This window comes from Glandiceps talaboti, chromosome 1 (genome assembly GCF_964340395.1).
Source record: "Glandiceps talaboti chromosome 1, keGlaTala1.1, whole genome shotgun sequence".
In the NCBI taxonomy this organism is placed as follows: Eukaryota; Metazoa; Hemichordata; class Enteropneusta; family Spengelidae; genus Glandiceps; species Glandiceps talaboti.
The window spans coordinates 9,805,575-9,877,663 of record NC_135549.1 but is presented as its reverse complement, the minus strand read 5'-3'; the positions used below and the strand labels follow the sequence as shown (position 1 = coordinate 9,877,663).

The 72,089-nt window shown below is 35.3% G+C and overlaps 2 protein-coding genes across 4 annotated transcripts in view; one reads left to right on the top strand and one right to left on the bottom strand.

Moving 5' to 3' along the window:
* Positions 1 to 31,665: 31,665 nt before the first annotated feature.
* On the bottom strand, positions 31,666 to 58,362 carry LOC144432585 (regulator of nonsense transcripts 2-like). Of its 3 annotated transcripts, none has more exons than XM_078120833.1 (36): positions 58,250 to 58,362; positions 56,838 to 57,381; positions 56,201 to 56,357; positions 55,988 to 56,032; positions 55,536 to 55,620; positions 55,171 to 55,247; positions 54,763 to 54,843; positions 54,367 to 54,396; positions 53,675 to 53,791; positions 53,039 to 53,086; positions 52,417 to 52,586; positions 51,623 to 51,797; positions 51,134 to 51,226; positions 50,841 to 50,880; positions 49,990 to 50,141; positions 49,328 to 49,394; positions 48,621 to 48,767; positions 48,017 to 48,120; positions 47,372 to 47,457; positions 46,698 to 46,806; positions 46,066 to 46,123; positions 45,684 to 45,739; positions 45,201 to 45,317; positions 44,026 to 44,253; positions 42,956 to 43,117; positions 42,295 to 42,433; positions 41,834 to 41,970; positions 40,846 to 41,032; positions 39,984 to 40,082; positions 39,253 to 39,410; positions 37,991 to 38,044; positions 37,039 to 37,134; positions 36,589 to 36,810; positions 35,790 to 35,868; positions 35,237 to 35,354; positions 31,666 to 34,277 (listed from the first exon to the last, which is right to left on the bottom strand). In XM_078120833.1, exons 2-36 carry the CDS (start codon positions 57,347 to 57,349, stop codon positions 34,268 to 34,270), a joined length of 4,215 nt encoding a protein of 1,404 aa, XP_077976959.1. In that variant the 5' UTR covers positions 57,350 to 57,381; positions 58,250 to 58,362; the 3' UTR covers positions 31,666 to 34,267. The 3 variants fall into 3 exon arrangements, with proteins under 3 accessions (XP_077976959.1, XP_077976967.1, XP_077976976.1); XM_078120841.1 differs by having other exon boundaries at positions 31,666 to 34,274; XM_078120850.1 differs by lacking the exon at positions 31,666 to 34,277 and having other exon boundaries at positions 35,233 to 35,354.
* Positions 58,363 to 61,182: 2,820 nt separating this feature from the next.
* The window catches only part of LOC144432873 (protein MCM10 homolog), a 24,475-nt gene continuing 13,568 nt past the window's right edge, over positions 61,183 to 72,089 (top strand). Inside the window, 7 exon segments of the mRNA XM_078121173.1 lie at positions 61,183 to 61,491; positions 62,203 to 62,382; positions 62,627 to 62,809; positions 63,535 to 63,934; positions 65,845 to 66,007; positions 69,063 to 69,221; positions 71,814 to 71,938. Coding sequence (XP_077977299.1) covers positions 61,245 to 61,491; positions 62,203 to 62,382; positions 62,627 to 62,809; positions 63,535 to 63,934; positions 65,845 to 66,007; positions 69,063 to 69,221; positions 71,814 to 71,938 — 1,457 coding nt within the window. The 5' untranslated portion in view covers positions 61,183 to 61,244.

Here is a 72,089-nt window from a genome sequence, read left to right as displayed (position 1 = left end):
TCTACCAACCCAATTTGGATTCAAAATCAAATAATTTGACCAAATTCCACAGTAAGGATTAGATCACCCTAATCACTGGTTTCATATATCACACCAACAATTTCTTTTTTAAGGTTACATCATGAGGAACATCCCAACCAAATATTAGTCATTTTAAGCACTTCATCATATCTGATACTATGCCAGCGAAGATGATACATTTGGTTTACATATAGCAACAGGTGTTTATGAATCACTTTACTATAGCAAGGAGGATCAGGACTGCATGATGCAAATATATTTTAACAAATTACTTTTTCGGTAAGTCTCAATGAACAAACTCACCCAAATATTTGCAATGAAGTGACATTGAGGAAAGAAAGTGTTGGCAAACTGGGCAGGAACCCAGTTTATGCATTAGCTAAGCTGGTTAGAGCACTCTGGCTGGGGATGCAGTGTGTTTTGCTCTAAAACACGTCACGTTTTATATATATTTGAGACATTTGAGTTTTCCATACCTACCCATCCTTGTTGTACATTGAATACTTTACTCAATGCTCATATCCCAACACTTAAACAATACTGTCAAGTGATTAGGCTTTAAATATTACATAATATGTAGTACATACCTAAAGTGCTGATGTCACCTATGTCTCTGGCTGCTAATTCTAGCACTCTTGGCTCGACAGCTTGAAAGTCCCCATCAGGTAATTGTCGAATCAGTTTCGTTGAAGTAGCCATATTAAGTTATGATGAATTGAGGAGGGAAGAATATAGCAACACAACATATAGTGTACTTTTAGTGGCTTGTTTAGTTGCCTGAAAGTAAAAGATATACATTTTACTCAACAGTGATCATTATTCAAGCTGGTATTAAGTTAAATACAAACTTTTAAAGCTCAGTTCATACATTTTGTGGGATAATTTCTGCTGCATATTTAACAGGTACAGTATTCTATACTGAAGCACACTTTAGATATTGACTAATAACTGAAAATAGGTTATTTATGCAAATTCATCATTAATATTCATAGGATGTTTACCAAACTAAGTAACTTCTAGCCATGTCACTAGCCATTCACCATGTAGTTTTTGAGTTTGACCAAAAATGATATTTTTTAACAGAAATCACACATCTGTGATTACTTACACTGAATTGTGTCATTAAAAGGTATTTTTTATTCACAATATATCCAGGTATTGCAATTCAAGTATATTGAAAAATTACGATGATCATCTAAAATACCCATTTGCGATTTATGCAAATTTGCAATCTATATGATTATTTTTTTATCTTTGGAAGTTGTTAATCATCTAATTAGTATTTACACTGTATTGTTTCATAAAAAGTAGCTGTTTTCACAATATATTCAAGTATTGCATTTCGAATATATTGAAAAATGACTAAAATCACACAAAATGCAATTTACGATTTATGTAAATTATGCAAATTATATCATTTTTTATCTTTGGAAGTTGCTAATTATCTAATTAGTCTTTACATTGTATTTCACCATTAAAAAGACGTTGTTTTCACAAATATTGACCAGTCATACATGGTAATGTTGTATAGATGTGCTACCAAATGGCAAAATCATCAAAAATTTACCATTTTTTAATTTATGCAAATTAAAAAAAATGCTCAAGATGCCAGGGTGGCACCCGGTGGATTCTTGTTCAGGACACCCTGGAGAACAAATATCAACCATAAAACCTTCCCTCTAACACAATGCACGGTTATGTTAAAAAATGACATCTGGCAACTAGACCTGTTTTAGCCACATGTAAGTTAGTGTAACATGGTATACGGATTCAATATTTATCAGACCTAGCCCATACAATTTATCGTGGACAGCAAGTTCATGATATTATTAAACAAGGAAATGGGCTTTATCGACTTCCGTTTTCGAAACCTGTGCAGGAAACACTGCAGATAAGGTCACAAATATAAAGGTGGTATCGCAAAACGAGCAAAATCCCTGTGTCGCATGTCGTCGCGCATCAGCTGGGCCTGTAGTAAATTAATCCCCGACTCCTGTTGGTGGAGGGTCTATGATTAACTGCATAGCACTTACTTAGTGGTTACCTTGTTGCGTGTACTATCTTATCATAAAATTACTCCATGGCCGATAACCAGTCTATCACGTGATAGAAGGACTGCGGACCGATTCTAGCATGACTACACAGCACACTGATCTGGCGACCTGGCAACGTCATCAGCTTTATATCCATATTGCATTCTTTGAATCGTCTGGTCATGGTGTTAAGTCACGCTCGTCACTCCACGCCAAATCGAATGACCTTTTATTTTAACACACACAAAGTTGTGCTATATCTAGCCTTTGGGAGTTTAATTTTCTGACCTTCAGCTCAGCCGATAAGATCCAGACACAGGTCTACAGCCTATTGATATACACAGTGCCGATTTCACGCAAAATTTCTTTGGTGGTATCAGTTGGGAAATAACCAATACATTTACAACTTTAAACATGGTGGCAGTAGTGGGATCAATTTCTGTAAGGTTAGGGTCAAAATTTACGGGGGGGGGGGCCCAGGGAGAAAGCACGAGTGAAAGGATTGACACGGAATATATGAGATTAATTTGTGAACTCGGAAATATGCAAAAATAAACGTCAATGGTCAAATAAATAACGTCTAGCGATAGTAAATACTTTCAATTCTTCAATGTATCATTGTCATCTGTTTTTAATGATCACACACTTGTGAACTAATATTCTATTCCAAGAACATAATATATTCTATTCTAGGACACAGACAAGTAAATGTCTAGGATGATCATATTACAAAATAATGATGTCGACAATGTATTAGGTATTTACGATTTTCAAAAAATACCGTCGAGGGGAGGGGGAGAGAGAGAGAGAGAGAGAGAGAGAGAGAGAGTGAGAGAGAGAGAGAGAGAGAGAGAGAGAGAGAGAGAGAGAGAGAGAGAGAGAGAGAGAGAGAGAGAGAGAGAGAGAGAGAGAGAGAGAGAGAGAGAGAGAGAGAGAGAGAGAGAGAGAGAGAGAGAGAGAGAGAGAGAGAGAGAGAGAGAGAGAGAGAGAGAGAGAGAGAGAGAGAGAGAGAGAGAGAGAGAGAGAGAGAGAGAGAGAGAGAGAGAGAGAGACCAACAAAACAAGAGAAACTCATTCTTTCATCACGGTAAGCAGAACATGGGATTGCTTTATGTGAATCCCAATCTCAATCTAATATAAACTCCGACAAGGGCGTGGTGGCGCATTCTCTGCAGTAGTGAGTTGTCCTCGCTTGACCTTGTCACGAATTCGCGTCAATACATGAACTGCATTGTAAATAACTCGTACCCTGGAAATATCGCTCATGCTGCAGCCTGGTAGCCAGTACCTTGTATCTCACGTGAGCCTATACTGTACGTTGTACAAACTGCTCCAAATCAAGTGGCATTGACAAAACATACACACGTACGTACGGTAAGTTCAACTTGTGCATATACCTAGTCCTATTTGCATACGGAGTCATTCGTCTGCGCAGCCTGTGTGCGCATATTTATTGAACCTACTCCAGTCTAGATATTCATAGAATTTGATGCTTTTATAGAGTTTGAATCTTTAAATACAACATGACAATCATTATTATGAATAAGACTCTCTGAGAAGTGGAAATTCCAGCAAATGTTCCGAAAGAATTACAACATTTTTATCGATTGATCACAGAGTGCATCATGACTTATCAAAGTGACATATTTTCGACACAAACAAATATACGTAAAGTGAAATGTTCTTTGATGAAAAACATGTTTACACATAAACAAGCAACAAGAAAATCACATGAGATGAAGTTTATATCTGGAAAATACATGGGCCCATTGTGTTTATTATTTTTAAAACATCGCATAGAAATTATAACTATAGGTGATCAATGATGACTAAAACTGAATTATCGAAAATAAAAATTGCCTTGAAATTTTGACTGTCATTTTACTTTATCGGCAAACTTAAAGACTGTGGTCAAATGTCGTGAATTTTCATAAAGTTATTAACTGTGCGGTGATTTTTTAGCACGATACCTTTTGATAACATTTTACTTGTATACGGACGGAAAACGACCCAGTAAAACCTACAGTACTCGAGAGTACGTAGCACTAAATTTCTAAACACAAACTAGATTACATGTTCAGAGATCATACACTCACTGTCTCAGTTTTCGGACAGGGTCAAGTTATTCGACGATTACTATTGGATAAAAAACTGCAAAAAAGTAACACCCATCATTGCTGCTTAGACATTTTCCTTTATCGGCTTTTTCAACAGGGTTTATAGTCAGAAGTAACTTTGTGGATGATGTAGTCCCCGAATTTATAACCCTATATCGATGACTTAGTAATCAGACGACAGTATTGGTAATCGGACACGAACTTCCACACCGATTTACGTATTTGTTGCATAAATTAAGAATTTCGCCACTCCATTTGATTTAAATATTGGGCAAAAACATTGGTATTGTGGTATTTTAATCACCGTTACACTAAAGTTGATTGTTTTTGCAAAGGAAATATCATGAACACTGTCCTACTACCGAATTCGACCCCGGGATCCGATCACAGTTCATAGCGCCGCTTGGCAGTCTATGTATTGGGAGCGCAAACGTGAGCACTGTCCGATATCTGATACACTTCTTTGCTCCAGAAACGTAACATATTTTCGTTCAAAAAACATCAAGATTTCATGGAAAATGTCATCTAGTTTGAACGGAGCACTGGGAGAAATCTATTACTGAAATATTTGTAGATTTAAATAAGAGCAAAATGATATTGAAGTGATTTTGTAACATTTCGCGTACTTTGATGTAGCGAAAACATTGACAACTACAGCAGTGTTGTTACATACGGTAACTTTGTGATCGCTGATATTAGTGCTCTCAAAACCGATACCACAAGATTGGTGTTGAATCAAAACTGCAGTATTGCCTGATCTTTCGTACGAATGATTGAGCATGACAATATGGCAGTTCTAGTCTATATCTGTCCGAAAACAGAGTCTGTCCGAAAACTACGACAGTGAGTGTATAGTTGAGTATCATTGCATGGACAGATTTTATGTTGCAGCACTTCATCGGAGTAGAATTTAATAACAAATCGAATGATGCAAGTGATATGTTTAGCCCATGCGCCTTTCTCTTAGCCCAGGTCGTTTAACTTTTATGAGCGGTACCCTTACAAAAATCTCTCACTAGATTCTAGTAAGAATTTCATAATAATCTATCAGGTATTTGTATGCAAATTAGCGAGAAAACAATGATAATTTAGTAAGAATCAATTGAATTTTCTATTAGGTATTTGTATGCAAATTAGCTAGAAAACAGGATCTAATAAGAATCTAGTGAGAATCTAGTAAATTTTCTATTTAGGTATTTGTATGCAAATTAGCAAGAAAACGGGATCTAATAAGAATCTAGTGAGAATCTAGTAAATTTTCTATTAGGTATTTGTATGCAAATTAGTGAGAAAACAGGATCTAATAAGAATCTAGAGGAAATATCATGGCTGAAATTTTTTTACAAAATGGTATACATTGTCACTCATACTTCCAACTATGGTAATAATCCCAAATTTCATACTTCAATTTCTATGCTTCACATACAGAATTGGTACATTGTCACAAAATGGTAGTAATACTTGTAGCCATCAATGTTTTTCATCTTTTTTATTCATTCTATTTTGTGTCTTGATATTAATAATAATTTTCTTCTCTTGGGGTTTGCAAAACAAAGCAAAACAAAACAAAACCACCATGCTACAATTCAGTCATGGACTAGGATCTAGGACCATCTAAAGTTAAACTCTCTGTGAAATTAGTAGCTTGGTTTTCATGGCAAGTCTCACATTAGACCCTGAAAACGAGACATTGCCTAATTCCATATGTAATTATATATGCCCAATTTACACAATAAATAATCACAACTGTTCATATTCTGCTGAAAACAACAGCTACAGTCAAAATGTTACAATCAGGCCTAAAAAAAATTATTGTTTGGTTCCGGTTACCCGACCCCACCTAGTTTTCACTGCCAACTCTAAACAATTTTTTTACATATTCAAAAAAAAAAAATCTACTGGTAGTATCATTGGTAGGGGAGATTTGGAGATTAAGGCAATTTTAGACTACTGTAAACATTGGCAAACATTTCACATCTTGAAAAGACAATATCATCTCAAATTAGAATAGGGTGAAAATATTTAAGAAAAGTTTAATACCATTATGACAGTAAAAAGGTTGTTGGTGCATCTGATTGTTGGTTGAATACATGCGTGACCTCTGGGGGTGAGGAAGTCCTGGGGTTTTCCCCCTGGCAGATATGGAGTTTTTTGCTTGAGCTACTAAGGCAATGTTTAGGTTATTCATAACCTTTGAGGTAATATTTCCAAGCTTCGAAAAGCTAACCTAAATGTACGTTTTAAATGAGTTTCCTATATCACATAAAATAGACATGTAACATTAGTATAGGGGCATTAATATATGTATGATAAAGTCACCGGTATGTTAGAGAACTTTAGGTGGTCATACCTAGTGTATAATAGCAACTGGAATCTGATGAGATGTGGTGATTTGTAGTGTCAATAACATAACGAGTAGAACAATTTAGATTAACTTCATTTATAAACTATCTATGAAAATTGCCATTACGAAACCTTCAAGTCACAAGTTCACTTTTGCCCCAAACTGCAATATAAGTGAAGCATTGATTGTGAAACAGCCAAGCATTTACACATGACATGTTCTGTAACTAGTGTGGTAGCTAGGTAATACATGTATATGTATATGTATAGTTATGTTTGAACTAATAAGTAATATTAAAGAATTCATGTAAGAAACAGGGACAAGAACAAATATTGACATGTACCACATTTCAGACAAGGCTATATGCCTTTTTTTCTTCCATCACAATTTAAAACACAATGACCCCCTCCCCCCTATCCACAATTTTCAAAACAGCATGACCCCCCCCCCCTACTGCCAATTTCAAAAACCGGCTGACCCCCCCCCCCCCTACCAATCCACTGCCCCCCCCCCCCCCCCCCAGGCCGAAGAAACTGAATGCAGGGGTGTAACAGGTATCCAATAGATTCTTGCAAGATTCTCATTAGAAATCCCTATTTTCATGATTCTAATAGAATCTTGTGAGATACCAGTGAGAAAAAATATGGTATGGAGTAAGAAAGTGTTAAAGTCTATTAGAATTTTTCTCATCGACTGTCAGCAAGATCTTCTGATAGATTCTTGTAAGAATCTACTAGATTATATTGAATTCTGATCAGATTCTCATTAGAAATCCTTACTTTCATGATTCTAATAGAATCTAGTGAGATTCTAGCAAGATCTAGTGAGACAAAATTGTATGGGACATCTTCTTTTCTATTTTTGATGATTTGTTTTTTTGTAATTTAAAAAATAAAATCAATATGTGAATGAGCAGTGTGACCGAAGCCATATTGGAAATCAGTCCACAAGACTTTAAATAAACTGCCACTTTTCAAAAGACACTATTGACGTCAAACAAGCAATGTAATGTGTGCTATAGTCATAATTCTACGCATTGTGTGCCCAAATGACAAGTGTTTGTTCGAAACAGGGTTGTAAACTTCAAATCCAAATTTTGCACCCCTTCTACATAATCAGCCAGTCCGCAATACCCTCATTTGCATACAATCTATCCTCATATCCAGAAAGCGACACTTTGAATGGCTGCTCACAGGCCTTATTTTTCGGTATTTTCAACTCGCCGTAACTTTCACTAGAGTCCCCCATTTTAGATACTGAAAACGTCTAAACCCCAACTGATATCTCTTCTTTCGTGCCAGCCAAATAAATTTTGGCATTACATTTAGGAATACCGATTATCCGATGAATTCGGGACGCATACTGGAGGCCCTGAAATTTCGACCCGGTTTTTCGCTTATAGTTTCCTCAATACGGACCGGAAAGTTTACAAATTTCACAAAAAGGTGGATTTTTGTGTTTTAAATAACCATGGCAAGTAAATTTAGTAGGATCGTTGTGTAATGGTCCGGACCGTTCAAGAATTTTCGGTAGAAAATGACTGATTTGACCTGGAAGTTCAAGTTGGTCGGGCGATTTTCCACAGCTAGTTAACGCGGGAGTTCTTGGTACTCACTAAAATCACACTTCAGACCCACTATAAAAGTTTGATGTTTTCAGATAACATGTAACTTGTGATTAATTCTATATTGTCGTGTATTTTGGAGTGACAGTGAACTAGAATGAAGACAACTCGCGTAAGCAAGGCAAGGCATGCCTCGGCCATATTAAAAGGCGTGCAGGTGAAGTTAAGAGCAGTTATACGTATAGTGAATCGACCAAACTGTGTTTATTGGCCAACAGTTTACATGTAAACACAGATAACTAGTGTTAGTTATCTGTGATGTATCGACATGAACATGTCTTGCCATTTCCAAAATGCAAATATTTGGGAAGTAAAAATAATTAAAATAATTACAACTTTAATTTGGCTTCAGACTTTGCATTATGTTTTGCGTATCTTTCCCCGTTTTACATGTAAATCCGAAAAGGTTCTCTCTGGTCGTGTCAGTGATCATACCGGGGCTGCTTTGAGTACGAGCGAAGTGAAGCATGTTGAGGTATTTTGTTCAGAATTATAAATATTGCGAAATGTCAAGTACAAGGTTTAAATACAACGGAATGATGAAAAAAAATTGGCCAAGTCTGCTGAGTCTCACAAGACACTCCGTAAATTTAAATATTAGATGATGTTATGTCTACTACAAGTTGACTGTTGTTGACAATTAAGCTTATGGACAGTGTTTTTGGTAAATTTGTTAGAAAATTGAAATTTGAATTGCCTCAAAATTATTTTAGATCCCTAGTTTATTTCATTCATTATTAAAATTTTCCAGGGTTAAAGCTGTAAGACACTGGAATTATTTATAGCCAACCTCAAAAATCATTTGTGTGTGTGTGTGTGTGTGTGTGTGTGTGTGTGTGTGTGCGTGTGCATTTCCCAGTCATTATTTATCTGAGATTTTGTGTAATTTTCATAACAGTAATTTTTTTTTATAAAATGGTGACTATGGTATAAGAGTACAATATTTTACCAACTTTCTGTGTAAAATGTGTTTTATAGTGAGACATCATATGAAACCACTAACCACTTTATTACATCGCTACCAAAATAAAAACTAAAAAGAACAGCGGAGCTATTCTGACCGATAGGTCGCTTGTTGGTAAATTTTGTTGGAAAATTGAAATTCGAATTGCCTCAAAATTATTTTAGATCCCTAGTTTATTCCATTCATCATTACAATTTTCCAGGGTTAAAGCTGTAAGACACTGGAATTAATTATAGCCAACCTCAAAAATTCTTTTTGTGCATTTCCCAGTCATTATTTTTCTGAGATTTTGTGTAATTTTCATAACAATATAAAAGTACAATATTTTACCAATTTTCTGTGTGAAATGTCTTTTATAGCGAGTCATCATATGAAACTACTAACCACTTTATTACATCGCTAAAACAAAACTGCATAGTGAAGAGCTGAACAACTGAACCACTTCTACATGTTACCAACATAAAAAATTAAAAAAACAGCAGAGCTATTCTGACCGATAGGTTGCTTGTTATGATGTTTAATATTACAACATTAATATTTTAACAAACACTGAACAGTCACAGCACTTTGCTACCACGAGGTTTGGACACTGAATCTGTTGTCAACTGCCTATGCTTAACAACTAATAATAGGCAGTAGCCTCATCTTGTGCCCCATACTGTAAATAACCCTCACTTTGGCTGCTACACTTCCTACCAACCATCACCATAAAATTATACTAATTACTATGTATTATTCTTTGATTTTATACTCTAGGAATCACTATGGCGGCTGTTATGGGTGACAGATCATTTGAAATGAACTCAAGTAATTATGCAAGAATGATAATGGAGAATGATTTCCTATAAATATATGAAAACAAAGAGAGCCTGGAGAAAGCAGTGCAAAATGGCCATGGAGATTCATTACGCCATATGAGCTACTGTCACATGTATGGAATATTTGGTTTCAAAAAGAACCTACACAAAGCAAGAAACACCTTACAAAAAGCAGTTGATTCTGGTTACTGTTTATCAGTTGACTACTTAAACCTTGGTGTATTGTATGAGGATGTACCAGGTAATCCTGAGCCTAGTGATCGATTGAAGGCATTTAATTTGTACAAAACTGGAGCAGAAATGGGAGATTCGACTGCTCAATTTAATGCAGCAGAAGTATATCGCTGTGGAATACCAGGTAGGGTGGGTGAAGATCTTGCAGAGGCAGAGAAGTATTACAAGTTGTCAGCTGGTGAGGAAAGATCAGATCCAGTGATTGGTTCTAATTTGCTTCATACCTTCCAAAGAGAATTACTTAAATCAGTTGAAAGTGCATGTAAACTTATGACACCATTGCAGTCAAGATTTAGACTATGGGAAATGTATAGCACACATGAAAATCAATATGGCAAACCACAACCAGTTGAGGCAGTCAAACATCTGCAAATTGCAGCAGAAGAGGGCTATACAGATGCTGAAAGAGAATATGGAAAGCTCTTCCTTGAGGGTGGCTTTGGCTTCAAGGAAAATCATCACATGGCTAAGGTGTGGCTCCTAAAGGCAGCTAGCAAGGATGAAAAAGAATCAATCAGCCTGTTGAAAACCATATCTTTAATGGAGCAAAGCCAAGAAACTGCTTCTTCAACAAAAATGCCAAAAACATGCCAAACTGTAGATAAAATACATGGCAAGGATGTTCAGTTGGCCACGCATAAAGTAACAAGATCAAGCAGAAACTCTCAGTTTGAACCACTTGAGCATCTGCTTCAAGATAAACCGTCTATTAGAAATCCTTATAAAACAGGATCAGCAGAACATATCAAATTTGAGCAAATGATGGATTTCTCTAAACATGTTGCCCCTCTATCAGGCTCAGAAACATTTCGATTGAAGAATCCAACGTACTTCCATGAAAGTATGCTCTTGCAACATCAGCATTCCCCAACAGCAAAACGGTATCTGAAGGCTTTGAAGTGCTTCAATGAAGGCCTAGATCTGCTGACAAATAATCCAAACAGCCAAGAGAAGGTGGAAGGTATTCATGCACTTGCCAGAGCTTACTTGATTGAAAAGCATGTTTGCCGGAGTCCCATATTGACAGTCATGTTTGATAAATTTCTGAAGGTAGCAACTGATGCTGTCAGTATTAATGGCAAGGATTATGCATGTCGCTACTTTTTAGTGACAAGTCTTCTTATGTTAAAGGATGTTACAGATACCCAACAGATAATTGACAGAGAACTTTTGATCAAAGAAATGGAGGATGGAAATGAAGACTCTCCTTTCTGTCGCCAAATCTTGTATAAATTGAACTATGAACTTGGCAGTTTTTACAGCGTGACTCATCAATATGACCGTGCTGTATATTGCTCTCAGAAAGCTTATGAAAGAAGAGATGTTAAAGTAATGGACATTGATAATGATGCTTTGCGTGCCATTGCCTTCAATATGTTTCGTCTTGGTGACACGAAATCTGCTATTGAACACTTCAAGAAGTATTTGGAAACAACACCACGTTGTGAAAGAAGATATCCATCTGCACACTTCCACCTTGCAGTCATCTATACATCATTGCACTCGCTGCAACGTACATTCTACCATTACGAACAAGGACTAAGAGCTGAAGCAGACCGCCTTCCATTTCATGACCCAGAAGACATGAAAGAGAAAAAACTTATAAAGCTAGGCTATGACAACCTGTGTACCAAAGTTTGTAATAATCCGGAATGCCAAACTCCTGATGATAAGGATATTAAACAGTGCCCTTGTAAATTGGTGTACTATTGCAGCAAATCATGCCAGAAAGTTCACCGACCAATCCATAAAAAAGTTTGCACTGTGAAAAAAGCAAAGCCTTAATTACATTTAAACAGTGTATATAAAATTGACATGTCTACACAGGACAAACATTGGAACAGACTTTGATGTCCATGTTAGCAAAAAATGATGCAATTCTTCAACTCCAAAACCTTTTTGAAAATTTCACTATTAAAGCTGTGTGTGTATAAATGACTTAAAGTCAAAAAACAAAAATACGGATTGCCTTGGTATTTCGTGAGAATATATATTACTTAGGGTGTTCAGATGAAAAGTTGTTCAAATGAAAATGATCATATCAGAAATGTGCATTTTGGGTAAAAAAAAAACCCATGAAGTGAGGTCAAAAAAATTAAAACTCCAAAACTACTGGGCACATTTGTCTGAAATTCAGTGACAATGTTCTTAGGATGTGCATATCAAATATTGTTTCTGGCATGACGATTTCATCAGTGAAATGCAAATTAGGTGTAAAAATGTGTCATTTTGTCCTAAATTTGTTATTCTAAAAATACTGAGCAGATTTGGCTGAAATTTAATGAGGATGCATTACGGGATGTGTATGAAGGTGTAATCATGATATCAGGAATCCATCAGCAATATGCATATTAGGTCTACAATTTTGGTCAAAAACTTTTATATCGTAAACTCCCAGATGAATGGGGCTGAAATTTGATAGGAATGTTTCTGGAGATGTTATTCGGCAGATATTGTTCAAAACATTTTGACATTAGCAACCATGAGACTGCCCTTAGCAACAGTCAAATGGTGATGTATATTGCACAGATAACAACAGGGATGGATAGGCAAGTGAATAAACATTCAAGAAGTGCATTCAAATATACCTAGCAACAAGGCCATGAAACAGCCAAATGATGGTGTTACTGTATATTGCTATATAAAGAGAACAGATTAATAGGCAAGTGATTGAACATTCAAAAAATGTATGGAACTGTACCTAGCAACAAGACCATGCACATAGCAACAGCCAATAGATGGTGTGTATTACAAAGATAGTGACAGGGATTAATACATAAATGGATAGACATTCCAAAAATGGACATACATATGTACCTAGCTACAAGACCACACGCATAGCAACAGCCCAATGATGGTGTATATTACACAGATAAAATTAGGGACGATTAGACATGTGGATAAACATCCAAAAAGTAAATGCACATATGCCTAGAAATGAGACCTTAGTCATGCCTTCAGTGAAATGGTGATGTAAATTGCAAAAATAACAACATCGATAGACATTGTGCTACAACGCCATTGGCACTATTTTTCCCGAAAATATTTTTGTTAGGTGCAATTATTCATTATATCATACACTGTAAACAGTATTTCATCACCTGTGGGTAAATATTTTTAGCACAACTGAACTGATATGGTGCAGTAGTGCTGTAGGCATGGTACGGTGTGTGTCTGTCCATCTGTCCGTCTGTGTGTGTGTGTGTGTGTGTGTGTGATGAGTTAAACTCAAAAACTGCCAGACCGATTGCCTTGGTATTTGGTGGGAACATTAACGTTGGTGTCTAGTTGGGAAATTGTTCAAAGTAAAATGATCACATTACAGGTATGTGATCTGGGTCATAAAATGTCATTTTTGGTAAAAACAAAAAAACAAAAAACAAACAAAGCCAAAAACTACAGGACAGATTGGTCTGAAATTTGGCGGGAACGTTCTTAGGGGTTTGTAAATTAAGATTTGTTCATGACATAATGATTCCATGAGTAATATGCAAATAAGGGCTAAAAATGTGTATTTTTGGTCATAACTCTTTAATTCCAAAACTACTCTGCAGATTGGGTTGAAATTAATGGGGATGCATCTGGAGGTGTATAGATGAAGGTATATTAAGCATATAATCTCATCTTTGATATGCAAATTAGGTGCAAAAATGTGAATTTTGGTCAAAAACTTATATATCAAAAAAGTAATTGGTCAATGAGACTAAAACTTGGTGAGATGTTTCTAGAAGTGATATTCTGCAGACTTTGTTCAAAACATTTTGACACAATTGGCCCTAGCAACCATGACCACGTCCTTAGCAACAACCAAATGCCAGTATATTTTGCTAAAATAATATCATCTTGTAGGTAAGCAAATAAATATTCAAAAATGTATGCAAATATCCTAGCAACCATGACCATGCCCATAGCAACAGCCAAACAATTGTGTATTTCTCAAAGATAACGGATTCTTAGATAAGTGAATAAACATTCCAAAAATGTATGTAAATCTGCCTAGCAAGAAGACCCCGCCAATAGCAACAGCCAAATGATCGCATATGCTACAAAGATAACAGGGATTAACAGACAACTGAATAAACATCCCAAAAGTGTATGCAAATATGCCTAGCAACAAGACCACGCCCATAACAACAGCCAAATGATCGCATATATTGCATAGATAACAGGGATTCATAGACAAATGAACGAACATTCAAAAAATGTATGCAAATATGCCTAGCAACATGACTGTGGCCATAGCAACAGACAAATGATCCCATATTGCAAAGATAACAGGGCTGGATAGGCAACTGGATAATCATTCAGCAAATGAACACCTATACCTAGTAATAGTTTGATCAACAATTTTAAAAACTGTACAGTTGTGCTACAACGCCATTGGTGCTATTTTTGTAGCTGTATACACAATAGATCAAATCAAATTGAATTTGGGTCTGTACCAAAAAATCAGCTCCCTCAACAGTTTAAAATTTCAGACTAAGACAATATAGGTACCGGGATCGATACCCGGATTCTCCACCAGTCCTATGTTCTGGGGATGCTTAACGTTATGTTTCGGTGTCTAAGTATTGTAGTCGTAGTTAGATCGGCAGAACGTAAACGATTCTTCACTCTAAATATCTTTCTAGGGTACCAGGATCTAAAGAGCTTGTCTAAGTTAGGAATTAGCCACACATATGCTCTTACACTCACGCAGAGGGAGACACTGCACACCAACAGTTGCGTAGTAAATCAAAATCTAATGTGGGAATAGGAATCCGGAATAACTTTATTCACCGTTAGATTCTCATATATAGATTGAGTGACCTCATTTGTTCTAAATATAAATTTGTTACGAAAGACGATCTCTCACCTAGAATCATTGTTCTCAAAGACATGGTGAACTTTCCACCAGAATGTTTAAGATTCAGATTTAAGATCATGCCATGCGTAAATTTTCCATGTGTAAGACAAGTGTTGGTCATGCTATTGGAAAATTAGGTATTTATCTGAATTCAATAATCAACAAGTTATCTTGTTTACAAGTGCTAATATGTTGTTTAATCAAAACACTTGACAATTGTTAGCTACTAGAGATAAATACATTTAATACTGTAACAGGATTAGTAGTAGATAAATCAACATATTAGTAGATCACGCTGTCGTTAACTCCCGTTTGCAAGTAAGTAGCACAAATTTAAAGGTAAATCATACTTTAATTTTGGTAAAATATGCAAAAATTCCAAATATGATATTTCTGGATCTTAACACTAGCGATTATATAATGATTTCAACCAGTTTCATTACTGCTTATGGATAATATCGACCACTAATTAACATGCAAATTGTCCGGATTATTGTTACACGTAACAATTTTCAGTGAATATATTGTTGTTGTTTTTGATTGAAAAATGATACTCCAGTTTCACCAGTACAGTTTTAACATGGTGACAGATTCAAAATCCAGCTTTCACTCAAGATTCAAACTTGCCACTAGACTACCTACAGATAGTATTGACCACCAATTAACATGTTTTTAAAATAAATAATAAACTGATTTTTAGTGAATATATCTTTGATTATTTGATGAAAAAAATGTAATCACAGTTGCAGCTTGTTCAGGGTTAAGGGGTATAACTCAGATTTTTGCATTTCAACAATTACTACTAAAGGCTTTGCCTTTACGGAAGACATTTAGTTTACATCTAGTTTTGAATATAAGGGGTAAAAAAATTTCTGTGGTTCCGATTACATTCAATATTAAAATAGGTGGGGTAGGTAGATTTTTTATTTCATTTTATTATTATTTTTTTCATGTGTGAGTGTCAAGTTCAGGTTTTCCAAATGGTCTCTGTGTTGTTTATTTCTTCCTATCAGATGTACAGCCATTGCAGATTGGAAGAATAGTTTTATATTGTATTTTTAAGTTGATGTCAGTTTCCGCACCCACTATTTTTTGCGAGACTTCATGATTTTCGCGATTTTATTATCATTTTTTCTCTAATACCCTACGTAAAAAAAGTTTTTTTACGTAGGGTATTAGTGAATGATAACAATAAAATCGCGAAAATCATGAATCAAGAATGCCAAACTGTGAACTGTAGTATAGTATTGAGTTCCATACAAGGAAGATACGCCATTGCACCATAGACCCAACGTAGGGCCTATGATTGTACAAAAGCCAAGACCATATATAAACAAAGTACCATCTAAAAATCTGCCTTGTCATCTCTTTGCTTTTCACAAATAGGCCTTTACTTTTCACAAATAGGCCTTTAGTACTGCCATTCCTGGTCACGAAAATGAACCTTGAAATCTCAAATTTCTACTATTTAGCACCTGTAACGTCATCTTGGAAGATCTGAATGATACTTCGGGAATAAATTATTTCCAAACTTGTCTTTAAGAGTACAACAAAATTATGTCTTATGTGTTATGTTCACTGATATGATATATAGGATCAGTGCACTTCGTTATCATCGATATGTGTACCACATTTCAGATATATGCCTAATTGTCAAAAAAATAGTAATTATGCAAATTACTCATTATGGTTAAAATGTACATTAAAAAGCCTTATATAACGCATTCGCTCTGTTATGTTGCCATTAATGTATGTAAGAAATTATAATGAAATTTGATGCATGCACTATTAAGATATTGCCTAACTACTGAAATCGTTATATATGCAAATACCCCATTAATATTGGTATAGAACGATTACCAAATCCTAATGAGTTGTGGCCATTATCCTAAAGAGTGTGTACCGAATTTGGATTGAGCCAGTCGTTTTTGTGAGAAAATGATAACACAGAGACAGACAGAAAGAACACACACACACACACGCACACACACACACACACACACACACACCCCACAAAAATATAAGGTGAAAATGAATTTAGTTGCGGACAATCAGGTTACATACTTATAGAAATCTACTCTTTTGTGAATAATTTGTTGACAGATTACATTAGATAAGAATTGAATAAATAGGTTCTGACAAGGGGAAATGTAGCTGCTATTTATCGTGTCTGAAAAATGTTATGGGTGATAGACCTAGAGAAATATGTTAACTTGACATGACAAATAACGTTATCATGATGTATAATGCTCCAATTAAATTTATTCATGTGTAACACAATTTTATTGTCATGAGTTTTCCTTCGTAGTCGACTAAATTCTTGAAATAAAACAGACTTGGCAAATAAATTAATAGTTTGAAAATTTTAACATTGGGGAACATTGATTATTCCACCTAATAACATCTAGGCAATACGTATACGTCGGGGAAAGCTAAACTTTGCCACATGAGGGCGTCAATCTCAACGTAGTACTTTTTACTGTCATTTATTTCTAGGGTGATATACCATTATGCTCTACGTATTTGAAAGAACCGTCTGACTCCCTTTAGCATACAGCTAATTCAGTTGTTATCACTAGGTAATAAAATGTGTCCTATATTATGTTAATTTAATTTATAATCCCCTCCCACTTTATCAAATCGACCAAATTTACAAAACTAATTCACAAAGCATAATAATGTAGTGTTTTGTCATCTTATGACGTTGAATTCTAACACAACTGAAATGTTAGAAAATACTGTAAAGGAAATATATTTTACTAGTAAACTGCACAGAAGTGATCATTAGACTATTGCATGATATATAGGTAGTATATAAGGCTATTACACTCACACAGATACGTTTTCCTTTTACATGCAACAGACTGACGTAAAAGACACGTCAATGTCTTGACGACATATTTCGATCTCACGCTATAGATGATTGGTTAACAGCAAGTACGCGTGAAGAACACTGTCACTGCACTGTAGATATCGCTGTTCCTTAGATTCGTAATTTGAAATGATGGTACATTGTGTTGACGAAATAAATTAGGTATTGCAAGGACTTACGTCTTTATGCTGGGGTCAGAATTTAAGGCGGGGTGGGCTGGGGAATGGTCAGAATTTAAGGCGGGGGGGGGGGGGAATGGGGGAGGACATAAAAATTCTGATGGTCTGAAGGGGGGGGGGGGGGGCAAATATTTCGCTTATGATTTAAACAATTAAACCTCAGGAGCGGTCGTTTACAGAGGAGATTAAAACATATTTTGCGGTTTCGCCGCAATAACTTCTACAACCTATATTCAGTGATGAGTTGGGTGGCAGCCATGTGATTGTGAATGTATTTATGTATTCCTTTGTCTGTCTGTCTGTCTGTCTGTCTGTCTGTCTGTCTGTCTGTCTGTCTGTCTGTCTCTGTCTGTCTATCTGTATATATATCTATCTAGTCTCTCTCTCTCTCTCTCTAGATATACACTGTATATATATATATATATATATATATATATATATATATATATATATATATATATTCTGATGGTCTGAAGGGGGGGGGGGGCAAATATTTCGCCCAACTCACAAAACTCACAGTGTCTGATGATCGCAATATGCGTGAAACTCCGAGTTACACCCAAGAAAGAGTTCCAGTACTACCAAAACTATTACGCTCTGCCACTGCGGTATAGAGCACTGTCTTAGCAGATTGATACTCACCGAGTTATATATATATATATATATATATATATATATATATATATATATATATATATATATATATATATATATATATATATATATATATATATATATATATATATATATATATATATATATATATATATATAGTTTTGGTAGTACTGGAACTCTTTCTTGGGTGTAACTCGGAGTTTCACGCATATTGCGATCATCAGACACTCGAGAGTGTCTGATGTCCCAAAACAGGTAATTACTGTACAGGGTGTCTGACCCGGGGTGTCTGAACATGTCATATTTTGTAAAATGACATTATTCGGTGCTATCATGAAATGATGGACACACTTAATTCTTTCTGTCTACGTCCTGGGCTATTACTCTCACAACACCTATTGCCATCCCAATTCCCCATGGCCATACAGCGGTGGTTCAATCTGCAAACTGATTACACAGAGCCACTCATGAAAAACTAGAGGATGCATGTCAGGGTTATAAATAAACGAAGAAAGTTGTAAGATTAGGGACCCTCATAAGAAAATTTTTAAAGGCGAAAGTCAATAAAGAGAAAGTAACAAATGAAATAACTCTTAAACAGCTACGGAAACATTTACATGTATCGAGTTGGCAGAACCTCGAGCTTACTTTTATTCGAATTTCATCATTCATCTAACATTCACAATTTAACAGTATATAATATTTCTGAAAGTCAGTAACAATAGTAGCTCAATGAAACTACCATTAGAAAACGTTTTGATAGGACTTAGACGTACACGGAAATTATTCAAGGCCAATGTTCCTCGTGTTGTGCAACTATAATTGTGACCTACATTTTGCTCTTACGTCAACCATCGAGTATAATAGATACTTTAACATATCCAGCCTTAGTTTCTATATGGATAACATGACGATTAATCACGGGGTAAGTTAAGGTCGGAAACAAATAATAATTTAGAGTACCTAACCTACATACTCTGCAATCAAACACCATTAAAAGGCCAAATCTAGTGGCGAGTAAATAACTAATTGAAAAGCCTTCTGAGGACAGCAGATGGAGGAAAAAATCTATCCATCTTGCTTACGTTGTAATATAGGAAATTCGCAATCATACTGTGTTTTATTGCAATTATGTATGTGTAGGTATACTTATGATGAGAGATTGGACATATCATTAGATAGTACATTAATAAGGCTAGCTTTGTGATAATGATTGATACAGGCTATGCTTGCCAAACTCATAGTAAGGGAGTCAAATGAACACTCTGAAGAGATTTATACAGAACGTCTCAGTTTAATGAAAATTCGTTACACAAAGAACCATAATTTAAGAGCAGTACGTATGTATTGTAATTGCATTTCAGCAGTATTACATCAGTGATATTAGCATGGTTATTTTAGTTTGTCAAAGTTCATTTACTTTATTAAGGGTCAGGTGATTTATCATCGGAGTAAGGCATGAGTATTGAATGAATTTAAACAAGACCCGTATTCCACTAAATACACACATTGAACAATAAATTGTAGAAGGTGACAATTTTTAATGAATACGTTTGTGTCAGTCACCACATGATGCAGTATACGAAATTTAATAATGCTAAATCTGACCTACTAAAACGAGTGACCAATATTTAAGTTAACAATGTTAATTTAAAGTCGATCTAATTACGAAGTGAAATGAAACTCAAAATAAAGCAATGTTGCAGAGTTGAGTGATGAACTAGTGGGTGATTGTATGATCAATGAGGTTGTCAGGCTTTTAAAATTAAAGTACCCGGCAATGTTGTATCATTCATCGAATTGAACATGAGAATGGTTGGATATTTGTAAAAAATATCAAATAACATGTAACAGTACTCTATTATTTGCCAACTATAGTTATGGATCTCTTAACCATCGTGAATATACATTCTAGCATTATGTACATTGTCAGGTGAGGGATTTTTTTCTATAAACAAACACTTGATCGTTACATTTGATATTTTCTCCGTCTTGTTGACATTGGTATCACTCAGTACGGCGTTTTCTGCTTTACCTAATACGCCATTCCCATTAAGGAACTACATGTAGTAGATTGGAGGAAAGAGAGTTCACTCACAATATGTGTGTACTTTTAATTCGTATATATATTTACATAGGTTGCAAATAGGCAAATCTATCGAGTGTCATTTTGAATGGCTTGCATTGTAACTTGATAAATAGTCAATAGATGAGTAAATGAAGCCCATGCAACAATGTAATTTTTATGCATTTCTAATCATTTAATACATTTATAGATGTAAGACTTGCAACCATAAAGTATGTTGTTGGCAGAATTCACCAGTGGCCATGTTACATAAGTTTACAAATATTACCTTCTTCACAATCAATGCTTCATTTCGGGTCCACTGTTGCGCTATTGCACGATTTCAACACAACTAGGAAACTTTAGTTAGCTTAATCTCTCTATATTGAACACTAGATAGAACGATGGAGATTTATTCATCAACCTTATTTCCAAAACTATCCCTGAGAATTATTTTGAAACCTAGGCCTCTCAGAGGAAACTGTCATTATTTGCCCCCAAGTGCAACGTTAGTGAAGCGTTGATTGTGAAATAGCCGTTACGGCAGGACTTTGTGTAACATTTCACGTAAACATGAAGAAAATGTGGCATTGCTGTGTGAATACTGCATAACAGACAAGGCCGAAAGTGGAAGGTTTCATCACTAATTCAAAGTAAAATAATTCAACTATTCAAACAAGTCAAAATGTAAGAACTATGTGTCGACAGAGCTCGAGGAAGATCTCAAAATTTAGAGCTCATAATATTGATTGTGTTACCTTACAAGTATAGCGTGTCTAAGTGGAGTCCGGATGTTGTTACTGCACATCGCTTCAAAGTAGGTTGGTTTATAGCACTCGAATACATTATCTATTTATTCTTATTTAGACAACAGTGAGTTGTAAAGCTTGAAATATATATTTTTGGGGGAGTAGATAGAGTCCGTACAGGACCTGACACTATACCAGAAAAAATACACCAGAGAATTGCATCAGCAGTTCAGAACCTTTTAGACACCATTTTTGCATTGATGGTAGTCATTAAGTCCTAACCATTTATTTGATTTAGTTGTTTAATTACACATTTATCGTTATTATTACTCTAACCATGATATTGTAGGAATTGTGTATATTTAAAACGGAATATTCGGGAACATGCACGACAAACCCGACGTAAGAAAGACATTTAAGAATTTTTATTTCAGCACTGCCATAACAATTTCAATAATTCAATAGCAGAACAACATTTAACTTCGTTTGAAACAACTTGACGAGAGGTAAATCTACTGTGCGTGGGTTTATTTCCTATGGCGACCATAATTATTTGAGATAATCACATCGTACTTGTAATACATTTCACATGGTGAAAATATGGAGAAATAGAGATACATATCAAATTATGCATTCTGGCAATTACACTGATAACACATCTAATTGATATATTCTGGAAAATCAAGGAAGGTGCATATCCAAAAATAGAGTGTGTAGATAACATAATCATCAGAGTAAATTTAATGTTTCAATCCCATACGGTTGGGACTTTACAACAATGATTGGCGACATCTGTAATGTACACGTGTGCTTAATATTAGGAACGTAAAGGTATCGGATTTCTGTATATTGGCATGCAATGCTAGGTACGATATCGATTGACTAACAGTCTCTACTACATAGATTGACTAGTACCGTGTTCTTGTAATGTGGTTTAATAAAAGCACTCTTCGGCACTTCTACGACTGATATATGTTTAAATAATTCTCATGACCAGCGAGTGTGAGACAACATGCCCGAAAGCCCCTTACACGACATACAGCTGAAGTATTTAAAGTATGCTGTATTTCATCTGACAGCAAACTAGAATGACTTTCCTTGCCATAGAGTCGTACGTCTGATAACTAACGAGTTATTTGTTTGAGTCCTAAATTGTACACATGAGATACTTTCGTGTCTACACAAACTACTTAACAGTGGACTTATTCAAACAGTTCGTAAAGAAGCCGATAGTACTATTTACGATGTTTAGGTTCTTGCCTCAAAACATTGTATTGTAATGAAAAGAAGGTAATACTTCATTTGAGTGGTGAGCATTTTCATTTAGTCATATGTCTTGTCGTGTTGGCTAGATAGTTTATAGCTAATTATGTCTTTGCTAGTAGTAGCACTAGAAGTAGAAGTTATTGTTGTACATTTATTTGTGCTCTGTCTTTTAATGCTGGATTTCTGACATCTTTATTGCCAACAGAGACTGAATAGAAATATTTCTAAAGTTATAATTTTGAGTACTCCAAATAAAAAAGTACGGAGAAGTGTTCAAAGGTACACTAGTCAGAAGTTGTTCAAAGTTGTTCAAATAAATCTCCAAATGTAATAACATTAATCATAGACCACCTATATGCCGGTGTGTTGTTTTAAAAAAGATGATTAATTCATGGAAAGTTTAAGTTCAGCTCTGGCCTATGGCAAAAAAAGGTATGTGGATATGGACAAAATTCTATATTATTACACATGTCGCCCAAGGCGTTCGATTAATAGGCTCTCCTTGGATTATTAAGGTATCCAATCTTGCTTCCCGGCATTAACCTTTGTTCATCTTTGAAAATGTTCTCACTTTTATGAGTGAAATGTCACCCCCGGCAGTTTAACCTGTGTGAAAACTGTTAACCCCAAGATTCCCACCTGAATGAAAATATTTGTCCTGGGAAAACATGAGTGGATACACCCACAATTTAACCACAGTTTCCACGTGAACGACAGAGCTTGTCTTTGAAAATTCACTTATCAATTTCTTACTATTATCCTTAAACGAATTTATAGCTTCCTCAGCATTGTAGTTGCATCGAACTCGACCCTTGGTATTTTAAGCAATACGTCCTTCATCTAATATTTGACGTGTCTAAGTTGAAGCTGATAAAACATTTGACACACAAGACATCGTATAATAGAAATGGAACCGTTTTTACGAGGAGAATGATGTGCACTGAACAGGAAACCCTGCCTAAGGTAACAAGCTGAGTTATCATCAGTGTTGAAGACCCATAAATCTAGCTATAGTAATTACCGTGTAATTTCACTTGAAGTATAAGTTGCCTATAGCAATAGGAAAGGAATCAACCTTTGAACGAGTGTTTTGACATCCATCACCATTTCAACTCTATGTATGAGATTACATCTTCTAATTACTATTCATTACTTCCTGTCAAAGACTGACCTTCTTCATGCTCGTAGTAAGATACAAACGCTTGGTGTAGAGACTTCAAACGTCAAACGGGTCTTGAGTAAGACAGTTTGATAAAGCAATTAACACGTCAACTGGTTATGACATTCTAGCTTAATGACAACCTTGTGTCAACCATCCGTAAATATATCTGCCACCATCGATTTACTTAAAATTCAATAAAACCCATTAGTACTGTGAAGTTAGTCAAACGTAAGATGCCAATTTTTCATCTTTCAATACAAACCCTGGCAAATTATCATAACGACTAATAAATGAAAGTTTTCAGTGGATAAAACTTTAAAATGAACAAAGTTTAAATTTTCGTTGTCTGCATCTTTAGTCAACAATCAAGAGAAATAACACTTGAGTTTGCACTTTCTTTGTTTGTTATAATGAAATATGTGAATCACAATGAAATGACAAATACAAAATGTATTTTGTTGTAATACATTACACACCTGTAGGTATTCGTATAAAATGCATGATGCAGCCACACTGATGATTTAATCTATGTCGACTCTTAAGAAAAAATGCAATAGTATAGGCTTACAGTTTGCATATCATGTAAACAATGGGTGCAGGGAAGATCTGGAATTGTACGTATCCCGTTCTTGCATACAATAGGGATTTTTATTTTCATAGTTGCTCTATTCAATGAGACGTTTCATCAGACCTTCAGACTTCCTGCTGTATGGAATCATTCTTGCCTTATCGTTCGTAAGCTTTTGGACTATTCGTTTTTTCCAATATATAGAATAGCAAACATAGTCCCTCTGATAAATGCATCCTATATAATTATCATAAATGATTCCTTATATAACAATAGATGCCAAACACTTCGTAATTATAAATCCATCATGCATAATTGGAATACAATATAAATACTTGGTCCAATTACGGTTTTGAGATGCTAGATGTATTAAACTCAGTGCTTAGGTTGAGTATAAAGGCGTCTTAATCTCACTGACGTCAATATTAGGGACCGGCTACATTACATCCTGTACACAAACGAGACACCTCGTAAATTGATCTTCAGGAACACATATCCCACATGTACATGTAAACCGCTTGCCCCGCTGTCACAGATTAACATCCAGCACATATATTATTAGCACTACCAGTACCCAGTTACATGAAGTTTAGAGTTATTATTATTTGTCCAGTGAGCGTCTAGTAGTATTTAGGCAATTTTAATAGCCTATGAGTGAGAAAATTTATCTATCATTGCAAATATGAAAGAATATCTATACATCCTTGTCTGTCATAACAATCAAGCCAATGCACTTAAATCATATGGCTATAAAATGAATCATAATCTACACATTTGATATATATTATAAAAAATGGTTATTAGATGAGTTGTACAATTCCTTTTAATTTATGTTTAAATTAAGAAATTAAAATGGAAAATAAACCTAAATATTGACAAAATGTCAAAATTTGTCACATCGTAATTGAAAAGTTATGTCTCAAAGCACATTACAAGAAAACCTACTCACTTGAGTCTCACAATACGAGGTTAAGTCAAAGAAAGAAGAGACTAACAATTCATATATTCTAGTCTAGTATACAAACTAAACTACTTGAAAAGACTTTTATTGCACCACCGTGTTATTGCTCGTTGACAACACGGTATGAATGCTCATCAAACCGTAGAGTTGAGAGCTGTGAGTCTATTTCAATGTAGTTGTAAACGGCTTACAGCTTTACTACACAAGCAATTGAATATTATTAGAGAAAGGAGACTTAAGTGAGTAGGGTTTCTTGTAATGTGCTTTAGACATAACTTTTCAATTACGATGTGACAAATTTTGACATTTTGTCAATATTTAGGTTTAATTTCCATTTTAATTTCTTTTTTTATTTACTTTTCTGACTTACATGCGTTATGTTATGGGTTTAATAAAATCTGAATTGTGATACAGAATAAATTTGGTTATTTACTTATCTTTATTGGACAAGTGACAGGTTCGAATACTTCAACTTAGCATCTGTTATGTGTACTTGTGAACTTCATCTAATATGAAAAGTGCACAGTGACAAATCTACACCCTACAATATGCATGTTCACTTTTATTGAAAGTGATATGCTGCTTTAATACTGTACACATATGTACGTCCTGTTGAGATGAATTCTGCTATTACGGATTAGCATACTAATGACACTCCTTCACATATCTATAAATCAAAGGCCGACTGCATTACTTTTGAGGTGTAAGTTATGATGCAGATTCTCAATAAAGCACGTCCAGTTATTTTACGATCGAGCAAGTACGCGGATTATTGTAAGTCCCCTTACTGCTATGAAGGCGGTAGAGGGTCGCAATTCATCACGTCGACAGGGTAGCTACAAAGGTCAGTTACAATCCTACCTTTATGTACGGCATACCTCTAATGACTCGGAAGGATTTTTTGCCCAATCTTAATGTTTCGACCATATGGTGGGTGGCATTGCTTTATACGATTGATTCTCGACCAATCATTCAGATCATAAAGTGTTTCCTTGGCTGTAGGATCTACTCGCGTGGATTACGGCAAGTGACTTCGCTAAATCGTTTATACATACGAATTTCAATACAGTCGAATTGCAGCATATGAAATTTACTCTTCTCGTCCGAAGACAACATGGAAAGCTTACAACCGACTCTTTCGACCGAGTTTAGTGTTGCAGGAAATATTATGGACATACTTGTTGAAAACAGCACGTTCAATCTTACCAATCTATATCATCAAAGTGTGACTCTAAGAGATAACATGTTAGTGGTAACAATAACGGTCGTGCTTTCCATTATATCATTAGTGACAGTGGGAGCAAATCTGCTGATTTTAATCGCATTTTTCACTGCATCAAAGCTCCATAAACCAACCAATTATTTCTATGTAAGTATGGCCGTGTCGGATTTTGCAGCAGGATTACTCGTTTTACCATTGGGTGTATATGACTGGTTCCAAAACGAATATTGGCGATTGGGTAAATCAGCCTGTGTGTTTTGGGTCGTTATGGATTATTTTCTATACACTGCTTCTGCCTATCTCATGTGTGCCATTTGTTTGGATCGCTACCTAGCAATTTTCCACGGTTTTTGGTATCGACGTAAACGTTCTGGGAAACTTGTTTTTAAGTTCATAATTGTAGCTTGGGTAATTGGATTTCTTGGAGAAGTTCCTGCAATTACATTATGGGAAACCGTTAGTGGAAATGGCACTATAGACTACGATGTGTACTGTGACGTAGAGTTTGCAGAACACTCAGTGTACACATCAATCAAGATGTTCTTTTCACCGATCCTTCCTTGTGCATTCATCTTTGTCTTGTATCTTCGAATCTACATAACCATAAGACGACGATCAGCTGGAAGGAAGGCCAGCCTCGATAAACTTCTAATGATTTCTGACAGCAAAACAGTTGTTTCATCTCAAAGTATCGTTGTCTATGAAAAGCGTCACAGATCTCGAAAAGAGTGGATCAACTTGGCGAGAAAACGTTCTTCTGCCTTTAATAGCGTCATGGAAGGTGAAAGTGTAATACACAATATCCAAACTGAACACATGGATGAAAGCTTTTGTAATACAAGACGGACTCCAAAGAATGCAATGAAACCCTTTACAACTGATAATGAGATCGAATTACATGAAGTGGGCAGTATAAATCATTCTAAGTCACCAGGAAAAGTTGTAGGAATCAACAAAATAGAACCAGAGTCAGACACTTCCTTGTGTAGGATTAAACCGTGTGCAGGTAGCCGCACCAACACACGTCGTCAAATGAATGAATACAGAGAAAAATTTGCAACAACTACTTTCAACAAAATCAATATGGACGAGTCAGTTGTTTATGACTGTACAAGTAACAGTTTAAACAGACAAGACATCATGGGTTCAAGAGACAGTTCAATCTCACAGAGAAGATATCGATCTAAGTATGTCGTACGACAATCCTCGAATGACCGCAGAGCGGCTGTTCTTCTTACTATATTAGTTGGCTTTTTTCTGTTCTCCTACTTGCCCTGGGTAATTATAAGTATCTATGAAGCCGTTCGCCCAGATCATACCCTACCCTTTACCATATACACACTCGCAGTATGGCTTCAGTACGTTAATTCATTGATCAACCCTTTTCTATATGTTTACCAAGATCTCGATTTTAGACACGCGGTTTTATCGCTTCGACGAAATCATTGTACATGCATGTAGATAAATAATTGGCGTATAATTTGATTGAAATGATTAAAAAAAATGGATCATATACTTGGATTGTTTTTATAGGATCAAAATAGGCAAGTCAATTAAACAGAAGTTGGATTTTACGACGCCGATTATATTATATATATACATATATATATGCTAGTCAGAACTTTTGGAAACCCGTTGAGTTGTGTGCATATGTATGCGCGCGCGTGCGTGTGCGCGCGCCTTGTGTTTCCAAAATTAAATGTATAAACTTACACATATAAAAAGTACTTACAATTACAGTAATTACCTTCGAGGTCTATGAAATACAAATGTAGTCGTGCAATTGACGGGAAATTTAATTCATACATGACATTTTAAGTGATGTTTATGTTAAGCACATAGGACCTACTGGCACTCTTATAATTGAAATCGTTAATCAAATGACTGCCTCATAACTACTTATGTCATTCATTACGTTTGGTGACCAAACGCCGACAGATTCCTTCTAGCTTTACGAGGATCATATTAATTTAAAGTAATGGTTAATGAATTAATTTGTCATGTTCCTCGTCATGTCATTCTTTTCGCATTTTTTTTGCCATAAGAATAAGCTTCAAAGGAATGTTAAAGTAGCACAGTGTCTGGGACCATATGTTTTTAACTAAAGGTCACGTTTTCAACAAGTCATGGTACAAAATTCGTAGTATACATGATAAGCATGGCATTTTATTTCAGACAAATGTGACTCAACACAACATAATCAAGGTAATTACATATGCACAAAGAGGCTAGTAAACGAGATATTTGTTCAATTTCTTTTCGGCATCTATTTTCATTTTTATATCATGTCTGCATACCTGTTGAAAGCTTCTATACTTAAAGTAATTTCTTGATATTCGAAAGTGTGACGTTATCACGGACGAATGATTCTCCTAATATGAGTTGCCGAATCCCTCCGAGTCGATATACGAGGGATACTGCTGAGATGAAACACGAGTCTGAGCTGAAGTCACACGAATGGATATCAGAGATAATTATTCATTATATAATATAGTGAACTCAATCATTTTGATAATTTTGATAGTAAGTTTGCCATCGCGCATTAATTTCATGAAGTGAAGAGGCTCCAGGTGACTTCTGTTCATTCACAGTATTCATACCCCTCTATTAAAATACCACCAACGTAGGATGTCTAATATATGTAACTGACAGATATATGTTTCTTTGAAATTAGTCATTACTCAAAAAGGAAACAAACCGTCAGCTAGGAGACTTTATTCATACCTCCAATGGTCAACTTTCTCGACGTCGTTTGACACGTTCGTTTAAAAATGTGTGACTGTCTTTAAAAAAACCGGCACTGGTCTGTCACAGAACGATAAATCGACACTTCGCTGTACAATGGGCCAATTGTGATCGTTTTTCTGTGTTCATTCTGAAGAAGTACATATCATGATATGTTATTCTACCCACCAAAACATGTTTAATCATAAGAAGTGATTTTAAGATATGTGGCATAGCATGTAAGGTCTTTACTGTTTACTTCATCTATTTACAATGGTTATTGTTTTCAGTCTTTTTCCCTTCATTTTAAACTGAAACTAGATGTATTCTTGGTCTTGTGTTGTGTAATATCAAAGTAATTACATGAAATGTAACATCATTGTCATTGTTTGTCTACTATAAAATAATTGTCAATATACGACAATGCGACGAACATATAGCAATGAGTATAATGTCAAAGAAGGCGTAAAAGTGGACACCTAGCCATGCACAGTTGGACAGTCTAGATGTCGTGTAATGACTCAATACAGATTAGAAAACTGTTAATATTATACTAAAGGGTTTACTTTTTTATTGTTACAGCATACATGTATGCAAATCACCAGAACTTAGGGTCATTATTTCACGTACAGTTACAGGTATACTCATGCCAAAGAAAAGGTGCAAATATACTACAGGCAAGTCTGGTTTTGATATGTAACATTATCATTCTCGAAAGATGATAATAAACATGGGCTACACTTTTTTCTTCAGTACTCCAACCTGTAATGGTGTTTCAATCACATGTCCCCTTAATGGGCTAAAACCAAGATTTCATTTCAGTGTTCCATTTTAGTCAGTCGATACTATCTGTTCACATTTTTATATTTACATTTAACTGACATGATATAACAGCTTAGTTAATTTCAGGTTAGTTTTTGAATTGTAAACATCAAAATCGATCATTTCCCAACAGCTGATTAGTTATATCTCGCATTTATTGTCACAAATGTATCTTATTACATTTTGATGAGAAATGTTATGTTTGATATATAAGTGACTGAGAAATACGACATGCATACAAAATAACTTGGTTCAGATTTGAAATTGGAATATATCATCCCACACAGATACAAACTGTCTTGTAGTCTTAGTAGTATACTGTATTGGAGAAGAGGTAACACTTGAATATCAAAATGTATATAACCAAACTGTACTTTTCCGAATTCCACAAACGTTGTTTTAAATTTAAATCAATTCTGTAATGAATGAATGAAAACTAAATGTGTGATTTGTCGTGGATAAGCTATGTGACAGTCTAAACAACTTGGGGTTTTAAACGCACAACATGCACTACCTAGAGGTGGAGAGGCCATCTGTATGTTTATTATAGCCCTTTTCCCAGAAGCACATGGACATATTTAGTACATACATGCATACATACATACATACATACATACATACACACACACACACACACACACACACACATACATACATACATACGTAGGTACGTACATAAATACGTATGTACTTGCGTGCGTGCATGCATGCAAGCACACACACACACACACACACACACACACACACACACACATACACATATGTATGGACGAATATTCCACAATCCATCACAGCATGTCAGTACTCGTATGTATATTTCAATATCTGTAGCAAATGGCAGTACACATATGAATGTTCCACAATCCCACATACATACCATAAAAGTAGACAGAAAGATTCATGACGGAAACGCCTGATGCACGAGTGCAAGTGTAGCATACTTGGGGTATTTGCGCAAGTGCTTGCAGTGTTCTCTACAGCAGTACACTCGTGAAAGTGCATCAGAAAACACTGCAAGCACAAGTACAAATACCCTTGAGTACCCACATGGCATTCATGCGGCATGTGGTTCTGTTATTATTACATATGTTATCTAAAACAACAAATTTCCGTAAAAATGACACTATGTGATCACACGCTGTTGTGTAGAATGAACGATTACACCCTCATTTGCATGCATGTATGCAACAATGTTTTTGGTATTGAACTGCAGTGCAAAAAAAAACACTGATTAGTATGCGCACACACCGGTGAAAGTAATCTCTGGTAAATATGTAATAATTGTGTAAACTCACATCTCACATTACAAAGTTATGTGTTTAGCTTGTGGTTTACAGAAACACCAACAACGATGGATTTTTCAGTTTAGCCATAACAGCTTACAGATGAATGTCCCATAGTGTCATCTTACTAAGTACATCTCCTTATTAAATTAAACAACATGATGATTTAGCAGTAAAAGCCGTGGGGTAGTATTTATTACTGTACTGATTGAAAAAGTAACACTTCTGAGACTGCCTGTATATAAACATTTGCATTCCACAAATACATGGAAATATAACTTGATAGGTACGTACCGACTTCCATTATTGAGTGTGTACATGTACAAATGCTGTGTAAGGTGCTATCTTGATAACATTTAAATGTTGCTCTGCTAATAGATTTCCTGACTATGGGAAGGCTTTATTCTCATAAGAAATCAATTTTTTTTAGTTGATGTTGGTTACATACAGTTATGTCAGTAGACATCACTACATTCCTTCAACAACTGTCTTTCATGTGATCTTCAATTTTTTCAAAGTAGATTTTTAGTCAATTTTGACATATTTTCATTTTGTTGTCAAATACACAGATGTTTCTCCATGGTGTATCTTTTAATGAATAAGAATATAGAACTGTCGAGTAAAAAGCTACACTATAGCATAGATAACATCAAGCAATGCAAACTTCTTTCATTAAAATAACTCCAGTATGCAAATGTTGTTGTTTTTTAAAAAAGAGCATACAATTCAAATTCCTACGAGTTTCACTCTACAGGAGCACATACAAGGCTGGCAAAGATAGTGTATTGTTTGCTCTGTAGATGTAGACAAACTTTATGTCTACATAAACAAAGAACCATAGTGCTTAAATGACTGGTGATGATTACTTACCAAGTTACTTATAATCATGTCTACAGAGCAAAGGTCATGCTATCCTTACCAGTCCTGTATGAATACTGTGTTAGCTGACTTAAAATAAACTGGACATGTGCAAACAATAGTCTTCTTGAATAATGATGGAAATTTTGAAATCTTGAAATTCAAATTAATATTTTTGACATAGCTTCTGCATGTGTATTGAAATTGATTGGTAACAACTGAAATTGTAGCATCAGATTGTTGTTGATAAATAAACCAGTTACACAAACATACTAAATAGTTGGGTTATGATATGTTTTATGACAGCCAAACCTGAGCCACAAACACGAACATGGCTGTGTATTTACAAGGATTTGAAATAATGGTTTGCCTTTATTGAGGTATAACTGTACCTATTTATCTAACTTTCACATATTGCAGCGAAGAACTGTGAAGAGTAATGTTGGGTCACTGATAGTAAAGACAACGATATGAATTCTAACAGGAGCAAAGCCTAAAGTCTCCATTTGGACCCTCAACAATTGTACATTACTTAAAAGATATCAAGACTTTGGGTATGAGCTTTGCATGCATACTGTAACATCTAGGGTTGTAAAAATATAACTTGTAAGAAATAAAGATGTCTACATATAGTTTGGAAGATAATTCAATATTTTTGAAGGTAGCTATTTTTTTTCCAGAGAATGTCTAAATGGTAACTGTGGAAGAAATAGTTAAACACTGTAATGAAGTCAAGCTTAGATTGTATGTTGTATTTGATATCAATATTGAGAATATGTGCTTGAATTAGGCTGAGTAAAGTATACAGAAGTTCAGCGTTTTAAATTTAGGAATATTGAATAAACTTATCATTATGTAGATGTGTATGTTGGGATAATATGACATGTAAATTGAGAAACCAAATGTTATCATAGACATCTAAAAATGGAAAACGAACCCATCTGAGAACTACAACAATATCGAAATTCATCATGAAGTACCAATTCTGTATACTTTTTGAAGACACTATGAAATTGCCGACACAAGATCTTAAGACTGCTTAACTCCTTTTGACTATTATATCAAGATCTTTCTCCCCATCAGTTAACTTTGAATTTCACAATGAACCAATTACCTTCAGTATTCTCCCCATCCTGGTCAGTGCTGGTCGGTTCTAACTAGCATTCAATGCTGACTTTACAGGCACTTTCACTCAAGTAAACAAAAAATCCCCAAATCTGACAGTTGGATCATTCATGAAGTATGCATTTGATTGTTGTCTGATACTGACATCTTTTAATATGAATGTACATGTATTTGATGGATAAAAAGGCTCATAAATTTTGATAGCTGAAATGAAGACACTTTTAACCTAGGAAGAACCATGGTATCAGTATTTCATACATCAATGACCTCAGTTTGGTCACGTGAAAGAGATGAAAATGATCAAAAATTACGAAATATGAAAAACTGTCCAACTTAATCTGACATGTCTGTCTGTCAGCAATTAGAAATCAAGTATGGATGTATGAGTCGATACTGAACTGCTTTTATTTCCTATTTCCATTTTATTGTAAGAGTTTGATTGCACAAATCATATTTCATCATCTGCCTTATCAACAGTATTAACTGATCCACTTGTGTTAACTTAAATCTTTGGCACAAACTATTTACTGTTTCAGAGGAGAAATATTAGAAGAGTCACCTCTGTCTGTGGACAGACAGTACATAACATCTTATGACGATATCTACCATGGTGACACTTTCTTGAAGACTACTCCCAGACAGTATCAATGTTTAGCAAAGCGCTAACTTCTCCATAATGTGGCACATTGACAGCATTCTCTCCATATGCAGTAGGGGACTGCATCTCATTTGGCTGCCACCTGTACTGGTTGGTTCAGCCCACATTCAGTGGGGTATTTACTAGCGTGGTTGGGCTTACCATCTCCTAGACGTAACATAATACATGGTTAATAAGTGTTCTTAAACAATGCATCAGTTAATACAGTGATTACTTCAGTAATTTCCATATACATTGTGCCGATGATATATTTTCTCAGTTAAATACTTCTTGATGGTACTAAATTTGTTCTTGCTGTAACAAAACAGGAGCATGAACTTTGACAGTAGTACTTGTATGATATCATTATCTATAAATATGAATTGTCATAAAGAATGCAAGGTTAATGTAGTATGCATCTCTGATATAAAGGTCTGTAACGTTTGCTGTTACTTTGATCAAGGAAACTCTGACCCACTCTTACTCTTAGAGATCAAATCATGAAGAACACATAGGGGTCACTGTGCAAGTTTTTGAATAAAGATGAAAATGATGTAAAACTACCTATCAGTATCACACTTACAAATGGCAAACAAATTCTGATAGCTCTACAGGAAAATACTAGATTGATGATTTTCTTTTTAAAAACACCAAGATGGTGAACATATAAATTACTTTTAAGATTTGAAAAGGACCAGAACAAGCATTCCTTTGCCAAAGTATTGGTGATTCAAGCTGTTATCTAATAACTCGGTCCATAAACTGCATTCTTCCTTAAAAACAATAGTAAATGTTTCTTTAGCAATGTACATTTGCAGTGTTGGTGTAAAGCCATCTTGACTGCAGTTTCAGTACACCCTCTTGATAAAATGACAATTGGTCCAATTTAGAACCCCTGCGATCATGTCAATTTCACCGTGGGGATCAATAAATTAGTATCTTATCTTATTCATTGTATGCAAAAATAGTATTACAACAACCAATGGATCAAAGATGTCTTCAACTGGCAAGCACAGGTGTTACTGGTCTGTGAGTCCTTTAGTGAGGAGACCAGTAACTGGTATAATGAGACTAGGGATAACTTTGTATATGATAGTGAGAGTAGGTTGGAAAATACAAACACTCACCTTCCACCAGATTTGAAGATTAGATCAGCATCAGGAGCACCTTTAGGATGTTGGAATTTAGTTTTCTTTTCCCGATTTGTATTAGCTGCTGCTGGTTTTTGCATTGCTGCAAGCATTTCTGTAATAAAATCATTCCAAATGGATGGAAAATATCTATTTTATTCTGTCCCATATTTTTGACAACCATTTCAGCTTCAGTAATGAAATAAGCAATTTATTTTGATAAGTCGGGGGTAATAATATAAGTAATGGTCTCGATATGTAAACCTCTTCATTAACATATTTGAAAGAAGTTCTGATAAAATTTTAATTACATTGTAAATTATAAGATAAAACACATACAGTTTTTCACTGACACTCCTAGCTACATGTTGGTGATATTTAGGTCAGTGATGTTAAATTTTTCTGTGTATATACTATATGACTTCACAAAACAGCCATACAACTGGTATACAGGAGTTTTATCAATGAGTCTAACTTAAATGATGAGGACAAAGATGGAGAAGTCTGTACAAAAACTATGTTGTCTGACACAATGTGTACATGTACTAACCCTGGTAGTCCTCTTCTTCTTGTCTCTCATTAATATTCAGAGTCAGCTGTTTCATTTTCTGTTTCTCTGCCAGTTCAGCCTGCAATCACAAAATATTACTATTTCATCTGTACAATATGCAAGGCTATGTTACAAAATCAGTTCTAGTTTGTTCAATGAACTGGAAAATCTTTCATGTGTACAGGATAACAGTATAACAGTGTTCAGTCTCCCTAGAGAGTTTTCAGAACATGGCTCAGGCTTCTTTAGTTGCTGTTTGAAGACCAGAAAGGAGGAATCTTGGGTCTGGGGACTGGTTCAATAATATTTTTGCATAAAATGAGATTTTGTTTGGAGTATGATTTTAATTTTATCATGGAGACAATCAGGGGACACGAGAGGGCTTTGTTCAATATGAACATTGGTATAGCTAGAGAGAGAGCCAAATATGCTGGCCTGGCACAAATGCAACTGTACAATGACACCTGGCTACAACAAACATTTCCTAGACACTCCATAAGTTGTTCTTAATCATATACACAACAGATAATAACATAACCTGGTCCTAAACAATATATTTATCACTAATGTACAAGCTGTCCATTCCTTTGAATCCCTGTGCCTCAACAATAAATGTACTTCTCACTCTAAGTTAAACTGCCAGTCATGTATTCATATATTTATGTGTAAAGCCAGGAAACAAAATGTCTAGTATCTGCCAACATAAGGCTTACAAAGGGCTGCATGGATGAACACAAAATACCCTAAACACATACAGAACCTAGCCCCATGGAGGTATTAACTAAACTTGATAAATTACCTCTTCTCTATTCTTTAGTTTCAGTACTAGAGATGATTCAGCTGGCACTTGCACAGTTCTGTACTGTTGTTTATTTCCTTTCCTGGTAATCATGACAAAGTCTACATGACTTTTTGGCTCCTCAACAAGCTTCAATTGGTCAAAAGTTTTCTTCTTAGATTTCAAATTCACAGGAACAGAGACATCTAACTGAGGTACTTTGATGTTCTCATTGTTTCTTTGCTGTATTAAAAAAAGAAAGAAATTAATATCAACAGCATTACAAAGTGTATTGAGTTGTTTTATTGTAATAAAATATATAGTTTTGTTCTATCAAGTTTTGAATGGAGAGTTAATCCAGTAAATTAGCTGTTATGTAAATCATGGTTTTAGTTCAGCCACCTACCACAGGTGATGTTTTTTCGGATTAAAATGAAAATGAAACTACTGCACTTGAAGTCAAACATGTACCTGCAAGTTCTCTGCCATGAGTTTATCAAATGCGGTAAGGAAATCCTCATCTTCATCACACTTGATATGTTTGGGGCCACCAGTTAGTACTGTCACCTAGAAATTGCACATTGAAAAATGTCAAATTAAAACTCTAGCTAAGAATACACTATACAGTATCAAGTTTAAAGATAAACAAATGAATACCTTCTGTTGCTTGATTCACTACAAGACAATTAATTTGAGTTCATGGCCATTGCCATTTTATTTTCACATATGCATTTATTTTTCACACATTTTACAGACACACAAGACTATCACTCACTAGTATTAGTACATGTGTATGTGCATGACACTATGTTAGAGCCTACGATCACAGATATGACACATACATACACCTACTGCCCCATGACACCTCTATAGCTAGATATACAGAGTGTATTGGTGCAAGATTGTATGATGGAAGTTTCTTATCTTTGGAAAATTCTTGAACTGAGTACATGCAACTCATATTTAGGCCATAAAGGTTTCATTATGCACCACATGTATTTGGTATATGTAGATAAGTCAAAGAGGATACATTGATATGGAAAAGTAACCTTCTCAATAAGCTTATATATACATTTAGATATACAATTATCTATTGGAGGGTGGTTAGCACTCTTAATTTTTGTCATGTGTTTCCGATTTATGCATTGATACTAGGAACTGTCTCAGATAACATGTTGATCATAAACCTTCAACATACTATGTGAGTAAGGTGTACAATAGTAGGAGATTTTGAGTTATAGTGACATTTTTTCAAGAACCATTCATTTTGTGTTTATATAGAATTGTCTCTATACTTGATGTGATGCATGTATGTGACATGACTGATAAAAGCATACAAATAACAAAACTTGACACTTCTATACAAGTATAACACACAAAGTATACCAGCATCAGTGAATGCACTGAAAGGACTCAGTCTTACCTTATCTTCTTCCTCATTTTCACCAGCTGAGTCCATGCCATCTGTGTCCTCCTCCTACATATACAAATAAAGTCCCATCCAAACTGTCTTTACTTGATAATCATACAAAGAATAGTTACCTACCTACTTAATCTTACACCTTTCTAGTATCTTCTGTACACACACATCTACCTGGCCTACACCTCTCTTCTACCAAACACTGTAGCTAAGTCATGATCTACTTTCATCAACAACATGTGCACATACTTTGGTTTATGTTTGTTCTGACTTGTTTACCTGATTCAGTCCTACCTTACATAGACTTCTGGAGGTTCTGTCCTATCTCATGCAAGTCTATCTGCACTATTTTCCACCAAAGTTTGGCTCTCAGTTTTCAAAAGTTAATATTTCAGATTGCCTTACCTTGCCTGCCTAGTATACTCAACTATCCTGTCTCTCTTATGTCTCTCTACATTGCCTAGGCTTACGTCCTGTTCCTATCAAATAAAATCCACCGATATTTAACCTGACTTTCTCTTAAATGTACTTCTAGGTTTGTCTTACCTTTGCCTACTACTCTGTCCTGTCCTGTCTCTAGTAGCTACATCTGTCCTATTTTCTACCTTTAACTTGGGCTTAAATTTGTACCTGACACCAACCAGTCCAGGTTTTATTTACTGCATTTTATTCTTATCAATGAATTACTCATTAGTATTGTTTCACATGATTGTGTCGAAATAAAAGTTATTTTACAGTAATGATGAAATACGACAGCTGTAGACTTTAATTGACATATCCATGATGGACTTGCCTGACATCTGTCTACCTAGACTAGCTAACTAAGACACACTATAATGTCACATTTAGTGTACGAGTTACAACACTACTATATTTGTGAAATCATGGTGTACATGTAACATGGATGGAAAAGAGGACAGTGATTTCGTGTGAAGAAAGGTACTGGTGTGAGTGTGATAAATACAAGTTAACAATACGTGTCTAGCATTGGTTTATTTCACTCTAACACTGGTTTTCTCTAAATCATCAGTTTCTGAGTGATTTCTATTAATATATATACATGTAAGCACACAAATAGCAACACCATTTCTACTTTCTTTGGACTCGTTTACTTCTAACCCGATTTCAGCAAAAAACAAATAATATCAGATGAAAGCTGAACTTCATTCTTTAATTTTACTGCTACTAACTGCAAAAAATATATAACTTTATAGGACCCCATAATCTTACAGTATATTCATCAGTTTTGTGACTGATATACTCACATCTTTATCTGTCACACCTTCTTGACTCATACTTTGACTCTGACTGCTCCTACCATGTTCATGTTGTCTCATGCCCCTCTCAGAGTCATCAGAGTCACTCTCCTCATCCATCTCTGTGATTATTGGCAGACCATCACTTCCTATTTCTGGTATATGTTCTATAATGGAATACAAAGGGACAATAAATCTATGAGATTACAGTGGAAATATCATGACTGGAACCCATGATGGTTGACTGCCAGCAGGGTGTACTTGTGGTGTTGGCACAATTGACATCTGCATTTGTTGTGGCTGTACTTTTACATGTAAAATGAGTAAGAATCTAGCAGAACACAAGGCAAACACAGGAGCAGATACTATGAGTGCCCACACTGGCGGGGTTCTGTTACTGTTACATACATGTATATCTATTCAAAAACAACAAAGTAAAACTTCATGTGGTTTTGTGTACATGGAATGCTAGTCTAATCACTTGCATTAAGGTATGCAGTGATGACACAACATAGAACATCATTCATGTACAATGATTACTAAATAAAAGACTGAATTCAACATTTTTCGTTTCATTAAGTCAACTGTTTAACATATATTTTGACAGGAAAGATTTTGTTATTAATTACTGTGGCATAGAAAGGCTAACTTCTAAATGGTTTGATGCAAGATATTTGTAGATACTGTACTTGTACTTTCTCCTATTGTTGATATGTCTTTTTTGTAACAGTAAAACTTACCTGGCTCTGGTTCAGCTGCTTCATCTTTTTCAACAATAGTTGTCAAAGTATGTGGAGTTTCATCGTGTTCTTCACTGTCACTCATAGGTAAGTAGGGTGCTGTAAATAATATCACAGTATATGAGACACCACAACTAGTCATACCATATCAAAAGAGATGGCAAAATCAAATGCTAAATGTACCAATAGCTACAACACATAGCAGTAACTTGGAAAATTTATCTTTCTATTTTACTTATTTATTTATTTATTTATTTATTTATTTAGTGCATCCCTTTTGTATCGGGGCTCACTAAGATTGTTAGCAGCAGCACTAAGAAAAAATTAAAATACATACACTACTAAATACTGACTTTACCTTCAATGCTGTAACTTGCACTCTAAATTACATTTAGTACACACAATCATCTAAAGGTTATTCTTTGAGTTTCATCAACAGCAAGCAAGCAAGCTACATTATAGTTTCTTATTTAGCACTGTAGAAAACAAACTTGTGTTTCATCAAACACTTTGCACATCATAATTTGTAGCTACAGAGCGGTAAAGAATTAGCAAATTACAGTAGTTGCAGAATACATATAGAAATAGCATATAACCATAGCATTGTACATCTGTGTTTAGGTATATACTTTAAATGCTACATGGCAACAAACAAACACAGTTATTTTCTCACTCATTACCATCAATTGGATTCTCTTGTCTCTGTGGATTTGCTATTACTTTACTTAGGAACATACTGAGTTAGTACTTGGAGAACATATAAACTTTGCAAGGAAAGAGGAAAACAATGCTTCCATAAAGTACATTGTGTACTTGTAAATGATAGGCATGGCAGACTGATGACAGACACAGAATATATTACCTATTTTGGGTAGATACTCTTGTTCCAAATCTCTGACAGCTTGATTGGCTTCATCAGCATTTGAAGGGGGTTTCATTTTTGGTCTGAGTGCTTCTAAGGTGTCAGAAACCATGTACTCTACATCAATTGGGAAAGGGTGTGTGTCTGGGTTCCACAATTCTAACTGTTTCTTATACCAAATATATCTCTGCAAAGTAATCAGTAAATATAACAGTTAGTTGACTGAAACCATGTCATCTGAAAAAGAGCACTGTCTGGCTTGACAAAGTCTTACAAACATTGCTAATTTTCATCCTCTGGCTCAGAAGAAATCTTACTAACATTGCTACATGTCATCACCTGGCATAACAAAAATCGTTTTCGTTACCCAGATGATGAACGAAGGAAGGTTTCTCACAAGCCAGATGATCAAATGTTCAAAGTGTACAGTTAACCAATGTCTGTAAAGCTTTTTGTCAATCCAGTTGAAGCTGTGAAATGCTTTCAATTATACATCAAAAGAAAAACAGTAAAGTAGGTATATGAATCAAAAAGACTTTTTTGCTCATATTACACCTTGTATTGTGTAGATAGTACATGTACATGCTTCTATATTTTTTCATCATTTGTTTATGACTGGACCTGTGTTTATCACCATCAAACCAAACTCTGTCAACCTACGTATATGAATCAAAAAGACTTTATTTGTTCATATTTCATCTTGTATTGTGTAGATAGTACATGTACATGCCTTTATATTTTTTCATCATTTGTTTTATGACTGGACCTGTGTTTATCACCATCAAACCTAACTCTGTCAACCTATGTATATGAAACTTCAAAATTACAAGTATGTGACGCTGTGAGGATTGACACGCAACCTATTGGTATCAGAAGAACAGATGATAGAGCAATTTATGTTAAAACACATAGTAACAGTAACAATTCCTTGTAAATTCCTCCAAGGGTGCAATGGTTTGTCAAGATAAAGAAAAACTGTTTGACTTACCTGGAAATAAACAAAGAAACAGTCTAATTTCTTTTTACTGGATCCCCTGTCAAAATACTGTCCACATGTGTCAAGTAAAGTACAGACAAGTCTTAAACGAAACAAGTGTTCAGGAGGATCAATGGGAGTTGATGGACCTGAAAACAAACAGTTTATGTGAAATATTGTTGTCAATTAAAGAGCAGACTAGCCTCATGTTTCAATCTCAGGTCATCACATCAGGTACTCTGCCAAGTAAATAAACATTTCTCAATTTGTCAAGATAACTTTTATCATCATGTCCATAGATCTCTTGCAACATTTGATATGACAAAAATGTAGATTTACACCACAACATGAGGTAATTGTATGATATCACAACACTCAGTATGTGTAGTTGAAAACATAACTACCATTTATATAATCCCTAGATATTATAGTCAAATTTTCTAGATGAACGAAATAAACTTGTAGATACTGACCTTCCAAGTTGACTCCAAATGTGATAAAAGAATACAATTCTTTGAAGATGACAGAAGATTCTACCATCCTGTAGTTGTAAAGTTCACCCAGAAATTTCACTATACTAACTCTTCTCTGGTTGTACTTAGGATGATTTATCTGTACAGGGCAAGTAATAATTATGCTGATCATAGTAAAACAGGAAATGGCCAATCATGTACATGTACACTAGTCAGTAACAAGTAACTCGACATCATGTGAAAATAAAACCAAGTCTAATAAAATTAAATAAGAGACTATCATTGGTTGAAATAAAATGTAGCAATATTACATAGTCAATCAATTTATTCAAAAGTCATTTTGTAAATGGATATAAATTGATGTGAGGAGATAGTAACACAAAAAAGTGCAGTTCACAGGCCTGAGCACAGCTGGCAAGAATGTCAATATTGGCAACAATGATTTGTTTCATGGATGCTTTACATTGGACATTGTAATTTGTAATCTCCATGTTTTGACTTCTTGCCATGCCTGGGTTATGCAATAAGCATGATAATCTATGGTTATGCATATTCAAATCTATGCATATGGATATTCTATCAACATAGTTTGGAGGTTTGGTCATATGAGATTGTCAAAGTAAAAACGCTTTTCAGTACTGTCAAGTTACTTTATCATTACCTCCATGCCTAGTCTGATTTCTTCTAACACACCATCAACCACTTGAATTCCAACTTCTTCATGATATGGCACAAGACCAGCCAACAAACTAGCCACACAGTGAATGTTGTTGTACTTGACATTCCAAATAGATGTCAGACATTTGGTAGTATAGCTGCTAATCTAGATTGGATGATGAAAAGCATCACTATAAGTGATCAAACTGATGCTATGTTTGTAATTTTGCAAAATAAGCCTTATTACCTGTCTGTTACATACATGAATGTTGAATTACACACTCATAATGAAATGTTCCAAGGTGAATGGGTAGAGAAGCATCAGAATGTTTATAACTTTTTTCACAATTATTTGGGCAAGTTTTTCCTGAGAATCATCAATGAATGATTGAGTGCATCACATTTGAACAATGTCCCAGTCCCAGGGAAATAACGAAATAGTCAAGAGATCTATAGTTTTTGTTTCAATGTGAAATACAACCAGTGAAAAAGCACAAGTGCATTTGCTTGAATGAAGAGCGCTAACAAAAGACCCAAGGCAAAGACAAACTTGGTGAAGACCAGAGAGCTCATACAAAAACAACAGTAGGTGCCCCTGATATAGGTTCATGCCTTGCTCTTATCAGTTTGTTTACATCTGTGGAAGTTAGGTAGTGTTCTAATCAGTAAACAGGATTATGGGATATGGGATCCTGTGGTGTTCATCCTTTGACAAGTAACTGACACTGATTGCATTCTATGTCTTTGCATGAACCTTGTCTCGTTCCTGCTTGACACAAGCAAGCAAGTGCACCAGTTATTTCAAGAATTGTATACATGTATCTGCTTTGCTTTTCTATAAACCACTATGACCTTGCTATGCTGTGAAGATCTAAGAGAACCCTGCCCGAGGAATAACAAAAGCAGTATCTACCCAATGACATGTTAACACAATTTAAAATATGAAAGTGAACCAGTTTCATGTTGTTTTTTACGTAGTAGAAACACTTAAAGGGAGGGGTACACAAGGGTGGCATATCTTGTCTTAAATATTAAACATGGGTTTTAAAGTTTAGAAAACAACACCAATATTACCACTCTGTCATCCCATGCAAGTTTTCTAATTTGCTTCAGTATCTTTTCCACGTTGAGTTTGGACAGGTCTTTGTAGAGCAGCTTTCTAATGTATTCATGTAAGGGAGGTCTTTCTTTCTTCACTTCCTGTTTGACATCAGGCGGATTGCAGTAAAAGAATGCATTTTCTACCATTGTCATTTGTCTTTCATTCAGGTGCAGCTTGGATTTTTTTCTCATCATCAATTCCTGAAAAGAAACATAATTGTTACCCTGTCAACATCTGTGTATCAATCCCCTTTTATTTAGAGGAAAAGGTACATCAACACCTTTAACTACTCTCAAGATCTCTGTATTATACACAAATTAAATGAATAATACATAAAGGTAAAAACAACAGACATTCATGATTCCATATCATCAATATTAATGACAACTTTAGACAGTTCTTGTATTTCACTACATGTATGATCTAAATTATTCACATTATCATGTAATACACTCTCCACTTCATAGAGTTGTGTGGCACGCTATCTGTACCCAAAAAATATACTCTTTGACCAGTGGATCAATGAAAAATCTGGTACAAGTTAACATAATATGTAAACAGCTCTAATGTATATAATGTAGGTATTATGCATACAACAAGCACTGTTCATGTCCTAGAACTTAACTTTCAAAAGAAACATTGTACTGTGAGCATTCTACTCTCATATCTTGTCGTTGACTTTGTTATGAAGAGGTTACAGTGAAAGATTTACAAAAACAATGTTGGATCAACTACCAATGTCTACCAGGACTTATCTTATTTACTTTCAAATACATGTACAATCTCTGCATTTCATTCTGAAACAGTATTGCATTTGTGTGTATTTTCAACTAATAAACAGACTTTTCTTCATTGAATCTGTGTTTTGCATTCTCATACACAAGTGAATTCAAGTTGTACCCTTGTACAGTACCAGTATCTTGAGTTTTAACAAGGACAAACCATCATATTTTTGTAGCAGAGTGCTTTATTATTTTTATTGATTCTGTTGAATTCAATTTTCTTTAGAAAGACCAACACAGAGACCCCTAAAAGAACAGTTTACATTCTATGCCATAAACTATAGGGGCAATATGTTTTGGCACGTTTAAGATTTAGATGTGTAAGTGTTGTTACTGATAGAGTATAACATGTGTATGAAACTTACCAACAGGGCATTTGCTCTGAGATGTGATTCTGGTGATCTGTACAGGAAACGACCACATGCTTCTAGAAGATTACAGGCCATGTCGATGTTGTGATGGGAGAAATCATGCATTAGCATCTGTTTGATAAGAAAATGAGATTTCATGACATTACTGTCAACTCTAAAACCAAAACAACTGGTCCATGAAATTCACAAAAACTTGTAATTCTCACTACCATTGATCTACACCTCAATTTATGGAATACAAGACAGTGCATACTTACAGTAAGTTTTTCTTTATTTCTATAATAATTATTCACTTTTCATTCTAGAGTTCATCTTCAACATGTACATAGTTTAATCACAATTCTATATTATTGATAAGAATGTGTGTTTGAAACTACAGAAATATGTTACACATACACAAATTTCTATTTAACATTATTATTGAATTCAACAGTTTTAAACGAAGGTGTCAAAACACCAAACACACTGAAAACTAACCTTGAGGCAATGTAAGGTGTCTTGCTTGGGAAACATCTTGAACTTTGTTAGTTCACCTGTTTGCAACGAAAAGAATGATTTAAATTTAAAAAAGTACATGTATGTCAACCCCAAAGGAACTTGGTACAAGTACATGTATGTTAACCCTTATGGAACTCGTCAGCAATTATCTACTACAATACGCTTAATTATATTGCGTTTTTTATTCTGTTAATCCCGAGATATGATGGCTCATTGTCTATTTCAGATGCAAGTTTTGGGCCTTTTGGGAGGGTCTTCAAATTTTGTCTACATACTAAACTAACTTTTTCATTCAAGTGAGAGATATTCATAATGACAGAAGTCACAGTTATACTCTATATATGGTCATTTGTGTACTTACCAACAAATCTTACAGTTTTTATTTTGGATTCCAGATTTATCTGGTCCTTCTTCCTCACCTGCAAAACGTCATGGTTATAGTCATTTCATATAACAGAGATATTTAAAGTACATTCAGAAAGAAGATTTCATATTTGTGTTCAACTTAACAACTGAAGGAAGAGTAATTCACATTGTATGGCTACTAGTGTGCCCTCTGGTTAAAGACATCAATTTCAACAATTTGCTGGGTCGAAATGATCAAAACTTTTCTGCTTTTATTAGTCACATAGTAAGGGACAGAGGAACAACAAGTTTTGGTGGATCACAAAAAACTGAGGTACGTCAGTGGAACATCAAATTGGCTAAATAGAGCACACTGGTGGCTACATATGCAATGATGTGAACAAATTCTTACTTGTGCACAGTAAAATAAAGTACTTTATAGTATTCATATATACCTTGACAAGAAGTCATGTCAGGTCAGAAAAAACTGCTTATATTTGAAACCATATGGTTGCGCTTGGAAAATGTTTTCTTAACTAAAAATCTTGCCTTTACCATGAACACTAACAGAATGTCCATAAATGAGTCCTTTCTTTCATAGCATGCTTCAATTAATCACTACTTGCAAGACAACTACTTGGTACTTACATGCCATCTGAAGTCTCCTTTGAGTTTATCAACAAGGTCTCTTGCTATATCAGGCATACAAGGATGAAGGATTGCAACAAGGCGTGCATAAAACGGCAACAAATCCAATCTGCAATGTCAATAACATGTGTACAGATGAGTTTATGGCAAAATGAATTCTTGACTCAAAGGAAATTATACACTTTGTCTTTGTGGGTATTTGTAATATTCAACAACATGTTTGTTTGAAGCTCTTCTGAACACAACTAATATACTCATCAAAGAATAACTACATAGTTCTTCATCTCTGAACAAGCTGTAAGAAAAGGTGTAGTAATACAGAATGTACATACTTGCAGTACAACGGGTAACACTGTAAAGCACTTTCTCTATGTGCTACACTCATTTATATCATTCGTATCAAGTGTAAAAGTATACTGTTTCAATTGGTTTATTTACAATCATACCATGTGGCCTTTCTAATGTGGTCAATTAGCAAATGAAACAGTATACTTTTACACTTGATATGGATTCCATAAACAATTGTGGTACATACAGAAAATGGTTTACTTTGGTGTTATGGGTTGTATTTTAGTTCCTGGCAGTGAATAACATAAATATGACTATGTTGTTCTTTTAATGATCCAATACAAAAGGTAAGCTACATCCATGATTTACATATCAAAACCATTTACCTTGTTCGGGGTACAAGGAAGAGTGTCTTTACTAATTTTTTCCTGTTGGCTTTGGTGTTCAAGTTCATACAGAAGTCAACTGCTGCCTGTAAAAGAAATTGAGACAGTATGAGATAATATAATAATACTAAGTCTTCTATGGTCAAAGACAAATATTCCAACACTTAGTGATGTTAATTGGCATCTAAAATAATGACGATACATATGTATTTAATTTCATCAATTTTGCTAGTTTTACAGCTGTAACTTTCTACTATTTGGAGAGCTTTTTGTTTGAAATATTACAAGACTTATATAAGTACATACATTTTCTACACCCAAATATTTCATAATAACTTATTGGGAAGATTAGCCTAACTTCTAAAATAGATGCATTGCAGTTTGATTGTGTGTGTTTTTCAGATGCATGTGTCCTAATAAATACATATATACATGCATGTATTCATTTTAACAGATCTTGGCGCTTGCTATTTTGACTTTGCCCTCATAACTTGGGGTATGACCCCTGACTTCAAAATACAAGGGACCTGTGAGACTCTTGACTTCCACCACAGATTGCAGACAGCTGTGGTGATGGAAGAGAGCATTTTAAAACAATACTATCAAGGTTAATTCTATGCATAACAAATAGTGAATATCCCTTACCTGATCAATGAATTCCCTGTTGACACATGTGGGTAATTTTTGCAGGAACGCCTCCAACAAAGCCTTCATGTTGATATTGGTAACAGGGTCTTCATCTTCAGTGTCTATTCAAAGGTAAAGATATGCCACAAATTCTACTATAAGTCGTGAAACACAGGTCACATAAATATATTAATCAAAGAAATGTGTGCTATCTTTTAAACCTGGCCTAGACTTTTGTTATACATTAAGCAAACCCCAACTGTATTCTCAAATGAAAACAAAACAAGTCTCCACCTATTGGTACATTTACATACGTGGGTGGTGTCTGCAAGAATTTGAGTTGAGTATGGGTAGTTACATGTAGTAACATGGGTAGTTACAACACATAATATTGCTTCTCATATGATGGGTGGCCATGTTTTTTTCTGTTTCTCATGATTCAATATTCATAAATATGTGAAATTGTTAATAGCACCCTCTATGGCAAGAGCATGTTGAATAACGCCTTTTGTTTTCAAGATATCATACAATGGAATACACACTATCTACTCTATAAAAGCCTGATGAAAACCATGCTCTACACAGTCATATACAAGAGCATGTCCAGTGTCAACAGGTTTACCTTCAAGTTCAGCAATGTTTTCTAGATCTTCCATGATTTTTTCTTCCTCCTCATCAGCTGCATCATCTGTAGTTCCTCCTTCATCAGTCTCATTTCCTGTGCCATCATCCTCTGTGTCAACTTCATTTACATCAAGTTTACTCATTTCTGATTGGTGGTATTGGTAACACAACCATGCACAATTAAACCATGAAAAAAAAATTTGAAATTTAGAAGTGACAAAACAGTACTCAATGTCAGTTACTATTGCAAGATTTTCATGTACACACCTGCATTTTGCTTTGTTAGAAAGGTTTCAAGTAGACTGTAAAATGCATTCATTGTAAGCACTTGTTTCACTCATCCCAAAACTGTACACACACATGTAAGAGTTGTGACATGAATGTCTAACTCCCCTTTTTGAAAACCAAAATGAAACATAAATACAGAGAATTTTTCATTACATGCTAAGTGAACATGAATGCATATTGATTTTGTAATTACCAATATGAGATTTTGCAAAATCACAATTTAGACAGGGTGCTACTTTTTCTTTTATAAGAACCATGGACAATATAAGCTTCAACTGCTAGGCAAATATCCTGACCTGGCTGTTGGAACCTATCAGAAATAATGTTGCGTGTGTCTATTGTGCATGTAATAAACAGTTATATCACATATTGAATTTGTATTATAAAATGTATTTAATATGTCAACATCACTCCTACCTTCTGCGAGTTGTTCAGCTGTTTCTTCAGTGGCAGTGTCATGTTTCTCACTGTCTTTGAACAAAATCTGATAAAAGGAAAATATCAATCAGTGGCCATATACCATGGAGGAAATGATATGACATCTCATTACAGATTTACATGGTGTGTGTGTGTGTGTGTGTGTGCGTGTGTGTGTGCGTGCGTGCGTGTGTGTGTGTGTGTGTGTGTGTGTGTGTGTGTGTGTGTGTGTACTGTATAATCAAATTACTTGCATCTAGCTGTATTACATCTATCCTAATAAGTCATAATCTTAAAATTTTGAGGTGAATCTGAATAACTTGAACTCAGATGATGTTTTAATGTACATTTAGAAATGTGCTGCCTATAGTTCAATTTACATATGTTCATCTGACATCTTACTTCAGGTTGTCTTGACTCCTACTACCTCCAGAGGGTAATATACTGGGTGTTTACATGTAACATGGTTAAACACAGGCAGTAATTTGTGCCTACACACTGATCTGCATTCTAGAGGGTTTCTCGAGACCTCTTCAACGTGTCTGTAATGATAGGTTCAGCATCACACTGCTCTAACTCCCTACCTTATACTCGGAATAACAAGACTGTTTCATAGCTGCAAGGCTGTGTAAAAATAGGATTTATAGCATAAAGTTACTTACCCCTGGGACAAAGGCCTTCAAATCCAGTAAACTTTCGTAAAAAGATTTAGTATCTTCATCCTCCCATAGGGAAGTCTCAAAGTCAAACTCTGCTGTCAAATTGTATGGGTTAAACACATCAATACCCATTCCAATATCTTGTTTGATACTTTCTGAAATATACCAGAGTTAAAACATCTTATCATCCCTTTGCACAACTCTTATCATGATCAGTTTGTTGAACAAACTACTATTTTATACCCATCGATCTCCTAGTTTCAATCATCTCTTTGTCAAATCTCTAGATAACTACCAGCTCACACCTGGTGAGTTTCTGTAACAGGACATGTCTTTCTAATCAAGTTTTCAGGCTAAGAGAGCACAATTTCTGAAGTTATAGTAAGCATCTATAATGTGTAAGTAAGTGTTATGGGCTCTGCTCTATATTTCCCTATGTCAAATACATCCTTTTTTCATGCATGTTATCATGAAAGGTACAGATTGATGTAGGTGGCTCTTTTGCTAGTTTTGGCAAACATGTGTAGCCGAGAAAATCAAAGTCTCACCAATGACTACAACTTAGTCTGCAAACATGATTATTAAAAGTAAGCAAGATTTTCAAACTCACTAATCTTGATTTACTGAACTGCAATTTGCTGTAAGATTGCTGAATACCAGCATTAATGTACAATATATACATGTATCATACTATAGTGAAGTACAGCCTACACACTAGACTGAAAGGTCAACATTGTGGGCACTCCTTCTCACTCAAGTGATAAGTCACACCCACCACAATGAATTCTTCAGTCTACCTACACAACTGTACAACAACTCTTCATTAACACTTTGTCTTAAAACTTAAAACATACCATCTTCAGGAAGATCTGGCATGTCCTCATCTAAAAGATCCTGTGGAAGAAAAATGCAAACATAATCCTATTAATGTGGAAACACACTTCATACTTAAGAACAGCACCTAATAAATAATGACTCTATTGTTATCAATTTCTTCTGCAGACAAGATTACATATATAAATCTATCACGAGACCCTAACCTGTTTGACTCTCATTACTGCTAAAACAGACTGAGATATCCTCAAAAACTGTCATTCACATTAATTTTGTTTGTATAAAATGTTACTGTATATAATTATATACTTACAGAGAAGGTTGAGGTATTAACCAAGAGTTTCTGATATGCAGCTTGAGCTTTCTCATATTCTTCTCTCCTATCTGATGAAAGTTCTCCTTTCATCTGAAAAGACAATTTCAATGCACAAATTGTTGCTTTGCATGTATCTACAGTACCAACGATTTTTACATCTATTTGTATAATGGGTAAGTCAAGTTATATGCAGCTGTGTCACAACAACAACACACATCTGCAGTACCCAGACATGATTCCCAGAGTCCATACATTCAGAATCACCATAATGTCCCAATTGTTTCATAAATTAAGTTTGCAGTTATAATTATATTTTTCAACAATATTATTCTTCCTTTAGTTGGAAAATTCTTGTGATGTAAGGATTTTGTCAATTCTCCTCTTTCTTTCAGGACGATAAGGTCCTTCTATCACTCATATTTTCCTTTTCAATCAAACTGAACTACTAAACACTGTAATTTAAATACACACAAATCAGTTTGTTACCTGTAATGTTCTCCTGTTATGTTTATCCAATTTCTGTAGTTGTTTGTGTTCTTGAAGTAAGTGTTTGCACAGTGAGTTGTAATAATCTCCTAACATTTTTCTACATGACTTGTGAACTTCTACAGAAAATATCTCACTCCTGGGAAGGCTAGTACCAAATTTTTCAGCTAACAACCTAGGAAGAGGAAAAGATAGCAGTGAAGATAAACTATGGCTGAATGTGAAAAAATTATAAGCAGGTTCTGTCACATTTCAAGAACTTATGACTTTTTTGTGTTTCTATGGAAATAAGGTAGATTTAGAATTATAGGTTTCAACAGTGTGCCCTCTATGGCAATTTGATATGACACTGATACACAGCAAAGTTCTAGTTAAGCAGTTCTCATGGGCAATATCTGTACCTGTGTTACAATGGAGACAAAGTATTGGTTGACACACATGAGCAGGGCTTACTTTTAAAGTCACTGCTTTGATTGTCAAATCTACTATGTATCATGCTATGGAAAATTTGTGTGACATACAGGCAAATGCCTACAGGAGAGAAAAATTATGGGTGAATGTATTATTTTACACTGTGAGAATTTATGACAGCAGAATCTATAGTTTTAATATTTACTCTTGGTTCCTCAGAATAGTGTCATACCAATGACCATCATGTTGTAGTAAGAGAACAACTATACAAATATGTTGTAACAGTATTTTCATTTTATGTTAAGAATCAACCACATGGTGCGAGTATATCTCACATGTATACTTCTATTTTAAGATTTCAAGAAACAAATATGAGGTCACACCTATTCTTTCTAGGAATTAAACCAGCATAGTCTTCTCCACAGTGTCTTGCAAAACTAAGTATTAGAGATATATTGGAATGGGTTTCCTTGTCTGCATTGGTCACAGATGAGATTTGGTTTGCTAGAAGTGGCAGGCCTTCCTTGTCAGTAAATATCCCATGCACTACAAGCTGAACACACAAAAGAATACAAAAATAAGATGGGAGAGAACAGCAGTGGTTGCAGAACATAGAGATTTCAATGTACAATGTACTTTGTTTACCTCCCCAGTGAGTATATTTCACTTGTTTCTTCTTGATGCCCTTACTGATACGAAATGCCAAAAGCTATTGTTTTTGTCAGATTGTGTCTCCATATGTGTACATTGATCTTTATTTGAAATTTGTTAGGCATGTATTAAGTGAAGTATCAAATCTCTCTGTGATTGCATCTCGTCAATTGACCATTCAACACAGGATGGAGCCAATGAAAGGCGCTCTGGAGTTGTATTGTTGATCAGGTTCAGACAATCAACTGAATTTGTATAATAAAATAATTGGACTCAATGTAAATTGTGACTACTTAATTAATACTTTTGATTAATATTGTCCTTTGAAGTATAAAATGCAATATGTAATGTTACCTCTGCTAGTAGACGCAATAAAGCTCTCAGTTTACCAGCATCTACCACCTATTTGATAAATAAACACCATTTGTTATGTCAGAATGAATGTATAAAGTAATGCTACTAAAAGCGGGAGGAAAGTAGAAAAATCCAAAAAAACTATCTGACAACACGTCGGCATTGTCAGGAATGTTCTGTACCCTGGCAGATTATTCTCAATAATTTTCTGACTCTGTGAAAAGCAGTATTTCATGTTCACATCAACACAGTTGGTATTGGGTATTTGTGCACTGTAAACTGATTGTCAAAGGATATCTACTTGCTTATTCGTTGAAATCACTATCTGAAAATATACATGTGTTCTGTTCAATGGACACAAATATATGGTAAACTATATGCAAATAAGATAAGTTTGAGGCAAGATTGATCTGTCAAACATGTATTTAGTTGTATTTGTGTACTACATGTAAGTGTATTTGTATTTGTATTTGTATTTGTATTTGTATTTGTATTTGTATTTGTGTGGTTGTTTCGCCTGGACTTTTGTGAGTTGTATACTACATATCCTTGAGGACCAATAAATAAATAATAATAATAATATTTACAACTTACATATGATGTGTCACTTGATTCCAATATTTTTATGTATCCTACCTTTTCATCTTTCTTTGGTAAACTTTTTTGGAATGCTTGAAGGAGCTGTGGTGAAAATTCTGCATAGCGCTGATGGAGAAGGGAGCACATATGAACGGCGCAGCTTACATCAGACATCTACAAAAGGAAACATACATATAAAGATGATCAAGGATTTTTTCTTTGAAGTCAGTCTATATAGCTAAATATAGAACAGCAAATAACAACATCATCAATAGCACTGCAGTAGAACTGCATAACTTTGCAACTGCAAAACCCAGCACCCAAATACTTGAAAAAGAGAATTCTTTCAACATATATGACATTAGAATTGTTTGTAATTTGTAACCCTCTACATTTGAAATTGATTTGTAAGCGACAACAGCTAAATGTCACATGTGACATGCTCAGAAGTACATCTTTTATTTGAACACTGTAAGAGCACTATAAAATATTCAAAAGCAAGGAAAGACAGAAATGTGCTTACAACCATTCTAAAGCATTTCCCCATCATTCAATATTTGATTTAAAGTGATATCTATCGGTAGTACCTTTACAGCCATCCTGTTACTTTTGCACACCATGTATAGTATTTGTAAACTACTGGCTCTAAATATGCCAAATCAAGTTAATATACAAGTGCACTAGGGGATTAACTCAACTGGGGAGTTATCCTCTTGATCAAGAATGACAATATCTTGGGTTCTACATACCTTAAATTTAGCTTCAATTATAGCAGCAACCTGCAATTCAAAAATACAAAGTATGGCAATCAAACTACATGTCAAAATACAGCAACTTGCAATAATATGACTAAAATGTAACAATTATTTAAATGATTTCCCAAGTAGTACATTAACAGTATATAATAATGTTATGGCCATGTTACCATTCACTTCCTACTGGTAACAAAACTTTACATATACATGTTAACATGTACATGTTCTGTGAGAGTGTTTTTGTTAAGGGTTGTAAGTTGGTAAACCTGAGTTCCTAAGTCATTTTGCTGAGAATAAGTCAACCTTCCTGTTCTATTTTGACCCTCTTAGGATCTAGCATGAGGTAAAAAGCTATTACAGGTACCAAGAATTGTAAGAAATTCAACTTACTGCTTCACCAATATATTTTGTAAGATTCAGAGAATTAAAATCAGTTGACAGGGATTCTTTATGCTGCTCCGACATAGTTTTCTGAAAAACAAAAGAATTAGATAGCAGCCATTATGAAGAAATCTTGAGAACACCATTGATATCTGCTGCTTAAAAATCAAACTTTGTTTGAAAATGAAAGTTACTGAAATAGGGATATTGTCCCATTTCAAATATTTTACTCTAAGGCGTAAAAAAAAACATTGTGTGGTTCTGATTACATTCAATTTTAAAATAGGTAGGTAGGTAGAAATCTACAAACCAAGGCCAAGGAACTTTGCTTTTCTGTGAATGAGAGTTCATGTTTAATACTAGTAAAAACAAAAACAAAAAAACATTGTAAGAATACTATTTGGTGTGTTTGCTTACCAATTTCTTCACAAATGCTGTATTTTTCTTTAGACTGGAGTCAAGTTTGCTGAAGAAGGTCTCCTCTGGTCGATTTGCTGACAAAAAATATTATAGGAGTGGACTTTAAAAAATAAATTGGACATGTAATGTTTAAGATTTTCTGTCAAGACTGATCCTTTATATCGAAATCTAATTCAGAATGTTTGATGAAAATGTAACACTGGAAAAGACAACTGTATCAAACCAGCTTGCTCTTTTTGACTATAGGATCATAAGAATAGTCAGCTTGACACTGATCTGGGAGTATTTATATGTTCACCATAATATTAAGAACTCTGCCTGATAATATAAAATACATGCATGTAAACAACAAAAATAGTTACCTGCAGCACTCAAGTTTCTTGTTCTTAGGTTCACCTTCACTTTAAGCCTTTCTCTTGTTTCAACCACAATCTCCTTGGCTTGTTTCTGTACCAACAAGAAAATACTACATTAACTTCATGAATATTATGTTATACCTACAAATATGTGGATACTACATTCTTGTGATTATACATATGATAAATGTACAATCATGAATAATAATTATGAAACTGGGTGTATTCTGAGAATTCATTCCCTTTCAATGATATATGGTGACGTGATTGACTTATTAAGCAAATATGTGATGTTTTTTCAGTGATGGCCAAATTTGCAATACATTTTAAATTATTGGTAATGGAAGATTCATGTCACATGAGTCTAGTTATATGCTTTATTCATATTAACTAAATCCTTATTGAACAACCAAATAATGACACTAAAATGAGGTATAAAATTTCCACTGAACACTTGCCTCCTCTTCTCTTTCTCTTGCTGCAGCTTCTTCTTCTTGTCGTTTCTGTAGCAATGAAAGAATACTCATTACAATGTCATTTCACACACAACTAACACATGTGCATCTGAATGACCTTAGCATGCCTGGTATACTGGGAACTGGTGGTACCTTACACATTCCCGGTACACCAGGAACTGATGGTGAAGGGTAAATGAAATACAATGGCATTACCTTTTCTTCTTCTTGTCTTTTCCTTTCTTCTTCTGCTTTTTTCTCTTCATCCAACCTTTGCTGTTCTAATCTTTCTTGTTCTTTTCGTTTTGCTTCCTCTCTTTCTGCTTCCTCTTTGGCTTTATCTATCTTCTTTGTTTCTTTTGACTCCATTTTGCTGTAACAATGAAACATAAATGTCAGTGTCTGACTAAGAAACATACTTCTTTAAGCATATTTGCAGACACTTGAGTGGGCATGTACATGTATATAAACACAAAATTTCCAAAGTTATTGAGCAATTGCAGTTTGACTTTGAAGATGTATCAAGGAATACAAGTACAAAGACAGTTAACTCTGGTAATAATGGGTGTAGGCACTTAAAGGGCTCTCTGTGTACTCAATTGACCCCCACTATGATGGTCAATATCAAAGGTTAGTTGCTCATTTGAAAAATAAACTATTGTTAATGTGCGACTGGACACTTGAATAGCATCTGTATATCATCTGTATATATGTATTACACTTAGGGAGGTAGGAAGAAAATTACGCAATTTTGTAACAATTATGGCCACCATTTTGCCACACAGGTGAGTCATTCTACAATCCCCTTCCAGGTTGTGCCTACTGATGGCTAATAAATGAATACTTTGCATACCTCTTATCTTTGTCCTTTATACTATCTTTTGTTACATCAGTTTTCTCTTTCACACCATACTTTCTTGTTTCTTCTCTTTTACCAAATCCACTTCTGCTCCCTTGTTCATAGTCTTTTCCTCTCTTGAAGTCTTTGTAATCCCTGCGTTCATTTTTCCTACTATGACTGGAATCATATCTTGACTGTGTGAATCCCTTATCACCACTAGCCCGGTTTTTTTCTTTATAGTCTGGTTTCCCCTTTCCTTTATCTTTATCTTGGTTCTTTACACTTTCAGTAGCTCCTCCATGTGTCTCAACTTTCTGCTTTCCATGGTCTTCCTTTGTATCACTTTTAGAGTCTTGGTGTTTTACTGCATTCTTCTCATCACCTTGACCCTTCTCACTACTCTTTTTCACTTCCTCGATATCTTTGACAACTTCTGTTTTCTCCTGCTTGACCTCTTGTTGTGCCTCTTTATCCTCAACATCTTTACTCTCTGTCTGCCTATCTACATCTGGAACTGAGCTCATCTTACATTGGTTCACATTTTCATATCAGTAACCTATAATGGGTAATATTTACAAATACATGTCAGAGTTTGGGTAGAAAATGTGTAAAATCTACCCAGGCTCCCCATATGTTTACCAAAGCCCCCCACATACCACCACCACCACCACCACCAAAATTACAACTTACATTACAAGCAGCTGGGTAGACTGGCACCAGTGGCAGTCCCTCTGGAGTAATTTTAAATCTCATTCTTCAAATGATTTGAGTAACAGTTGTTATTCATTTTTAAATTTGTAAAGGAAAATGTCCTCAATAATTTTGTTTATTGTTTCTATAGACGTAAACATTGAGCCATGGAAGTACATTAATACCACCCATGATTGGTTGGGTGGTACTTTCATGATTGGGCCATGTACATGTAGTACTTGACGCACTCCGTTGGTTAGTCATGACAAAGTACAATACACGCCTAGATTCTGACAATTGTTTCTAGAGAGACATTTTCTGAATCAATTCCAAAAATATTCCGTCTACAACACGGTGAAAGCACGACTATCCGTCAGTGTGTACAACTTCAAGTAGTTGCAGTGTTGTGGACAGCTAACGTTACTTCTGAACGGGATACGACCTTCGCTCAGCCAATTTGACCTTTCACACTCATTTTACTTCATACGACGAGGTTTACAAAAGTGCATTCGTAAGCTTAGTCAAACTTACTGTTACGATCAAATTCTAAATCATGAAATATTTTACAATTACTGTATACATTATACAACAATCCATGTCATAGCACACGTTTGTTTTGGTTTGGCCGAGCCGTTTGCATTGCATCGACAGCATGTCTTACGGAAGAAGTCTCAGTTTCAAAATCTAAGCGGTTATTGGCTAAACAATATAATATATCATCAATGCGTACGTACCTCTTTCTTTTCAGTCCAAAATACACGAAAATTTCCTTCGAAATGAGGAAATTTTCACCAATTTTGTCTATCTTTCGGTTTCGAGGAGAAGTCGCAAGCAAAATGGCTACCGCGTATTTGCGCATGCGTGTTATCCGCGGAGTAAGAATCCAAACTTTGGCGGGTAAGAGAAAGGTGAGATGCTGCATGTTGTTTAGCTGAATTTCATGTCGAATTTACTTGAAACTGTGGAAGTTTGTTACTGTACGAAGTGAACTTTCTTCTAATGATCTATTAACTCTAATATGATAACGAGGTCTTAAGAAAGCGAAAAACTTGGACGAGAGGCAAGTGATCGCGGGCGGGGTCAGCTGTACCATACATGATACACAATGCTACCACTGTACCACCGGTACTAGGCATAGATTAGATAATATATCCAATATTCCAACGTCGGTCTACGGTCTGTGATGGTGCAGTCCCAAGTTATTAGTGTTAATATCTCAAGAAGCCGTCAATATTATGTCCACTCATACCTCTATGCTTATTCCAAGAGGCAATGGCCCGGAAGGTTGCAGAGTGTCAGTAAATGAGGTTCACAGATAATAACATATTTTGTTTTTGATTTGCACCCAGCTGATCGACACTTTGTGCTGTATGGTTGAAATCACAGAGTGGAAATTGCATGTGACAAACTCCCTGGGACAAATGAAGGAACACTCTTTCCATCATTATCTTTTATTTGAAATTTTAATACACTTTCTGCTACACTAACTAAACAAAATGATACCTATAATATTCTTCACAATGATAAATGATTTAAAAATACAATTTTTACTTATTTTGGCTGAGTGCATTCACAAAGCTGTCTCAGCCATAACACTGTTAAAGGCGAGGGCAGCTTCTCACATAGTGTATTATCTTAACCAGAAGGATTACATGGGATCATTCTTTTGTTCTGGACTAAGTTTTGCTATGTTCTGCTAGAAAACTTATTTATTTATTTATTTATTTTCCATCACCAGTGCCATATGGCAGTCACTACAGCTGAATACAAACAATTCACTGCATACATTTAAAAAATACTCTGAAAAAACAACAAGAAGCAACATGGTTAACCCCCCCCAAAAAAAAAAAAAAAAAAAAAAAACAACAACAACAACAAAAAAACAAAAACAAACAACAAAAAACCCCACTGAAAGCAGGATTGAACAAAAGCTAACAAATTAATTCAACACTTATGCATGGACACATTTATATCTAAAACATTTAATTCTCAGAACTATTTACTTAAAAGTTTTATAGTGTGACCAATAAGACCTTGTTTTATAACATTGACACTGTTGTATGGTACATTTAAAAGCAGTCTATATCTGGCAGTGACAGCTGGTTACATAGAACCCATAAAGTAACAGTGGGCACCATGGAATTAAAACAAATATTTTACAAACCAAAACACTCAAAAAAACATTCTACACAAACTAATAGGTGAAATCAAGAAGTTTATATTCGCAATCACACCATTGTGACCATTAAGTTGCAGGGTTCGCACGGTCCTGGAAAACCCTGGAAAACCCTGGAATTTCAAACCCTCCCTGGAAAACCCTGGAAAACCCTGGAAAAATGCGCCCTACCCCTGGAAAACCCTGGAAAATGATCATGTTCAATCGATCGATTAATATTGACGATCGTCATGTCCGTGCTCGAGCCATCCATTCATATGATTCTGAATCTCGTAAATGTGAAATCGCGAAAATATTTTCAAAGTCATTCGCCACGCTGGGTGATGAATTAAAATTCACACCGATTGAACCCAGACAGTCAAGCGATCGTTCCACGAGACACTTTGCCCCACAGACCGTGCGTATTAGTTGAATGGGCGCCGCAGTGTTTCTTTCGATCTTGCATATATTGCTACTCCGTACATCTCCCAGTCGTCATTTCAGGGACATGATATTGTAACAGTCCCGGCCGGGGTAACATGTACAGTAGGTCTGTTAACAAGATTATCGTAACACTGTAGCGAGTATCAAAGCATCATCAACCTCGATTAGAAATTGTTACAAGTTCGGCGCACGAGTCGACTGATACTACAAGCTAGGGCTAGGGCCTAGGGAAGTGCAGTTGAATTTCCGGGTTGTGGAAGTACGGTTGTGACTTTTATTTTGTCGATAAATGGGTATTTGTGTTACATGTTCTAAAAGAATAAACTACTGTTTTATGTTGTCGGTACAGTAACATTCGTCAATGGTCAAATTTGAGTTGAAATCGCGATGTTCCGCAACTCGTGGCATCGGTACATAAACATCGAGACGCAAGCGATGAATGTATTTAGTTATTCATAGCTCGAAATTTCGTTACGTAAATGACGTTTTTATTCAAAATTTTGAAGAAAAAAATTATTTTAGGTGACTTATAAATCTAGTAACATCAAACCATACAATAACGAGGACAAACTTTAGTTTTTGATTTATTTTTCTGGATATGTCTGAATTAGACTGACGAATGCTGCGACTCAATCTTACACGATCAATGCACCAGCTTGACGAAACGGCTACTTAGGGGGTAGGACGGAGGTTTCTCCGTTAATCTTAGCGTGTAAACGTGGTTTTGAAACCAATATCTTGCATAGTGTCGATTGTCTTTAAAATGTTTTGTGACATATGGGAACTGTTGTTGATTTTTCTCGTCCACATCAGACAATTAGATGTCATTCAAAAAATATACTTTAGTGTCAACACCCCTGGAAAATGGCCAAAATCAATATGAATACCCCTGGAAAACTGACGAAAAACCCCTGGAAAGTTCTGGAATTTTGTTTTGCTTTAAGTGTACGAACCCTGAGTTGGTACAGACTTATTAAATATTTTTCACAACCAACTTATATAAAGTAATCTAATACAAATTGAATATGCATGGGCCATGAAGTACATTAATATAAGTTTTACAGGGAAAATACATCTGGATTAAGTATTTTACATTCTTGATTTGATGATTTTCAGTTTGTAAGGCTAAGATGGATGATGACTATGCATTTGATGACTTGGATACTTTGACGGCCCTACTTGATGATGATGACGGTGATGGACCTCCAGGATTTAACTATGATGATGATGATACACCTGTTAGTGCTATGCCTAGTCAAATGTCAACACAGAAAAACTCAAAGAACCAAAAATACAGTGAAACTAATCCAGCAACAGGGTCAAAACATCTGGAAAATAATAGTCATCATGGTGAACCATCCAAAGAAGATTTGATGGGTAAGCACATAAAAAATAAAAACTTTTACAAAAGTAACATTGGCATAAAGTAGTATCACTATCAATGTGTCAAACTATTAAAGGGTTTTAGTAAGGGGCGATTGCACAATGTCACAAGCTCAATAAGCGAACTTTGTTCGTTTAGGGGAACAGGGTCTGGCGTCAATTCGATTACGGAACTTCATTTTTGCACTTCTAACGAAATTTCGAAAACTTTCATGCTTTCAATGGTAACTGCTCTGTATGTAGTACTTCTGAGATGTTGATAAGTTTATAAAGATTTACTTCTAATGTGAGACACAGTGCTGAGATTTTGGTGGTATTTTGATATGTACCACCATCTCAGGTAACCGGATTCATAAAGTTGGAACTTCATATTTACCATCAGGTTTTTACCTAGCATCGACCGTAGTGATGTGACCACTACAATATTCATCATGGTTTACATCATATAAAACATGAAAATGTGTGATGTCACGCTTGTGAATGTTCGCTTAGGGGAGGGGGTTTGGTCCTAAATGAACAATGTTCGTTTATTGAGCTTGTGCGACATTGTGCTATCATCCCTAAGGCTGTCGGAGTTTACATATATTGGGTAATTCCATCCAGATATATTCCAAATATTAATCTCTCATCAAAATATATACACCATCCTGAAAATGTCTTTGTTGTAGTATTCAACTCAGAACTGTACAATGATATATTTTTCAGATGAGCTTAGAAGAATGCAAGAAAGAATGAAACAACTTGAGCAGCAAGTACAACAGAAGGAGAAACAGGAAGACATAACAAAAAACAAGGAAACATTTTCTGACGCTATCTCGCCGAAACCTGACACCAGGAGGAAGAAAACAATAAAGAAAGATGTAACACCGCAGTCTTTGTTGAAAGGTAAGATCAGTGAAACTAGAGTCTTTGTCTAAAGATAAAATCAGCTTATCCAGAATCTGTGATCAGGTGGTCCAGAGTCTTTGTCTAAAGGTAAGATCATCTGAGATCAGCTGATCCAGACTCTTTGTGTTTCACATGTCAAGTAATTATTTTTCGGGTACAAAAAAAGTGAAGAGACAAATTGATTTAAAATTTAAAATGAGTTGTATTCTATCTGATATATTTATGTCTTTTTGTTTTAAAGACACAAAAAGAACATCGAGTACAAGTAAAATCCTTGCAGACCATGATGACTTAACTCCAAGGCTATCTTCAAGTTCAGCTGAAGAAACTAGCCCAAGTCAGAGTCTGTTTGGAAAGAACAAGAAAAGAGCTGCACATACTCCTAAATCACAGCCAAGGGTTGATATGGGAGAGGAACAGAAGAGTGAGTATATTACTCATTGCAATTCTCATGACACAGACAGCCATGTGGCTAATGTCAATAAATTACTACTCACATGGCAATGTTGATTGCCAAATGACTATTATTGTACTCTATCTACAGTGCTATAACACCCCAGATATTGCAGCAGTACTCTATCAATCAACTTAACTGAAAGACAACCATGGCTCATACAATTTGTACTGACTAGGACATACATGTACATCATCACATGTGGACAAACACAAAGGTTGAGTCCACAAAAAGACATTACTATATTCCTGTTGTTCTCATGTGTCGCATTTAATACTACACTTCATGTCAAGTTATCATTGTTATACATGTACATACCCATGTAATATCATGGTTAGTTATGTATATGGAATTTTTTACACTGTCTCTGTGATTGTTATGTCTGACAAATCTGCAGAGCTTTTGTTTTTCATGTTGTTACTGTTTAGAGTTTACCACTAGCCATCTGAAATGTTAGTTTCAGTGTCAAGAAAATACTGATGAAGAAATGGTGAGTGAATGTGTAATGGAAAACACTGCAAACCAATCATTAATCTTGCTGCTAGACCCCTCAGGCTATTCTGCTCACTGTGAAGGCGACAAAGGTCGCTAGTAAGGGCGATAGCGCAGATGTTCCACCCTCATATCTATCTAGACTAACCAATCATCTGTGATAAACTCAACCCAATCTGTTTTTCTATCTATCCTGTACATAGGTACCAGCAGTAGTCCTTATAGATGTAAGTTGTGTGAGAAGAAGTTCAATACCCTAGATAATTACAAAAGTCATCAGTACATGCATAAAAAGAACCATCCATGGAAGTGTGATGCATGTCAGTTGACTTTCATCAGTGAATACGGTCTCAATGCCCATAAGAGAACTCATGAAAACAAAACAACATCAGAACAGACAACTCCAAAATTATCCATGGAACCAGCTAATAACGCTTCAACATTGTTTCCTAAGAAATCATTAGATGGTGCGCTAACTAATGGGCAGTTAAAATCTGCCAAAAGTAATCAATTTAGTGCAACTTTAGTGCCAAAGAAAAACTTGACAAAGACAGATGAGGAAGGAAAATGGACTACTGAAGCCTACTCCCAGATCAGAATAGTGTAAGTTATCACATACTGTGTGCCATGCCTTCATCTTAGCATTACGTGTATGTATGCTGTTTTACTTTTAGTCACACGATTTTGTTTTGTACCCACATTCTTTTGAGAATTTATACTGTTATGTTAAATAATAATCAAAACTCCTTGAAAAGTTAAAGGCCCACCACTAAGGCCTAAAAAAAATATTTGTTTGGTTCCAGTTACCCGACCCCCCACCTAGTTTTTCACTGCCGACCAGAAACTTTTAAAAACTTTTCGAGAGAGAAAAATAATAAAATCGTGAAAATTGGGAAGTCTCACGAGAAATAGTGGATGTGGAAACTGACATCAACTTAGAAAGACAATATGAAACTGTTCTTCCAATCTGTAATGGCTGTACATCTGATAGGAAGAAATAAACAACACAGAGACCACTTTGAAAACAATGGAAAACCTGAACTAGACACTCACACATGGAAAAATATATATAAAATAAAATAAAAAATCTACCTACCCCACCTATTTTAAATTTGAGCGTAATCGGAACCACGCAATTTGTTTTATTAGGCCTAACCAGAAATCCAAGCATAGTCATTTACTGCAGATATAGGTTTAGTCTGTAAAAGTGTAAGATACAACATGTAGTACCAGTACCATGCCTATATCAGTAACATAAAGATACAACATGTAGTACTAGTACCATGCCTATATCAGCCAACATAAAGATACAACATGTAGTACCACGCCTATATCAGCCAACACAAAGATACAACATGTAGAACCACGCCTATATCAGTCAACATAAAGATACAAAATGTAGTACCACGCCTATATCAGCCAACACAACATGTAGTACCAGTACCATGCCTATATCAGCCAACACAAAGATACTACATGTAGTACTAGTACCATGCCTATATCAGCCAACACAAAGATACTACATGTAGTACTAGTACCATGCCTATATCAGCCAACATAAAGATACAACATGTAGTACCAGTACCATGCCTATATCAGCCAACACAAAGATACATGTAGTACCATGCCTATATCAGCCAACACAAAGATACATGTAGTACCATGCCTATATCAGCCAACACAAAGATACATGTAGTACCATGCTTATATCAGCCAACACAAAGATACATGTAGTACCATGCCTACATCAGCCAACATAAAAAGAAGACTGATTAGAGCTGGACGACACAACACATCTTACAGTCTAATACAGATACTCTACTACATTCTGTTGTGATACAGCACAAAAACAAAAGAATAAATGTTCTTCTACCAATGCTGTATGATGGCGCTATTACTTTGCATACCATGTATTGTATTCTCAGTATTTTTTACAGGTCAGAATATAAACAAAAGATTTTTTTATGAACAATCATTGAACCTACATTAGGTTAAAAAACATCTGATCGTTTACAGGACAGGACCCAAACCTGTTTCTCGATATTATCATATACATATAATCACAATATCTGTGAGCTCTGCTTTTGCAGTAATTTTCCAATCTATATCACACTCCAGCACACCTTGGCCAAATAAGGTATCATTTTGGCCAAATGAAGTCACTGTATTTATCACTAGGCCAAACAAGGTCATTGTATTTATCACTTTTGTCAAATCTTTGTATTTATCAACCTGCTCTACTTTCTTGGTCTTTTAATGCAATTTTATATTGAAAGTTGATTGATTTCAAATTGAATGATTTCAACATGGCCAAAAATGTACAAAATATTTATTTCAAATGTAAGTTAGCATTTGATATAGATATGGGTTTGCAAACATTGGTATATATGTATTGCTTTTAGGCCTACCCAGGTCTGGTCATAGCACCATACATATTCAACCTCTGTCTGCCAAACCCATACTTCGACAATCAAGATTAGTACTGAAAACTAAAGTCTTTATTTGCCATGTAGAAATCCTAAGGTGTCCTCAGAGATGATGAAAATGAGAATGGAAGGAAGAAAGATAATAAGAATGTCAGTTATAAAAAAACATATCATTAATGGTAAAATAGAAGGAGACTGGGTCACCATTGGTGTCATCGTCAACAAGATTCCCCCAAAAACATCCAGCAATGTGAGTATTGCACTTTCATAATGCCATATTGTATTCACTTATTTTTCATACTTCACAACATGTGTTGCAGCATGAGTAACATCAGGGTGCCAATTTACAACGGGTAACACTGAAGTAAAGCACTTTCTCCGTGTGCTACACTGTTTATATCATTCATATCAAGTGTAAAAGTATACTTTTTCAATTGGTTCATTTACAAGCCTTGCGTGTGGCCTTTCAAATGTGGTCAATTAGCAAATGAAACAGTATACTTTTACACTTGATATGGATGCTATAAACGATTGTGGTACATACAGAAAATGCTTTACTTTGGTGTTATGGGTTGTAATAGCAACAGAGCTGAAAAAAACTTGAAATGAAATTGAAGTTGATAATAACGTCAGGGTTAAGGAACTAAACAGGAGAAGACAAGTTTTGCATATGTTCTTGATATAAACTGGAAATGAAATTGAAGTTGATAATAACTCCAGGGTCAAGGAACTAAACAGGAGAAGACAAGTTTTGCATATGTTCTTGAGCTATCCTTACTTCAATAGGCAAAGTACAAGCACATAATTGAGGCATGAAAAAAAGGCAACGCTGATTTAGTCTTTAAATGCACCCATTGTTTAAGATGTATATTTTCCACTTGATCACAACCTATGATTGACATTTCTTTATGTCAGTGTATTAACCCTATATATATATTAATGACTGACCCGCATCCTTAGAACTGGGAATAATCCTTTACATTTTAACAGTCTTCCACAAGTTTAGCTAAGTGAAGTGGAACAGTGTAACTTTCAATCATACCGTTTCCCCATTTCTGTTGTAAAAAAATTAATTAAACCTTAAACTGCACAATCTGCAACTAGAGCAACTTCTAAACCGTTTCATTTGATACAATGACTTCTCAATATTGTACACCATGAGGTGTATTGAATCATGTATTGGTAAACTTGTGGGTGTACCTGTTCACATAGCATGGTAAAAAAAACCATAATGACTTTACATTTTACAGAACAGATCCTAAAATCAGTGCCTCCATTAACCAGAGCGTGTTGAATTTGCACAAAAAAATGTAATAATCATTCACAAGATGCAGCGTAACTGAAAGTGTATGGTCTAGCTTGTGCCTCGATATTAAATATTTAAAAATCACTATGATTTACAGGTATTAAGGCAAGTCAAACTAACATGGATAATGATTTAAAACCAACCTTTTGCTCAAGATTTAAACCTGTCACTACAATATCTACATATAAAATCAATCGCTAATTAACGTACATATTTTTATACACAATTAAACCATTTTTAGCAAATATATCTATGGTTACTTGATTAACAGTGTAGGTTTAATAACAATGCTGCATATGAATACTGTAAAAAAAACCAAGATATTTTCTATTTGTGTGCTCATTATAGTGTAATAAGCCATATAATTTACACAACAGGGAAGTATATGTATATAACTGAAACCTTTTGAGCAATGTCCTTTTGAGCAATGTTATTATTAATTATTTTCTTTCTGTGTATCAAGGACACACTATAGCATAGACAGTGCATTGGAGAGAGTGAAGGACATGAAACCTTGGCATTTTCTTTGAAGCGACATGGGTTGGAATATAGTATCACTTTTTAAACCATAAACATTGTCTTTGATTAATCCCATTTCCACAAGCCTGACACTTAGGCCTATGTATAACTTCCTGTGATGTCAAAATCAACAGCAACACGCCGTCTCAGGTTGTCTTGCAAAAATTGATAATCCATAACATAATAAGTCTATCAGCTAGCCCTTGGATGTTCTTCCGATAAAATACGACACACAGCTGAACAACGCTATCGAGGATGGAACATCCGAGGTCTAGCGAATGTCATCAGGATATAAATAACTGCCAATCAGAGAACCGTATTAGCGACAAGCACAAACAGAGGACAATAGCTAAATTTTCATGCATATTCATCTTAAGGAGGGGCTTGTAAAAATAACCACCAATGCGTTAACTAAAATGTGTAAATGACAACGTCTACACACTCATCAAACACAATTACCATAAACTGATAAGACATAGTAATGACATAAATGTGTTTGTCAGCACCTGCATGCAGAGATTGAATATATTAAAGTATATATATGCATATATGGCCCAACCCACCGCTTATCGTAATTTCAATGGAATGTCCGGTCTGAAAATGACATTCGCTAGACTGTTCGGGCAAGCCCTCACATGCGAACTTCGTTAGCTTATAGTTATAGCATCGAAAGAAAGCCCGAACGTCTAGCAGCAAGACTATAACATAATTTGACCAGGTAAACCTAACACATGACAATAAGAGCTAAAGCAAATATTATCACCAGGCTGCCAGACTGGTTGTGCACCTACAGAACACAAAATCAATGTGAAATGTCACCATTTTAATCATTGCATTGTCTTTTGTAGAGTAAATAGACCCTCCACACTTCATTAAGAACAACAGAATTTCTAAAATTACATTTCCCTGCTAAAAAGCATTTCATTGCCTAAAATAAATGGCTTTAAACTTTCTACACAATTCTAGCGCTGTCGCATTCTTCTAGTCTTTGCATGGCATGTCAAGTCACAGGAGTATAAACCAGTTCTAACTTTACATCACATGCTCCTTATCAGTGTCAAAGTGTTAACTTTACAATTGTGAGACTTCAACCCACATCCCTCAAGAAAACTATTGAGTTCCGGTGATGTTTTTTGGCATTTTCCCAGCTGTCCTTTCTCTCCCCAATGTCTACGATTATAGGAAGTAAGTTGGAAGTTTAATGTAGAAGTCAGAATTGATCCCTCTTCAATTAGGCCATGCTTAATGCTTTTGCCCTGTGTGGAAAACTATATAGTTTATGGAAGTGGAATGGTTTATACCACTTGGGAGTTTAAATTTAACATGAAATTGAGAAACCCTCTTTCACTTTTTTATGTGTCGTTGTGTTCAGCATAAGCCATACAATTTATGGAAGTTGAATGGTTTATACCACTTGGAAGTTTAAATTTAACATGTAATTGAAAAAACCTTTATTACCTTTTTCTCTGTGTGTGTCCAGGGAAAGCCATACAGTATATGGAAGTTGAATGATTTACACAACTTGGAAGTTACAGTGTCTCTGTTTCTATTTGGGGATGTACACAAACAACATTGGAAGACTCTGACTGGCACTGTTATTGGACTTCTTAATCCTGAAATTATGAGTAAAAAAGATGGAGTAAGTATCCACCATAGTGATGGTGTATCATGTATCCACATTGATTAAAAAATAGAGCTAACATTTTAAGCAGATGAGAATTGTGGGGCTGAAGATCTGGTCGTAATTGCACATTATAACATCATGTATTTAGCCCCAGTGAGCACAGCTTGCCTGGAGAGATTTATAGGAATGACCCATTTCTGTCTGCCTGTCTGTCTGTCTGTCTCTGTCTGTCTGAATATTTCATATTTCAGATGTCCACAATTACATTTCAACCAAACTTAGCACAAATGTTAGCAACAGTGACACTAGGGTACATATGCACCTATCTTATTTTGTGACCTTGACCTTTTATTACAAAATGGTGACCATGTTTTAAAAATGCACAGTTTGCCTCTTCCCTCCAAAAGCTCAATATATACAAATACCTTTCAAGTGTTCATCCCCTTATTACAACTGCCAACAACAGACCGTGGAAAAACGGAACCTGCTACATACAGGGAAAGTAAACAAATCAAGTGGATTAATAACACTTGGCAAGCATGTTTGAACAGCAGAGACTTGTATTACACACCATGGATTGATAAAAACAGTTTTATGGCCTCTTTATGTGTGCATGAAATGCCACCAGAACTGGAAATTGTTTGTGAACAGAACTATTAGGTAAGGTGGCCATAAAACTGTTCTTATCAAATGATGGAATGTAATATAAGTCTCTATTTCCAACATGCTGTGCCAAGTGTTATTAATCCAATTCATTTGTTTATTTTCCCTGTTTGTAACAGGTTCTGTCCGTCTACGGTCTGATGTCCACAGTTGTATCAATATGAGCTCTCTAATGAGATTTTGACCTTGACCATCATGACTCAAGGTCAAATAGCCGAAATTTGTCTTGCAACCATAACTCGAGCAGTTGAATACACAACACAATGACTCCATTGCTACACCCATATTATGAGAAGTAAGCTTTCTTTTCAGTGTCACCTTTGACCTTGGCCTCCGAGATGAAATAGGAAATTGCTCAATATCTTTTCGAAATTTTGTAGCAAGCGATACCATTCAAGTGTCTGCACTACATGACCACACATTTTGTACCAAGAGATACCATTCAGGTATCTGCACTAAGTGACCACACACATTTCGTACCAAGAGATACCATTCAAGAGTCTGCACTAAGTGACCACACACATTTTCCAGCTGAACTCTCCATTTCCTTCACCTATACCTAAATTTTGTTACATTATTAGCATATTATATTATACCAGTATATTGATGGTGGAAATCGAGGGATCTGATTGGTCTAGACATCGAACTAGCGCGTCTAAAACGAGTGATAATGCACTGCTGGTACGATAATCCACTGCTGGCACGCGTCCAAATTTTGTTCGTCTACGAGCGTTGAGTTGTAGTCCGCCGTGATACTGATAGTGAACTCTTCGAATTGTCAGAGGAGGATTTTCTCTCAATGAGACAATATTTTATGAGAAATTATGAAGGAAATTTCGAAAGCAACCCAGTCATCGCGTATTTGTTCAAATCATCGCCTACTACATGTACTAAGGTCAAGGCGCTATAGGCATGCACGAGATCGGTCCCTGCCTCGGCGCGGCTGGAGTGGAAACATTGGTGAGCTGTCCTGTCCTGTCATAAAAATGAAGCAAGTGAAAGAGGTTACACTGGCCGACTTACCATTAATCTATATAGAAATTTGTCTGGGATCCTGTCCTAGAGTATCAGTCATCAATCCGAGAGGGAAATCCTCAAACCCGAAAATCTACTGAGGTAACTTCCAGTAATATAAATACATTGTAAATATCAACCTGTCTATCATATCACTTCACCGAGTCACGAATTCGGCCGGGAGCGATCGAAGCACGCTGTATTCAATAAACCACTTCAAGTTTATACCTTGAGTCAAACAGGTTGTTTATTCATCACTGTACACTTTTAATGGGCCGATCAATGTACAGATTATCCCTAGAAACGACGAGCAGATAAAATAAACCCAGTCGCTGCACGACGTTCACATTGAGGCCAAGATCAGCTGTCTTGAAAAGCAGCGTTATTGTTATGCAAATTAGACACAGAGGCGCATATGAAACGAGAGAACGTTAGTTCTTATCTTGTTTCTGATATTTTCAATATACTGGTATAATATAATAGCGATAAACCACCCCCTGGGGAAGGTATACCACTCGGTTTTGACCAGTGAACTCAATATATGCACTCGCTATCGCTCGTGCATATATTTCGTTCACTGGTCAAAACCTCTTGGTATACCATCCCCAGGGGGTGGTTTATTGCTTAATTTTGAGTTTATATATATTTTACCTTTTGTATGAGAAAGTTATAATGTATGTTGTGGTTACATCTCTCTGTCCGTCTGTCAGTGCGTATGTCTCTGCCCTTCTTTGTTGCTGTCTGTATATTATTATGTCCCCAAAAACAGCATCAATTCAAATGATGCTTGTGGAAAACGAGGCCTGGCTGTCAACAGACTTGTTCCAAAATTATACTAGAATTGTTTAACCAGGGTTTTGTATTTTCACATACCTACATGTAACTAAAAAGACTATAAACTCAGCTTGTGCCAAAATGAATTTTATCTAGGAGGAAGAAGCCACCATTAAGGTTGACCATCCACAGAAAATAATGATTATGGGAGATTCCAAAGATCTGGGTTATTGCAGGGGAAGAAGGAAAGATGGAAAAACATGCACAATGTTTGTAAACAAGTAAGTTTTATTTTATTGTATAACATTATAGGAAAACTGTAGAACCATGGACTAAAGATCCATGTGTATATATTTATGCAATGTAGGGAGTTAGAATATGGGGTTGGGTTAGGGATAAGGGATATGGCTTGGTAGGACATTGATAAAGGAA

Bases quoted from the DNA above. Each gene is read 5' to 3' on its own strand.
- LOC144432585 (XM_078120833.1), bottom strand. From the start codon at position 57,349: ATGAGCTCAGTTCCAGATGTAGATAGGCAGACAGAGAGTAAAGATGTT. The intron at 50,142-50,840 runs GTATGTTTTAAG...GGTATATTTCAG, and splicing joins GCCAGATCTTCCTGAAGATG to AAAGTATCAAACAAGATATT. The intron at 46,124-46,697 runs GTAAGTACCAAG...GACGTTTTGCAG, and splicing joins AAGGAGACTTCAGATGGCAT to GTGAGGAAGAAGGACCAGAT.